The sequence below is a fragment of the Vanellus vanellus genome, assembly GCF_965231255.1.
Source record: "Vanellus vanellus genome assembly, chromosome: 2".
Taxonomy (NCBI): Eukaryota; Metazoa; Chordata; class Aves; order Charadriiformes; family Charadriidae; genus Vanellus; species Vanellus vanellus.
Genome location: NC_138906.1, coordinates 127,943,563 through 128,015,651, shown reverse-complemented (window position 1 = coordinate 128,015,651; position 72,089 = coordinate 127,943,563). Strand labels below are relative to the sequence as shown.

Here is a 72,089-nt window from a genome sequence, read left to right as displayed (position 1 = left end):
TATGTCCTGCAGTATATAATTCCTAAGATGCATCAATTATTTGAAAAGAAGAAGGAAATCCTTAGAGATTTGCCAAACCAAATGTACGTAGCCCTCGGCCGCGCCACTCGTTCCCTGAAGGAAGAAGAGGGATTATCCCAGGAGAGGAACAAGAGGACGGCGGGTGAAAAGACAGCTCAGTGTTGAACTGGGGCTGCTGTCAGCAGACGAGAGCAGGACTGGGAATCACCCGTGGCCCCAACCCCGGTGGGGAAACCCCCGGGGAGGAGAAGCAGCCCCGGGGCTGCTGGCAGGCACGCTGGCAGGCCCTGTCTCGCATTTCTACAAGGTAACTTCACAGCCTCTTCACTTGCTCCTCAGATCCTGTAGACAAAACTTAAAAGGCGAATGCCAATGGAATCCTGGGCTGCATAGGGAAGAGTGTGGCCAGTAGGTCGAGGGAGGTCATTCTCCCCCTCTACTCGGCACTGGTGAGGCCACAACTGGAATACTGTGTCCAGTTTTGGGCTCCCCAGTTCAAGAGGGACAGGGAACTGCTGGAGAGAGTCCAGTGAAGGGAAACTAAGATGATTAATGGATTGGAGCATCTCCCTTATGAGGAAAGGCTGAGAGAACTGGGACTCTTTAGCCTGGAGAAGAGAAGGCTGAGGGGAGACCTTATTATGGCGTACAAGTATCTAAAGGGTGGGTTGAAGGAGGATGGAGCCAGGCTCTTTTCAATGGTTCTCAGTAACAGGACGAGGGGCAATAGGCACAAGTTGGAACATAGGAAGTTCTGTTCAAATACACGGAGAAACTTCTTTACGGTGAGGGTGACAGAGCACTGGCACAGGCTGCCCAGGGAGGTTGTGGAGTCCCCTTCTCTGGAGACTTTCAAGACCCGCCTGGATGCAGTCCTGAGTAATGTGCTCTGGGCAATCCTGCTTTAGCAGGGGAGTTGGACTAGATGATCTCTAGAGGTCCCTTCCAACTCTGAAAACTCCGTGATTCCATGAAAGGTCGGCTTTTTTCTTTATTCTTTCCTACACCATCCCCCCCCCTCCCCCCAGTTGCTGGTGTTTTATATTTCCCATTCAAACTGAGACACGCATTTTTATGGTGAGAGAATTTGTCACTGGAAGAGCCTGAGGGGGTCAGTTCTCTTTTCGCTCCCTTCTTCTATCCCCTGGCTTCACAAGCCCCGAAACAAGGGGTTCACCTTTCAACGGCATGATAGATTTGTACAGCAAGAAAGCAATTTAAAGGAAAGGGATTCACGATACACTGTACAAACCTGTAAGATCCTCGATCCACCTGATAATTCTAAGATCTCGCCTGGCTGTGTGCCATATAAGCACTGTGCACAACGGAGATGCCCTCTACTGAGTAACAACATCTGTATATTGAAAGCAATACCTTTTCATGAGTATTTCAAAGTTTCAGTGAAATTTTCATGTTTGTGAGCTGGAAGTATTTTTTGACTTTTTTAGAAAACTGTCCTGTGTATCAGAAAAATCATGTGCATCTTCTAAAGCATCCTGGAGTCATTCATATGCCTGTGTCTCTTCTTGTATTCCTTTAAGGTTGTTTTAAGACAGCCTTAATAATACTTTAATTAATCACTAGCCTGGCAATAAGAAAAGACTGGGCACAAGTGAGAAATTGGGAGGGAAAATTGTTATGAAAGTCACATTCAAAGTGCAGCAAGATATTTAAAAAGAGATGTCCAGAAAACTGCTAGATCCACAAGATCAGATGTGGGACAAAGACAGACTTGGAAGCCCTTGGTAACATGAAATAATAGGAGCCAATGAAGTTGCCCAATATTTAAAGAGTGAAGAGAAGGTTGAACACAGAAGAATGCAGAAGAGTTGGGGACAGAGAGCCATAGCGCCTGAGCATCGGCTGTGCTAAGAGTGATGAAGACAGTTATGAACACGTAACAGAAATAGAGTCCTCCAGGGCAGAATCAAGAGGCAAATAAATCACTGGTCTAACTTACACTGAAAAGTCATGTGTTTAGGGTCTACTGCAGGACAGAGTTCCTATCAGCCTCATTCCAGTGCACGTTTCCTTTGGCATTACACAGCTGAGATGTCCTGAATGGAGGTTTTCACCTGCTGTAAACATGAGGACATCCAGGATGTAACAGCAGTGTCGAAAAATAGTGATGTCCCTGTGGTCCAGGTCCACTGCTCGGGAAGGCTTAGTTCTTCCTTCTCATGAAGCAGATGAAGCTCCCCATGGAGAACAGCTACTCAGCAAATACCCTCAGAAACAAATGAAAAAAATGCATCCTTGGGCAGACATGCAGCGTAAAAACCAAAGGTGCTTCTCCGCACCTGCCAGACAGCATGAGGCAGACGCGGTCATCCACAGGCTCTGTCACTCGCCAGCTCTGGAGAGCCTGCACAACATGTGGATATAGTTTACCGGCATATCCAAACCAGAGCAACCATACAGACAACCTGGAAGTAATGTGTAGCTCTCTGGGGCAGAGACACCCACTGTGTGGCTACATACATTTGCAATACAATCTTTGTACACTCCCTATATGCTTCAGTCTTGAAGAATAAGTGTTTTCTTCTAATCAAGTTTAGATTCAGCTTGAACACCCTGTCAAGCGGGGTTGCAATTCTTCATGCTTTTATTTCAATTTCCATTGGAAGGCACAAGTATTTCCCAGCATGTTACAGCTCCTGATGTGTAACGTAGCACAAGACAGAAAAAGGGCTTTCCCTGGAACTCTGGCATCCTTTTCAGTTACCTAGGCAAAGGATATCCCAGGTAACGTTGACTGGCCCAGGTGCCATCAGGCTGTCCCAGCGGTACTGCTCATCAGCCATGAGCTTCAGCTTTTAACACATTGTATATAATTAATATGCTCAGAACTCTTAATCGTAATTGCAGGCGTGATTGCCCATGCTGCCAGCGAAAAGACCAAAGAAAAGGGTACAGAGGAAAGTAACTAGTCTGAAGTGTCGCTGAGATTTTGAGCCCTCTTTATATGTGAACTAAGTCTGCCTTCCCGGAAAAGTGTCCGTATCACTGCAAGAAACTGAAGACGGAGAGTCGCCTTCAGCTGGCCCAGATTAGGCATGCATTTACAGAAGTACAAGCCTGAATATTTATACGTAGCACAAGTTAGTAAACATTTGAACAAGTCAGTTACTGTGGGAAAAAGTCCTATAAATTTCATCAGGCTCTGGAAGTAGTGCTGCAGAAGTGTTATTTATTCATTGTTAAAATCTCACAACGTCTGCAGCTGTTCCCACAGATTTTACTGCGAGGCAACTCTGTGAGACTGGAGAATCGATATTGAAATAACGTGTTTTAAAGTACGGAAACTTGAATGTGAAACTTTACACTTTTTTTGAAATCCACATTTCTTATTTTATCAGGTGCACATTTTCATTCGCTATTTTAGACGTAGAGTACGCCATTAGAAAGATCACTCTTGGAGTTCAAGTGGAAAATGCAGGCACATTTTTACTTAAGCACTTAAGAATGTGTCTTTCCTTTTCACGGTTTCTTTCTTTCCGCCAAATATCGATTAGCAAATATTGATTACGACAAACCTGGTAAAAATGTGCAATAAGATAGACTGTCAAGCTCACGGTCATTTTCAATCTGATTCACAAAGAAAAAGTGTTTTCAAATCTTGTTATGTTTGAGGTGAATAGGATTCCTATAGAAACACATGCTTCATATATATTTTTCCAGTCCCATGCGTGCATATATTTAGTCCAAGAATTTCCATGAGTCTCAAGCAGAATTCTCTGGCAAAATGCCCTCTGAGGGGAGGAATCAACAATTCCCAGTTTCTGAAGCCTCTGTTACTGACTGTTCTCTCAGCTACAGGGCTGGATTGAAGTGAGGGTCCTTCTTCCTCTGCGGCCTGAGAAGGTCAGACATATCATGAAGAATGGTGTTGGAAATGTAAATGCAAGAAAGTCAAATTTATTACTAAAGAAGACAATATTATAGTAATATCTAAATAGCATATTGCAATTGCAATACAGATATTGTGAATTTAACAGGGGGGGTTAGATACAATTAAGGGGGTATTAGATACCTTTAGTGAGGGAAACATACAATACTTTTAGGGCTAACTAAAAACATCTCTTCAGTTTAACACCTTCAAAAGCGATGCTAAACTCTTTCATTTACCTTGCAATCAGTCATTCATTGAGTGAAATTACTCGGTTTGTTGAAGATTCACTCCATAAAAGAGAAAAGACTGAAAGTAAATGGCTCTGAAGATCGTAAATGCCAGCAATTTAGCAATTTCTGTGATTGCATCTACCCTGTATGTCATGTGGATTCATCTACCTTTGTTGCCTCCTGTGCAACACCACAAACATAAAATAAAACCAAAACTGAATGTAAAGAGATACTGTAAAGTATAACTTAACCATTTTGATTTTAGACGGAATTACTGCGGATGAGGAAGCAGGTGTTTTCTACAGTTTTATGGGCTAACAGAAATTCTGTATTTGCCATCTCAGTTTTGCACCAAGGAAAACAATAATGCTCATTTTTAGTTACTTTGGGATTTTCAACCACCTGGATAATGTCATTGTTCAGAAAAGAAAGGACTTGAACTAGATGGCTTTAAAATATTAGTACTAATAATTTAAACTTCTTCTCTAGTCGTTAGCAGAATTAATGAGTTATTTAGATTCAGTCCTTGTTTATGTAATATTGTCTGTATGATACCAAAGATTTTTCAGGATGTTATTCTTAACATCTCTTAAACAAAATGATGCTGTGAAAATCGCTCTTTATTCTTTCACGAATACAGTTCTATTCATTATTTTTTAAAAAGCACGTAACTCACATTGAGTCTCACACTAAATCTAGCTGGACTCTTAGCTCTTCCTTATAAAACAGTAGAAGAAAGTAAGTTATTTTAGTATATATTTACACACTGCATGTAAAACTGTAAAAGAAATACCTTCACACACACTTCTTTTTTAACTAATCTCTGTGTAATCTCTGTAAACTGTGTACTCTGTTTGTCAGTAAATAGTTGACAATTTCTCCCATTTGTAATTTCTTGCCTTCTGTTTGATGATGTATGGGGCTGTGGAGGGTGTTAGATAACTGTCTTCAAATAATAGTCCATGAAAATACTTGAATGCAAACAAGCATCTAATTAAATTTTAAAAATCTAATAAGAAAGATGAAATATGCTATTATGGAGCAGGCATAATTTCTTTCCTCTCTAGAAACTAGTTTTCTCAACTGATTTAAATATAAAACAGATAATAAACCTCATCCTCAAAAATAAACTATGGCCTTGAAGTTTCCCCTCTTTAATCATATTTATCTTTTTTTTCTAATGAGTATTCTAAAAATTTCTTCATTTTTATAATTACCTGTAATCTCTCAAATTAAAGTGTGATAGAAAGAAATCACAAACAGAATTCCCTGGGTTATGGCATTCAGCTTCAAATTCCCCATCGGTGTGCGCAGATATGCATACAGTTACACGTCGGCTCAAAGAACATGCTCACTAACTTCACATTTAAATACTGAGAATGTTAGTTCCTGCCCCAGAGTATTCTAGACGCATAAAAGCAACTGCAGACAATCCCGATGCAATTCACATTATAGAATAGAGAACCAGTATCCTGGCCAGCTTCTGAAATGAATTTGTTGGGTCTCAGCCTTTTATTGATCTCTGAAGACTGTAGCAGAGGATGTCTGGAGGAAAAGCTTCCTGCAAAGGTGAGATCTTGCCTCTGGGAAGGGCAGCGGGCATCTGATCAGCTGGACCTGCCTCCTGCCAACATACCTCTCAGCTCCACCAGCCCAAACTCAGTCCCACACCTGGAGAAGTTGGGAAATCAAGATGGTATGCAAACGCGGTGGAGTAGGTCGGTATGGGATAGTAGTTCATGCAGGCTTCATACTGAGACCCGCTGGGAAACAGTAAGAATATACAAAGAATAAGAAAAGAGCCAGGAAAGATTCTCTGGTGACTCTGGAATTTACTTAGAGTCTAAAAGAAAACAAGCTTCAATTAACAGTGGCTAGACTTGATACCTTCTTCATTATCTAAGGTTCCAGAAGTGTAATCTACAGCCTGGCCTTTGGTATTTAGTAAGTCTCCATATGAGTTAAGCTACTACAAATTAAGCTGTGAAGCTATCAGTTAAACTGTGAAGGTTTTATTTTGGTGGGTGGGAGTGCTACAAAATTATATTTTTGTAGAGAAAATGTGGTAAATGTCAATTATAACTTGTTGCATTGGGTTTGCGTGGCAAGGTTTTGGGCTACAGGGGTGGCTTCTGTGAGAAGCTGCTAGAAGCTTCCCCTATGTCTGACAAAGTCAATGCCAGCCAGCTCCAAGACGGACCCGCCACTGGCCAAGGCTGACGCCATCAGCAATGGTGGTAGCACCCCATTGAGAACATATTTAAGAAGGAAAAAAAAAAAAAAACAGCTGTGCAGCAGCAGCCAGAAGAGAAGAATGAGAACATGTGAGAGCAACAACTCTGCAGACTCCAAGGTCAGTGAAGAAAAAGGGGGAGGAGGTGCTCCAGGCGCCAGAGCAGAGATTGCCCCCTGCACCCCATGGTGAAGACCATGGTGAGGCAAGCTGTCTCCCTGCAGGTTAATGGTGGAGCAGATATCCACCTGCAGCTGTGGAGGATCCCACAGCAGATCAGGTGGATGCACCCAAAGGAGGCTGTGACCCCATGGAGAGCCTGTACTGGAACACGCTCATGGCAGGACCTGTGGCCCCATGGAGAGAGAAGCCCATGCCGGAGTGGGTTTGCTGGCAGGACTTGTCACCTCACAGGCAACCCACACTGGAGCAGTCTGTTCCTGAAGCACTGCACCCGTGGAAAAACGCACATTGGTGAAGTTCGTGGCAGACTGTCTCCCATGGGAGGGACCCCACGCTGGAGCAGGGGAAGAGTGTGAGGAGTCCTTCCCCTGAGGAGGAAAGAGCAGCAGAGACAATGTATGATGAACTGACCACAACCTCCATTCCCTGTGCCCCTGTGCCACTCAGGAAGAGGAGGTAGAGAAACTGGGAATGAAGTTGAGCCTGGGAAGAAGGAAGGGGTGGGAGGAAGGAGTTTTAAGATTTAGTTTTTTATTTCTTATTACCCTACTCTGATGCGATTGTTAACAAATTTTCCCTGAGTCAAGTCTATTTTGCCCATGATGGTAATTGGTGAGTGATCTCTCCCTGTCCTCATCGCGACCCACGATCCTTTTGCTATATTTTCTCTCCCCTGTCCAGCTGAGGAAAGGAGTGATAGAGCAGCTTTGGTGGGCACCTGGTGTCCAGCCAGGGTCAACCCACCACACTTGTGTTTGCATGGCACTGTCTGCAATGGTCAAAATGACTGATGACCAGTAAAAAAGGTCTTCCTGTACAGAGACAGAGTTCATACTTATTTATTTATGATTGAAAATTAGGCATGGAAATTCACTTACTCTCACAGGTCCTTCATGAAACTGTGACAGGAATCTGCCACCAGATTTCCAAAACGTTGGCTCCACTGCGCATTTTTCTTTTAAGTGCACTCAACTCTACTTATCACTAAAATGCCTTACTACTTTAAATATTTTTAAGTTTCTGATGAATTCTCAAGAGGTAAAAGATGAAAGAAGATGAATTCTTATAAAAGGTAGATGATAAAAATACAGACACTGTCTTCATTTGGTTTTATTGCTTTATTAGTATTTGGGTTTGCACTTATCAGTATGACAATCACTTTTTCCATTTGTTTGTTCATGTGTTTGCCACCTCTGCCTAAGAGCTCTTGTCATGGATAAGGAAGCTGTAAGCTTGAAAAAAAAAAGTGGCATCTGGTAGAGGAAGTGGAGGCTCAAATTCATTGGGTAAGAAGTTTGGGGCTGAGCACAGAGGAGAACTAGGGGTGGTTTTGCAGGGTTTGGGCCTCAATAAAAAATTCTACAACAGAAAAATATTGAGTACAGTTTGTATGTCATGCCCTACAGCAGTCTTGAAAATGTTCAGATGGCAGAACCAAATGTGTTTGAAGGAAAGCTTGTGTTTACTTTCTCAACTCCATTTACATGGTGTTCAAAGAAGGAGGTACCAAGGTCGCATTGGGACCAGCTTACAGCATGGGAACCAGGCAACTTTCTGCTCAGCTTTGCAAGAGTTCTTTATACCGCACTCACTGGCATGACATTGGAGAGTCATTCCAAAATACATTAAGCAGCATGACTTCTTGCTTGCTGCATGCTGTTTGTTGTCTCATCTTCTTCCCAAGGGAGGATGCTGGGGCAGTGAAGTGTCATCTTTTGGTAGAGCTGGGTTTATTATAAACACGTATGGTGCCTCAGTGTTTTTGCTAGAGAAGGTCAAATAAATGTCTCTTGTACTTTGAATGGAAGGTCAGGTTTGTGACTGTCCTTACATCCCAGGATATTTATTTCACAATCCCAGAGTGGTCTCCAAGAACATTCTGTCTCCTGGACAGACAACTTTTATGTGAGCATTTACCCCTACTGAGGTGGAGATAGGGAGCACAGGGAATGGTCTGCAGGGACAGATGAGTGTAGCTGTCAACACTAAGCTGTAGATGCTTTTTGGCCAATGGGGGAAACCCCGCTGTGAGGAGAAGGACCAAATCTTGCTTTTGACTGCTTTGCGGGAAGAGATTGTAGACAGCTGAGGACAGGTCTGATGATACAGTCAAAATAAACAGCATGGCTGAGGGCCTTTTATTCTAGGTGAATGGTGCTAAGTGCTGAAAAGCCTGGTGACCAAATACATCAGACTCTTGTAGTCCAGCCAGGAAGCAAGTGAAGCATGAATAACTGAGTAACGTGTCATTGTCTGCCAGCATGGGATGGGGTCTTCTAGCCAATCAAAACTCACAGAAAACATTACTCATGGGTAATGCTATGTCCGAACTTAGCACAATCAAGGAATGCAAAAGGACTTCTAAATTATAGATTCAGCTGATCAATTACAGATGTGGATCAACTAACTCCAAAGTAGACTGCATTTTGCACTCCTCAGAAAGGCTTTCCTCACATCATGACTCTTGCATGGATTCTGTTTCACACAGCTGTTTTTCATCCTTGGGCTAACTTTGTCCAAGTACAGAGCCAACAAGACAGAAACAGCAGCGTGGTTGTACGGAGTAACTAATAGACAGAGTGGGGTATCATCTACCTTTTTCTAGTACTTGAGTTTATGCCACCCGATCAGTTTAGCCCGATGATAAGAAAGATCCAAGAGAGATTGTTCTTGAACTCCACATGTGAGCCATCTGAGAGTATCTAGCAATTATTCATCACGGCAAGCCTGCAGAAAGCAACTTAGTACATTCTCCAGCATCTTTGCCTTTCAGAGGAAACAACTTATTTTCACAGCTTACCATCTCAAGTGCTGTGGGAGGACATGGGAGGGTGCGAATGTGCTAGTTCTCCATAAGTAGTCATTTCTATTAATACTAGTGACATTTAGCCACTCAAGCTAAATGGCTGTGTAGGTCAACAGCCAGCCCTGAGGTCAAGTAATCCTATTTCTTCTGTAGAGTAAGTGCTTACGTGTTGGAATCCACAGGGGGCTGACATGTCGTCCACACCTGAGCTCTGCAATGTCTGCCATTTCATTTTCTTCAGTTAATTGACCATAATGAAGTCTGAAGCTTTAGTGACTGGAACAGTTAAATACAGCTAACCTGTCAGGATTTTTCTTCCAATTCCTTTTCAGCCATGAGAGTCCTTTACTTTCTTATTTGCAGCACAGAACAAACTAGTGTTAGGTCAAAACAGACATTCTGTAGCATTGCTTTATATTTTACACATCTTCATTGCAATGGAATAGGAAAAAGTAATAATATCTGTTTACTAGTGGGTAGTTGCCACTGCATAACTGCTCAGGATTTTTTTTGATGGGAAAATATAACTTGCATCAGCGATATTTCTTGACTGAGGAAACTGTGAATGGTAGATGTGTAACACATACATTGCTGCAATTGTGTCAGAAGATTATTAAAGCAGTGCAAACAAAGCAAACAAATTATATACTCCAGAAATATTTTTTTTGCATTATTTCAGGTGTCCATTTCCATTCATATCATTCAATATATCTCTACCTATACTAAGCAGAGGCAATATCTGTTTCCTGCAAATGGCTGACACCAGCAATACAGAATAAAGACAGAATTTCGTGTACTTTAGGAAAGCTACTACATTGCCTCACAGATCTATTGTTCTTCTTTGAAGGAATCAAGAAGCCTACAAGAGACACAAAGGGAGAAAAAGTTAACATAGTCTACACAGATTCAAAAAAGACATTTGACAAGATTTAAAAAAAAAAAAATACATTGAGCAGGGCTAACAGGAAAAGCCCTTGTGTCATTACAATTGTTCAAAAAAATGGGAGCCATAGGAGTAACTGCCAACTGTCACAGACTACATGGAGCATCTCTAGGACCTGTGCTCAGATCCAAAGTGTTCATCATATCCGAAATGACCACAAAAAGGTGTGACTCAGAAAGAGGCATGGTGGGCTGCTGATGCGGTTATACAGCATCATGAGGGCTGGAAACAAACTGCAGAAGAGCCTCAGGAGATTGAGTGACTAAGTACGAAAACAGCAGAGGAAATTAGATTTATGTAAACAAATGTAAAATGATACATGAAAACACTATCCTAACTTTGCATACAAATCTAATGATGGCCCCAAATTGGCTATTACTACTAGGGAGTGAGATTTTAAAGATATAATAGGTAGTTACATGAAAATATCAACACAAACATCAAATATAAGTGTTGAATAATGATTTAAAAAAAAATAAGGGAAATGCTATGAATTATTAGGAAATGAATAGTGAACAAGACAAAAAATGACATTATGCCACTGGGTAAAATCAACTATGTGTATGACAAATACCAAGAGCATGACTGAAAGGGCGTAGCAGAAATGAAAAGGTAGAGAGAAACTTAGCCAGGATAACTTTGAACCATAGAGTGGCCTTCCTATAAAGAAGAGGTAGAATAGATTAGGATTAATAAACATGGTGAGGAGACAGCTGGGAATATGATAAGAGGTCTAGAAATCAAGGGTGGCATGAAGAAGGTGAATAGAGAATTTGTTCTGAAATATCTGGGAGACATCAAACGATACTAGCAACAAAATGCACTGTAAATACAAATGTGTGTATCATTACAGCTTCTTTTTCACCAGAAGGGCAACTGCAATCCTTCAAATAATCTTAGACACTAGATGAGTAGTTTTTATGGTACTTGAACGTAGTAGCAACACTTCAATGTTTGCCACTGACTGAATCTTCATGTCTACTGAGACACCTGAGAAACCGCATTCTCTTACTTGACTCCCCGCAGATACATACAACTTTGCATAGTTTCGTGTTGCAACAAGCATGTGAAAAATAAGTAGGATTTCCAGTCGCTGAGGTCTACAAGCTCAAATTCTCTTCCCCTCAAAAATGGGGTGGCCTCAGGGAACAATCCCTGGCCTGTACTGTCCTCGAAACCATGGCCACACATTGTCTGGGAGAGCAGTGACTGTTAAGGACAAAAACCGCATCGGGCAGGACGCTAATAATGCCACAGCATAGATGACCATGAGAGAGCGCTTAGGCTCTGATGCTGTTTTCTTTACTAGTACAGATGCAGACACTGACAGATGAAGAGGAAAACCAAGGGTATGATGCATCTTTGCGCAGTCCCGGGGGAGCCAGGAAAGGCTGTGGGGACTGATCACTTCCTTCTTGTGATTCATGGGCTACTTGCTGTAGAACCATTTAAGAAGGTCAAAGCATAGAGGTGTTTTCTATTCTTGTTTACGGAGCACATATCTGCAAGTAACCTGGGATGAGGACTGTAGGGGGTTCATAGATAGTTCTGTTTTAAATTTGTGCCATATAGACATCTATTGACAGCCAAAGAATGATAGCAGTGATTCTTTGTAACCATTGTGCAGTCCAGAGCTGTGTGAATGATGTCACTGTGTTTGGAATAATTGCTAAATCACATGAAAAATACTCATGGGCTGTAGTAAGTGCAGCTGAACGTTGCCAGCTTTCACTTCAGGCAGGCAGAATTATCTTTTCTTTTTCACAGGACTTATCACAGAGTCATAGACACATTGACTGGAAGGTATCTCTGGAGGTTTCTAACCCAGCTTCCCACTCAACCCAACATGGTCGTAGCTTTGGCTATCTGACCCTTGAAAATTGGAAGCAGATTCCTCCATCCCCCTGGACTCACTCTCTAGTGGTGCACTATGAGTCTAATAAACAAGTTTTTCCTAATGTCCATCCTGAACATCCCAGACCAGAGCCTGTGGTTATTGCACCTTGTTATTAGATGATTAGATGAAGACAATAACTTCCTGCAACCTGCTGGCCATGCTTCTCTTGGTGTAGCCCACTATGCAGTTTGCCTTGCTGTCTGCCAGCACACAGTCCTGGCTCAAACGTGACTCTTAATTGTCCCCTGTAACACACAGGTCTTTTCCAGCAGGGCTGCTACTCAGCCTGTGGGTAAGTATCCCTCTGCTGATAGAGGAGTCTGTCTTTGGGTCCATAAAAATGGACAGGTTGCTTTTCCCACCACATATTCAAACACCGAATGGGATTCAGCCCTCTTGTGATACAGTTAATGACAAAGTTCAGATGAAAGGAATGTTAATTAACCAATGGGTCAGCAATTATGACTTCGTTTAGATACGACATGCATCAGGAACCCAAACTGTGGTGACTTATTGTAGACCTCATCTGTCCTCGCTTTCAATTGATGGCAGCACAGAAAATGGCTCAGAATAAGAAGTGTAATTCTGTTTTCTTAACGTGTCCTGTACAAAAAAAAACCCTGTGGCTTTCTGAAAATAAGGTTCCTAACAAGTCGGATATATTAATCCAGCTCTACCAACATCTTTTTAAAGAGAGAATGAATTTACCACATAAGATGTGTGGAGTATTCTCCGGTGCTCAAGCATTGTACTAATTGCTGGTCTCATGACAAGATATCGGATATTTGTTCACTGCCATTACAATCTGATCTTTACCTGATTCAGAATGGTAAAAGCCTGTCATTGAGATGGTGAGCATATTTGGTTATACTGTATGAGGCAGACTGCGTAATCACTTTGATAGTTGGTTTCAGTAAATACCAAGTAGCACATATGTTGAAAGCTAGATTTGCTCTTGCAGACAAGTTGAAGACCAGCACATTATTTTCAGCAGGGAAGAAAACAGAAGAACTTAAATCTACAATCCGTTCCCTAGGAACTGGAAACTTTTCTGAAGAAAAAAATTGTGCACAGAAGATCAGCAACATACTGAAGCCAGCAAAATATTGAATACATCCCTATAATTCAGAAGCCAAGTTTACCGACTATAAATCTGCAGTGAAATGCCTGGAAAACCACACAGCAGACTTTCAGCCTTGACAGTGCTTTTCCCCACTTCTGACGTTCCAGCATCAGCAAGCACAGGGCACTGCTCACATGCTCTGAGTGAAAAATGATGCCTCTTCCCTACCATCTGTCCAGACAGTATGTGTTTCACTCAGACTTCTTCCCATCACTGTAGCTGTGTCTACATGTCCATGTCTGGCATGCCCATGTTGTTCTTTTTAAATTGTGGAATAAGCTCTTGAGCTCTGTATTCTCCACTTCTGTTTAGTTACAAAACAACCAGAAGCGGAAATCACGACAACTGAAGCAAAAACTATCCGAGGTTTGCTGGATAACCAGGCAGTCTCTTGCCCTGTCCTACTGGATGGAAAGCTCTCCCCATGAACTGAAGTTTTCGGAGTCTGACTGAGATGTGCATACAGGCCGAAAGGAGGGGATGCACTGTGCTCCCTCCAACGCCATTACAGAATCACAGAATCACAGAATCACAGAGTTTTCAGAGTTGGAAGGGACCTCTAGAGATCATCTAGTCCAACTCCCCTGCTAAAGCAGGATTGCCCAGAGCACATCACTCAGGACTGCATCCAGGCGCGTCTTGAAAGTCTCCAGAGAAGGGGACTCCACAACCTCCCTGGGCAGCCTGTGCCAGTGCTCTGTCACCCTCACCGTAAAGAAGTTTTTCCGTGTATTTGAACGGAACTTCCTGTGTACTAACTTGTGCCCCATTACCTGGGGCAATCTCACCAGTAGGCCTCGGCCATCCCTGTCAGGAAGGCTGAAATGTCTTCTTTTCCACTCAGTTCAGTTCTATTTATTTTCTAAATTTCATGGCCCACTTTGTTTTAATGCATCCAGCAATGACTAAATCAGAGTTCTTCCTACAGTCCCTAAGAGGGCCAGCCTGGAAGCTAACCTTCTTTTCACTTCTCTCAGATGAACCAAACTTCATACAGCATCGCCTGCTCCTACTTTACCCTCTGACACCCCAAAGTCCAACTCTTATGCATTTACAGCAGAGTACCACAGCATCTTTCCTATGCCATGATCTCCCACAGCATGACAAGTCCTTCTCCTACCAACCAGCCGCACGAGGGCTCATAGAGTCAGACTGGGGTGGCAGCACTGCTCTTGCCACCAGTGGGGGACCATCAGCAGGACCTGGTGTGGAGCCTGCTTCCACCTGCAGCCTATAGCGCTACCTGCAACACGTTACTGTCTAAATTAGCTTAGTGCCACCTTCCACACTGAAACGAACGAGAGTCTTCCTCTGCCAAATCCTTGCTGGTTTGCTCCTGATTTCTTTAAAATCTGGTGTTACCATAAGACATTTACGATCATTCATTGCTACAGATTGCATTGATACAGGTGGTAGAATAAGAGCTTTCTGTCTAGATTATGTTTCACTGTGGATTTTGCACTGAAATCAGCGGCCAAATTTCTACACATTCTTTAGTCATCCACACTTTTCTGTACCAACAGAGGGAAGGGCTTCAGAGAGGAAAAGGAATGGAGAAGTGCCCAAAATGCAGGTATCTTCTGGTGATGGCATTCCATCTTCCCAAAATACTCTACTTCTTAGACAGGTTTTTGCAAGTCAAGTGGTAGAAAAGATCGGACACCAAGAACATTCAGCTCTGGTAAATCTTTCGGGTTTACAGCCTGGCTACACTCATACGAAATTGTCCTCAGGACAGTGCTGAAAGTGTGTTACCCTCAGTCATACTCCCCTGACTCTACCCCGACATTTATAAGGCCTGAAGACTTTCCTGGACTGATGAAATTGCTCAGAAACAGCTGTATTTTAAAGCTGAAGAACTTAGACTAAATTTGCCAGTTCGAAAAACAAACTGAATTTTAACAGAGGTAAATAAGACCAACGCCTAGCACACTGATTTTACTGCTACGTTCTTCTCAGAGCAACACTGCCTTAAATTACCATTAACAAATCCAGATACTAAATTCATTTTAATGATGAAGTTAAAAGGAATCGCTCAGTTATATAATGATTAGTCATCATTTCTAATATCTTGACCACACTTCAAGAGATAAAAATGCCCTTTTCCTACCATACCATCATGGGTGAACTCTACTATTTGGTTTGAATGGGACTAGTTTAAAGTGCCAGAAATAACTGTTTTATAAGGTGTCTTCAAGATTCCTTTAGGACAACCTACTTTAATTTTACAAAGGAGAAAGATGAAGATAGGCTTTCCAGCAGAATCCAGGTCCAAGGAGTTGCATTACTCTGAGCACCAGCTCAGTCATGTCGCTTTTATTAGAGCACAAGGGACAATGTTATAATTGAAAAAAAGGACAACATCCCTTCAGAGGACTGATAGCTACAAAAAAAAAAAAAAAAAAAGCTTCATAACAAGTTCAGTTTCTTTTTCTGAAACTTCTTAAAGAGTAAATAAAAATTTGAGTTTTCAGAATATAGATTTTCTATCTTTTTTCCCACGGTTGTTTTTTTCTTTGGATTTGTTTGGGGGTTTGGGTTTGGTTGTTTTTTTGGGGGGGCGGGGGGGGGTTGTGTTTTTTTTTGTTGTTGTTTTTTAAAAGCACGATAGGTCTCTTATTTTATTTTGGACTCTTGCCAACTGACTCTTTCCAGTTTTTCTACCATTTGCTCTGCTAATTCAACAACACCCAGTAGGTGGCCTCAGTGTATAATGTATTTCTTTACTCTTTTATTTTTAGTAATTCTGCCTTGCTTTTTTCATTGCAACAATTGTATTTTAGTTGGAATCTCCTGCTTTTGATCACTTATCTTCAATATTTCAGCATCAGCTATTTGTTAAGTACTAATTCTTTTAAATATTAGTCTGCTGGTGAAAACCATTCAACTTCTAAAGAGCAACTAATGATTTGGAAAAAGAACCAACAAAATCCATATAGTTCTGCTCTGGTTTAGAGATGCCACCCATATACTTCTTGATTCTCCCTTTACCTGTTATTTTACATTCCTCAGAGCTCAGAGAAACATTTTCCTTAGAGAATGTGACATATTATCCAGGTCAAGACAGATATTCGGGCTGACAAACGCAGCAATCCTTGGAGTCTTCAGCTGTGGATCTTTCAAAGAACTATTTCTAGCTCTTATGATTCTCCCATATCTCCATCTTCAGAACTCAATTAACTTTCGTGATACAGTCAGCTCCCGCTTATGAACAAGGGTGTTACCTACATTCGTCATCCTGCGGGAATGCCATTTCAGATAAAGAGAGTGAGGTTCTTTTGATATGAAAAGTGTGAAATGCATTCTTAACTGACTGAAGATCTTAATTATCCTATTTCTTGTTCTTGTGGGAAACACTTCTTAGTTTCTGGGTAAGCAAGACTACCTATAGCTGGGATCACTGACACAACATATTGGCAGCTTTTTGCGTTTTCAAAGACCAGAATGAATTAAATGCAAGCATTTAAGACATATTCAAAGTCATGTATCTACCCATTATCGCAAAACGGGAAATTCTGAGCTCCACCAGTTAGTGGAGCCACTTCTATAATATTTTGTCTTGATAAGACTCCATATTCATTCTACCTTGTCAAACGTCATGCAATAAATCCCGCAACACAAGATCAGTTGTCATTTTCACTGTGACCTTCTACACTGAAAGAACTGCCCGTGTATTTGTGAAACATATTTGCCGGTGAAGTATATTTGTCTACTATTGATGTCCCCAAAGTTCCTGACCCTATTTTTTGTAGATAATTGATACATAAACTCAGTCTTTGGCTATTATCAGTAAGCTAATAAGACAGACAGTCTTATAGTTTCCCTACCATAATGAGGCCTGAAACCAATTTGGCTGGGATCAAGGAAATATGAAGCCTCCAAATATTTCTGGAATTGCCTCACTATAAACTTTTTCAAAAAGGCAGATTGAAACCTCTTATAATAGATGTGACTGTTTGCATCAAGAAGCAGATATTTTTAGGCTTGTGTTAACAAGGGCTTCCTGAGGAGAAGTCGGTGTCTGGTCCTATCGCACCCTAACACCACTCTCAGCTAAGCTTGGGATCTTCACTGCCCAACAATGTGATCCTAGTAGTGTCTTCACTTAAGGCTTCATTTACATGGGGATGCTTAGGAAAATGTCTAGTCAAGACAAATTAACTAGACGATGTATATAAATGAAGCTTTATTACATTTTCATTCAGAAGAAAGGCAGTTTTATTTTACAGCAGGCTAAGATACGGTGACCTAAGTTAGAATGAATGAGAGCATCCACATAGATGTTTAGTGCAACTTAACATATGTGCATTAGTTTATTTCATTTTAACATTCCTGAGCATCCCAGTGCAGGCAAGTCCTAAGAAAACAGCGTTAGCCGAAATGAAAACTTGGGTTTGCATTTGTCCCCTCCATAGCCTGCTCTGCTGCCATGGAGACAGACAGCTCTGTCAGAATCTAGTAATCTCATCTTCAAAGAAACAAAAACATTCTTGGTGAAAGAGCCGGCAAAGCTATATTTGCCCTAAATGTGATCTTGCAACCTTCATTGAAATCCCACTTCATCACAAAAGGAAACAGAACTATTCTCTGCCACCCTTGTTTTCTTCTCATCTCTTTCTCTGAATGGTAATCAGAGATCGTAAATTATAAATTGCTCTGTGGGCAGCACAACTAATAGGCCCTGCACAATGTCCTCCAGCTCCCCAGCAGCACCATCGCAGCACCCCCAGCCTCTCTCCTGCATCCCTTCTGCTCCTCAGTACAACTCCTCCAACTCTTCTCCACCAAGGCAGGGCCCCACAATGCCTTCAGGCCACCCTTGCACAAGGTTTGACAGCACCCCCTCCAGAAGGCACTGGAGGACTGGCCAAGTGTTGGCTGCCTCTTGGAGCAGGCAGTGACTCAATTCTTCCTGCATTTCCCTCAGATTGACTCTCTCCTCTCCTACAACTCTTCACAAAAAGTATGGAGATGTAACTTCTATGCCCCTCTGCCAAATATTCCTGATTGGAATACCAGCAGGGCAGCCAAAAGACATCCCAGTTAGTAATGTGTCGTCGTGGTCACAAACCAGGCCTGGGAGACAAGAGCCCTGGGGTCCTAACCCAAACTGAGAACCACATTCTCCCTTGCTCACCACGAAGGGACCTCACCTCACTTCTTGCTTCTTTGTCTATGTAAAGGAAACGTGAAATAACTTATCACAACTAATGTTCAGAAAGGTGTTGGGAAATTAAAACACTGGTCAGAAGATTGCTGCTCTTTAGCACTGAAGAAAGAAGAGAGGAGGTCTTCTAACCCTGAACAACATATCGAAATGAACAAATTAAAACTACATTCAAGTACTTGGCATTATTTGTATTTTGGGGGTATATTCTGAATACTGAACATAATTTAGAAGGAACTCCAACTATTTTTAAAGAGAAAAGAAGTGACACATGGAAGTTATTTTCATGTTAGCTGGAGAGACGTTGAAGGAAATGCAGATTTAACCCTCAGACTGGGAAGAACAAAACTACAGCACATTCCAGTTTCATGAGATTTAGATAAACCTCCTCTTCACCACAGAGTAGACAGAGCTCCCACAAGACATCGGAGATCTCAGCTCTGTTCCTTCCAGAAGCTGCTGCCAGAAAATCTTGACCTCTTATTTCTTATTTTCCTGGAGCACTTTATACCCATATGGTTATACATTATTTGGGTGAGTATAGCGATCACAAGCTCTTTGTTAGCATACCTGTGCTGTGCAGAAATTACTGAGGAGTCACTGGCCTGGGCTCATCTTCCACCCAACCCACTTATCTATCCTGATCAACGTAGTGATTTAACTACTGCAACGTATTCTCTGTTTTGGTCAGATCTTGGTTCAAATTCACTAGGCTGAATACAAGAAGACTCTCACCCTTTCCTTTTCAAAGGAAACCAATTAAGCTAATCGCCCCATTATAAAGAGGCTTCTCCGGCTGCAGTGCATCAGGTACCTCAGGTAACCCAGAACTACTGAACCCCAAACTAAATTGATATCTATGGTGTGTCCAGCAACAGAAAATGTGAGATGGAAAGCACCAGCTTTTTACACGCTTACAACTTTGCCACTTGCAACAGTTCAAAGGGAATTAAAGAGGGTGAGCTGGGAATGCTGCCTGACACAAAGACAGTGTATTTGGGGGAAAGGTGAGCGGGTAAGTGGAAAGGAGAGGGATGTCCCCAACATGCTGTCAGGATTTGACAGTTAGACCAAATATTTTGTTTCTCTCACTGGTCCTAACATATTTGAGCTATTTCAAAGCAGGACCATCAGCCCTGTTCAGCTATAGAGAGATGTACTAGGAGAGGAAAGATCAGACTAGGATCATATACCAACCATGCACTGCATTCTGAACTTCTGAAGTCAGGCAATAACAAGTTAAGATCCACACTAAAAACACCTAAGTTCTGCTCTCTTTGAGAAACTGTAGTTTAATTCACGTAAATATATTTTGCCTGTGAAGATTATATAGATATCGTTCTACACTCTTTCCACCTCATTGATAAATCTAACCATATGTTTATATGAGATTAAACCAAAGCATCCCACACAGCTGTGCACTTTTATTTTGGTACCCAGAATTAACCCAGTTAAATTTTACAACCATTTCTTTTATTCTCAGCCACATAACTCTTACACCAAGTTATACTTTCATAGGTCCACGCCATGGACCCCCACAACCTCCTCTTCCCTGTATATCAGCAGCCCTTACAAGATCATGGGAGTCCACTGACTCATGGTATAAAACTGGCCATTCTGGATTCCTTAGGGAACCTTTGTTGTCTTCTTTTGATCACATAAATGGGGTGGATCATCTCATGCCCCAAGAATAGCTCTCTCAAATTGCTCCAGCTAATCCCCTAATCCCTCAATTCAGCATCATCTAAAGATGAGGACACAGCTGGATACCAGCAGACAACTCCAAGTGATTATTGCCCATTCCAGGAGGCAGAGCTGAGGTTGCATCAGCATGTACCTTGATTCCTCGCTCTGGTTTTCAGAGATCAAAGTGTTATTGAACTGCACATCCTGAAAGAACGCAAGACATTACAGAGCAATTTTGACAATGCATTAACACATTTTTCTGCAGTGAAACCGGCAGGATTATTGAGCTAATGACCCAGCTTTTTAAATCACAAGCTCACCCACTTCCCCCTCACCCTTCCGCATGCAATGCTCTCTTCCCTCGTGTCACCATCCCATTCAGAAAAATTGAGACAGTTAATCTCTCACGTGTCTTTAATGCACTGCTGGCCCTGTTTTTCTGGTTTAAAAGCTTATGCATGGTGTTCTTGTTTGCTGTAAACTTAGTCATAAGCCTAACAAGCTTGTATTTTACCTATGCAAACTATTCTGTAGAGTACAAAATATGTACATTTTTTTCCGTAAAGAGAAATATGATTGCATTTGAAACTGATGCGGAATATTGGGAAATAATATCCTGCAAAGACTGCAGCCACTTTCAGTTTTGACCTGCAACTGTGATTCTAACTGTTGCAAAATAGACAAAGTGAAACCTGAACAGATGTGGAGAAATGAGATAAGTTTTAACAGACACCTTTATTACTCCATTTGTGAAACTGTAACGTGCTTGTGTGCAGGACTTGCAAAGAGAGTGTTTAATTTTCACAAGAAACACCTAGTACTGTGCTCTTGTCTTTATCAGAAAAAATGAAAGCCCCTAAAAGTTTCATTTTCACAGTCAGTAAACAAAGAACAAGACTGTACAGAAAAGACATAAGAAGTTCAAGTATTACAATAATATGGACTGAAGGACATGTATGACTATGTGGATAACAAACAAGGAAAACAAATGTAAAAGAAAAGGAACACATGTTAAATTCAAAATTAACATTTTACTTCAAGTGCCAACAGAAAGATAACTCATAAGGGAAGAAAATCTTCGCTTCCTAGCACACCCAAGTCTCAGAGAAGGTGTGCAACTCCAGTAGACGTGAACACAAGCTTAGGGCTAGAGAAACACTGCCTTGGAGAAGAACTCTTCTTTTCTCCCTTTAACAACAGTATGAAGTTTTTTTACAGGTGTATCTGTACAAGGTGATTGGATACATTTTATCACTAAACTATATTGACCTATAGAAGGTAAATAAATCTAACTACTGCTGATACAAAGTTATCTTAGCCTTTATGAGGCAACAAATACATACCGACTGTTTCAAATCTAAGGTGGCATTTTGACTTTTGCCCATAATGAGTTCCAGTTCATATTTTACTTCTCAGCCTTCTCATCTCTGATGTCTTCCATTCATCTCCAGTTCTGTCAGGCCTTGAGAGACGGTCACCAGCAACTGGAACTGCAGTGAGGTTAGGTAAAGCTGAACACAGCACGAAGACAATCTTGCCTGCTCCATTTGGCACACGTTTAATTGCACAAATATGAAAGCCCGAGACTTCCTTATTACATTTGTCCCATATTTCTTGGTAATAAATCAAATTAAGGTGTCATTTTATTATGTATTAAATATCTTGGTGTGCATCTTTTACTGTGGTTGCTACAGGTCGTAAATAAACGAAGGAAAGCACCATCACATCTATGCAGGAGGTGGCATAACACACAAGATGAAGTTCACAGGATACAGTCATAGAGAAGAAACAGGAGAAACCAAATGAAAGCAGAAATTTGGCACAAGGACTTTCTATAAAAGGACACCAGAGAAAAGATGCTGAGAACATATAGACAAGTAATAGCTCCACCGGAAGGACTGATTAGTCCAGGTGTTAGATCTGAAAACCAGACAGCACTGGCTCAGCTGCTCAGCATAGACAACTGCTGACTCAAGTGCTCAAGGAGCTGCATGCCCTTCACTGCATAGGTTTTTCACTTAAGATTTCACAGTCATAGGACATTTAGCCATAATATTAAAATTACACACAGGGGAAATTCCCCTATAGTAGTACAAATGTATCTTCTTTAAAATTATATTGTTTTGTGAATCATATTAACCTTTAAAATCTGAAACCTGTGTACTGCACTGACCTTCATATATTCAATGGTCCCCAGGTTTAGACATTTTATGGGCAGTTAATGTAACAAGAATATGTCTAAATATACAAGGACTAGATTAAAACTACACCATCCATTGTAATTCTTCATTCCCTGGCTTTCAACAGAATAGAATAGAATAGAATAGAATAGAATAGAATAGAATAGAATAGAATAGAATAGAATAGAATAGAATAGAATAGAATAGAATATTTCAATTGGAAGGAACCTACAATGATCATCTAGTCCAAATGCCTGACCAATTCAGGGCTGACCAAAAGTTAAAGTGTGTTATTAAGGGCATTGTCCAAATGTCTCTTAAACACTGACTGGCTTGGGGCACTCTAGGAAGCCCGTTCCAGGGTTTGACTACCCACTTGGTGGCGAAAAACTGAAATAATGTTCTTTTGCATGAAAAGAGATTCATTTGTGGCTTTCTGTGGTTCCATCCAGTATATGCTGTTAAGGGACAGGCATATGTAATTTCCAGCAACATCTAATGACAGCCACTATACCTGAGTTATGGTACTCAGAAAGCTTTTAATTTTTTTTTAACATATGGCCATCAGGAAATAATATTCAGTATTACAAAATTTGCTAGGGAAAAGTATTAAATGCTTCAGAGTAAAAGTTAAAAAGACATGCTAGTTTCAAAGTGGTTAAGTGGTTTTAGTTCAGTTTTCCACATGGCAAAGCAAGTTTGCCAAACATGAAGGAGGTTTACAGGGAAGTACATGAAATAAGACCCAGTGGGTTTCCTTTCCTATCACACCCAGACACAGTGATGGTAGGATAAATATCTGGCAGATGAAGAAACAAAGACCTCTTTCCAAAAAAAAAAACAAAAACAAACAAACAAAAAAAACACCAAAAAAAAAAACCACACCAAAAAAACCAACCCCACCAAACGACAAAAAAAAAAACCAACCCAAACAACAAACAAAGCAAGCCGCTGGGTCAATTGTCCTTGAGCACCTTGCTTCCTACCCAAATTTCATTCACATTTCATTACATGCAGAAACAGCCATATGGTAGTGAGACACAACAGAAACAGAACTGATGAAAAGGTAGACAACGAACATTAGCAAATTGTGGAGACAGACCTAAATATTTGAATGTTGAGCATGATGCAGGAAGAGTAGATAAGTCAGCCTTTATTTGTATGGGTTTGGAAAGAATTCTGCCTGTGGCCAAGGTGCTCCAATAATTTATTGTTAGAAGGAGCTCTGCACTCTACAGTAACCTTTCAGTAAGGTACAACAGGTAACTTAATGGTTGGCATTATTCAGGCCAGCATCCTCCCAGTGCCAAGGAAAAGTAGTCAAGGAGGAACAGTGCCAGTAAAATGTTGCTGGCCTTTTCTCCTCCTCACTATCTCCTGTTCAGACCCATGCAGCAGCAGGCTTTCTTATACTGCAGTCCTGACCTGTGTAAGTCGGGCTGGCAAACCATGTTCCTACATGCTTTATTATCCCAGCTTTGACTGCTGTTGTTTCCCCTCCTCACAGAGCCTCCTCTGAGGGGGCAGAAGGCATCAGAGGTCCTCTTGTCCCTGTTTTCCAGACCTAACAGAAGGAATGAAGAAAGCAGATCCTGTGGGTCACCAACAATGCATTCTCCATTCTTATATCCCTGATGCTAAACAAGTTCTCCGGGTTTGCTGTACTGGTAACAGATCTGCCTACAGCCTCTTGTAATCTCCTGCATATTTCATTGTCCCCTGATATTCAAATGTCTGGGCAACCTTCCCTGTAGAAAGTCTTTCCTTAGATTTCTGAGGTGATTGGGGAATGACTGAGACACAGAATAATCATTTTAGCAATGGAACTGCCAAGTAAAGGACTGATTCTTAATATTTAAAGAGGTGAAATAAAAGTAAGTTGAAGAGGATAGTAAGGGGGCAAAAAATAAAACAGTGGTCTGCTTGCTGGAAGGACTGTTGAGTTTTGGCAGCACTGAAGGTAGTAATGCACAGGAAGGGAGTGGTGAGAAGAGCCAAGAATCTGTCCTTAAGAAGGTGTGTAGGAGTTAACAGCCAAATGACGAAGAGGTGATGTTTGGGAGACTGCTAGAATTACCACATGTAATTTTTCATGTTGTAATTTCATAATAAATAAATTTTCATGTTGTAGTGTCATAAACTTTCACTGGAAGTAGAAAGGATTCGCCTAAAGCAGGAGGGACTGCGATCTGTTTCCAATACCAAAAGAGTTGACGAAAGCATGACGCCACCAAAGGAAAGGCTGCGGTGAACACAAGGCAAGCCAGGAATTGCAGATGATTTAAGCCTTAAAAATCACAGATGTGGAAAGAGAGATACCAGCCCCGGCAACACGGAGGAGCAGGTCTGGTTGCAATATGGCCTGTAGCACTGAACCCCGGCACCATGAAAGCTGGGGGTGGAAACTTGCTCACGTGTAAGCGTCCAGGTGCTTTTCCCACTCATGGAAATGCCATTGTAGGAGCACACCTAAGCTCCGAGAAAACATTTCGGGACCCACGTTACTGCATCAGATGCTTATCGCTGTATCAGATCTCATTGCTCAACCGCCATCGTTGATGCGTGGAAGCTCATTCGCCCTCAGGTACATGGCTGAGCTTCGCCCTGAGACTGAACCGCCGGCCCCAGAGCTGCCCGCTCGCTCCGGCACAGCCACCAGTTGCCATTTTGTGGCACAAGAGGCCCAAACACCTCACGCAGCCTTCACAGAGGTGCCGCCAGGCGCTGCCCAGCCTCCCGGCGGGCAGGCCGCCCGCCCGCCCAAGGGGGCTGCAAGAGGGGGACGGCGGCGGCGCCGGCGGCCCCCATGGCTATGCCCGCGCCCGCCTTGGGCCCGCAGCCACCCCACGAAACCACTGGCGCCTCGCTCCCCACGGACCGTGCCCGCCTCGTCACGGCCCCGCGCCGGCACTACATTTCCCAGCAGCCCCTGGGAAGGGAGGGGGGAGGGAGAGGGAGAGGAACACGCGATCGCGCCGTGTCTGGCGCGGGGGTTGCTGGGAGAGTCGTTACTCAACGGCTGCCTGTGAGGGGAGGGGCGCGTGGCTCGCTCTGCCTGCGTTTGGGCGGGAAGGCGGTTTGCGTTAAGCGGTGGCGACGGGCACCGGCAGCTGGCGGTAAAGCTGGGCGGCTGGCAGATAACGGAATTGCTCATTGCGTAAGGGATTACGGGGGCGGGGGACGTTGAGAGGGGCCGGTCCGTGCCGGCAGGACGCGGCGGGGGTTCGGCCCCCTTCCTTCGCCTCCTGGTTTTCCGGAGCGTCAACGGCTTGGTGCGCCGTGGGAAGGAAAGGTTGGGGTTTGTGTTGTAGGTGCGAACGGAAAGGGGAAAGCCCCACAGCCTGAAGAAAGGAAGTCCGCTTACTCAGTCCCCATAGCTACGGGGACCAGTAACGGTAGCGCCAGTCAGTACGGAGGAGGCGTTCAGCTGGCTCCAAGGTGGTTATATATATATATTTATATATATGGGGGAAGCTGCTCCTTCCTCTTGAGGGCTGTGGTACTTCAGAGACCGATTCTAAAAATCATTTATTAAATTTACGAGCTCTATAATCACTCCACAGACATCCTGGAGAGGAACGTCTGTTAGAGGACTGCTGTGCCTATGGACTGTGGCTGCATTTACGGGCTTTCGTTCCAAATACAAAGTTCAGGCCCCAGGAGGCTGACGCTATGAACTGCGCCACCGGGACTTGCAGCAGACACCTGCCCACTTCTTACCTAACCTGAGATTAGCAGATACATCACGCATCTTTTTCTTTCTCATCGCTTTTTGGTCTTTTCTAGGGAAGACCAGGAAGGTGACAGGGAAGACCAGGAAGGCGAGGTTGGTAGCTGGGCCATCTCTTTGGCAATACCTTCCCAATGACCGTTTTCTCACACAATGTTATGCCAAACAAAAAGGCAGTCCATCAAATCACTGTAAACAAGCGAAACAAAACAGTACCGGCAAGTATTTGGGAGTGCAAAGAAACAAATGCGACAACATGAAAATGAGAGCAGAATCTTCAATGTAAGGGTTGGTTTGGGTTGCTTCTAACTGAAAACCTTTGGGACAACACTGCACAATCTGACCTGTGGATTTTCTTTGCTCAGGAAGTTAGTAGATCACTGTTTGTCTTGAAGAAGTTTTGGGTGGCCTGTTGATATAAAAAAAAAAAAAAAAAAGGATGGAGATCTCTGTTGAACGTGGTGGGAAGCTTTTTTCCACTTTCCCTGCTGATCTTCCCTTCTTCATATATTTTTCCATCTCGTTTTCCAGATGCCTAGAAATTTTCTAATGGAGCTACGTGTCCCCATATGGCAAATTTAAGCTCAGTGAGAAGAGTTTTACTTTTTTAGTTACTGTTGTCATTAGGTTATGCATGATCCACAGATGACACAATCCATGGATCACAGTTTAAAATGCAGCAGATGATAGGCTAATATACATTGTTTTCCAATTCAGTTCCCCTAATTGCACAGTATAAATATTATGTGCCTATACTCTAATGCCTACAAAGGCAGGTAAGTCAGATGAAATCCTGAGTGCATGTACATGGGTGACATACTAATATGGTCAAACTGAAAACATAAAAAAGGTCTTTCTTAGAGTAAATTCACACATTATCCAGAGATCAAAAGGCAGAAAAGCAACATTTCCATAGTTATTCAGAAGCTGCTGTAATGTGCGAGCATGCCAACTGCATTTGCTCCACTTATCCATCGGGATCATTAAACACAAAACTATTTTCTGTTGCTTCAGAAGTCCCTGAACTGAATGTGGCTGTATGCACTGGGGAAATAGCACTTGTATGTTTTCCCTGTATGTGCTGCTGGTAACCTGAGAAGTAAAATACTAGGTTAAATAGATGTTTTGTCTAACACAGTATGGCTGTTCTTCTGTAAAGAAGTATGTCACAGCCAGTGCTGTGTAACTACAAGAATCAGTCGTGTCAGATCAGCTATGTAATTTAGCTTTCTGAAATGAAACACTTTTTTCTTTAAACTGCTGCTCTGAACAATAAGAACATTCTCCACAATCACTTTATATAAAGTGTCCAATACTCACACAACTTAGCTGACTGCTGAATCTCTGAAAAGGGGCTTCTAGTAGGCAATTACTAGAAAAACTGGTTAATAAGTACACTTCTATGGGTATGTATTTGTTTTATAAACAACCTGCATAAAAGGGTTACAATTTGCAGCAGGAAAATCAGTCTGATTTCCAGGACTAAGGGTGCTGAGGGAAAGTGCAATTTCTTCCATTTAGAACTTGAGGATGGTGTTCACTTGTTATCACCTACTGATTTATTGTGAGAAACTGAATAATCATTCATTCCACTTCATGGCATTAGAGATTTTCTATTCCTCTATCACACCCCTCCCCTCTTAACTCCCAAGCTGTTGAAATGTCTCTTAAGCAAAACCTGTTGCATACTGTAACCAGCCTTATCACTCTTCTGCATACCTTTCAAGTTCTACTAGATCCTACATGGGAAGACACAGGGCCATTAGTCTTCACTCAGCATTGAAGATGTGGGTGCACTATGGATTAAACTATTGCATGATTATTTATTTCTGTTATCCATTTCTTCCCTGAAAAACCATTACTTCACACGTTACTCTGACATATTTCCCAATGCTCCCATAGCTCATTCCCTAATTCAGAGACAAATGTTTTGGGTTTAAAAAGCGAGCAATTGTCAGCCTGACAGGTTTTAAATAAAGTCCAGTCTAAAACCAGGTTAAGTTGTCATGTTTTGTCCAAGCATAATTTTCAGGGAATGGGAAGGAGGCTGAGGAAAAGAACTTAAGTGGGACTATCCTTCAACTACAGGAAGTTAAATGGGCAACAGTAATGCTTTTTAAAAATGGTTTTGTTTGACTTTGAGCTAGTGAATGAACACATTATAGATTTCGAGTCTACTACAGAAAAAATATTTCAGAAATCAAATGGGCACTGTGAATTACAGACATTTTAGAAAATATAAGGAACCTGCTTCATATTCAGATAAATGAGAAATGCCACAGTGAGTGCTAAGATCATATCCCGCATTCAAAAGTAAACAAAAGAAAAGTGGAAGAAAATCTGCCTCTGTAACACTGAGCTGATTGCATATAATTCTCTGTGGGTGAGGTTTCACACTTAGCTAGGTGATGTCTTAAAAAAAATACATCACAAAAGTCAAAATCTCCTGTGGCTATTCAAAGTCAGTTCTAGGAAAAAGTTTTAATTGAGCACTGTTTTTCTAGGTTTTCTAGTATAAAATACAATGAAAGATAAAGGGCTTCCAAAGCAGCAATAAGCTTTTTCCTTAGGGTTAGCTGACAGTAAAGATCCCCTGAACAGGTTTCCTTTCTTCACAAACCTCGTTGGTGTCAATGTATTTTAGAAAGTGAGGGGTTTTTTATCATACCACTTTGTGTTGCTCTGGTATCACGTGCATCAGCCCTTTGTCACCTAACAACATGATGCTCAGTTTCGCGCCTCAAAAGCCAGGTATAGCCATTAAAATCAGAGCTGAAGTGTGACAACAGTGACTTTTTAAATATGAATGTTGTATATAATACACAAAGATACAACAGTTTATGGTACAAAAAATGTATTAACAAATGCAGTGGATGCATTTCAAATGTATGCAAATTGATGTAACAAAATCATCAAAGTGTAAATATAGTAATTAATATACACCAAAATGTAGTACAACTCACAAAAGGGTTGGGAAATGTGTCTTAAGAGCTGGACAGGATTTTTTTCCCCTGCTTTTGTATTTGAAATGTTTTTTTCCCTTATACTAACTTTCCAACCTACAGCACACTACATAGGCCAATAGCCTCATTAGTACTGAAGACCTCAAAGTCCCAAATACAAATCACCTCCCTGGTTTAGATCAGAATTTTACATCATGAAAACAGCAGCTTGCACTGCATGTAGTATCGTGTGTACAGTGCAGCATAAGCGTGTACCACTGAGGCACATCCAGAACCACCTGGTGGACATCAGGCCTGTACACCCTTATCTTCTTTCAGGGAGCTGTTCAACTGAAATAAGTGGACCATAGAAATCCAAATCTGTAGATGTGGGAGAGTGACATTTAAGTTTGAACCAAACCTGTCAAAGCAAAGGTGATTTAATCTCTGGTTCCTCAGATACCAGCTGGATCACTCAGAAAGTTTTTTTGTGTGGATTTTCTGTGCAGCTGAAGACCCTAATAATTTAGAAATGAGAGAGAAAAAGGCAAGTTAAAATCCAAAAGCACCAGTGCTGGGGTTCTGCAAATAGCAGAGACTCAAGGGTGAATGTCATTGCAGCTGGTAACTAAGTATGACATTGTGGACATAAAAGTTAATATAAAAGTATCAGCAGTTTTTCCCTTCATAGCATTTTTCTTCAATTTACAGACCAACAATTAATGCAGAGAAATGTTGCAGCCTTTACTCCTCTCACCACCATTTGCAGCATTATCTCAACTTCTGAGAAATACACAAGCCAAAACTGACCATCACAAGAGATGCAAGTATGTTACAGCTTTCTTCAGAATAGCCAAAAAAACTCATGCTTAATAGTCACATCAGCTGATATCCAAGAGACCACAGTGCACAGAGCTAAAGACTCTTATCTCCTTGAGGCCTGTAAAACACACTGTAATGAAAGGATGGGGGAGCAAAGGACAAGTTTCCTTTTTTTATGGTAGCTTACAGTGATACAAGTATGGAATGAGGCTGAACACTCAGAGAATTAGTGGCTGCATGTTACAGACTGCACTAGAGTTAGCTAAAGTTCTGCATCTTGCTGCCTCCAGACTATTTACCATCTCAAACAAGACAAAAATCAACAGAATTTGAAAAGAAAGAAAACCAGAGAAATGAAGATTGGGACTGGCACAGATTCATTATCTGTTTTCTTCTCCCCCTATCACTTACCTCACATGCAGCCCCCACCTGCAAGGCTGCCCTGACTTCCCATCAGGGCACAGATCTGCAAGCCCGGATGCGGTATTCATCATGGTCTCACCTGGAGTCTTCCCTCCAGTACATGGGAGGTTTAAATTAGTTCTTTGGTTTGTTTCCTGCTGTTTCCCTCCTGTGTTCTCCTCCAGTCCCTGCTTATTCCCATATTAGAACACACTCTCCCACCCACTGCTTTCATATACACTCAATTAAAACCTTGCTAACTTTTCTCTCTGTTAGCTGGCTCTGCCTTGCTGCCTCATTTCCCAAACTTCACTACAGGCCTTGGATCTCTTTTGCTAGTTTTGCTTCCCTGCTGTGTCTCTAATTTTTCCATGTCAGAAACCTTGCATTACTCTTTATTAGGAAGAAATTTTTCCAAGTCCCAAATGGTAGGAAGCTGCCTCACTCTGTTTACTATTCAGTGAGGATTATATTATTATAAATGACGTTTTAGCCCAAACTCCCCAAGTAACCACTCACAAATGTATTTTTTTCACGGAGAAAGGAGATAAATCTCTTGTGGGCCACTTCCTCCTGCAGAACAGGCAGGTCCTCTTAAAAGTAGAGATACTATGAGGAATATATACCACAGGCACATAGGGGAGTATGCAAAAACATTGAGCAGGGCTACATAGCAGCAATCTCTTTTCAGCTGACAATGGCAGGCTACTGATTACCTGTATTCATTGTGCATCACATTTACAGCTTGTGCATTTGCAAAGAAAATCCTAGTGGGGAGGGTCAGAAAACACGACACTGCTAGACGAGGCCTTGATTCGAGTATGTGTCCAAGGCCACTTGGATACGTACTCAACATTTGAGCATGCACTGTAACACTTCTGTATCACACTTAGAATTACTTGCACCTTTTCTTTTATTCATCTCACTGTGCTGAGTAAAGTGGGTCAGCTCTGGAGGCAGACAAGAGCTCAGCCAATGCTGCCTGGTTACCTGAGCGAGCCCTCAGCTGCCGCTCCCAGCTAGTTCGTGCCAAAGCATGTTTGGGATCAATAGACTGAATGCTTCTGCACCCAGAGGGGATCAGAGCGTGCCAATTTCATCCTCATAGCAGGGACTTGAATAAAGTTCAGCACTCTTGGAAAATATGACTTCAAAGAGGTGATGCTGCTGCTGCCATCCACGTTTATACTGCAGGATGAGAGTGGGTATCAATAAGGCCAGATATGTATGCTGTACTTGCTTGTCCATTGTGACTCAAAGCTCTGCAGATCTGATTGAGAAATTATAAAAAGGTGGAAAATGTGACCTGCTGGAGTGTGTCCAGAGGAGAGCCACGAGGATGATCCAAGGGCTAGAGCACCTCTCCTATGAGGAGAGGCTGAAAGAGTTGGGGCTGTTCAGCCTGGAGAGGAGAAGGCTCCGGGGAGATCTTATTGCAGCCTTCCAGTACCAAAAGGGGGCCTACAGGAGAGCTGGGGAAGGACTTTTTACTAGGGCATGTAGTGATAAGATGAGGGGGAATAGCTTTAAACTAGAAGAAGGCAGGTTCAGATTGAACATTAGGAAAAAGTTTTTCACTTTGAGGGTGGTAAGGCACTGGAACAGGTTGCGCAGAGAGGTGGTTGAGGCCCCATCCCTGGAGGTGTTTAAGGCCAGGCTGGATGTGGCCTTGGGCAACCTGGTCTAGTGGGAGGTGTCCCTGCCTATGGCAGGGGGGTTGGAACTCGATGATCTTCAAGGTCCTTTCCAACCTAAACCATTCTATGATTCTATGAATGTGGTTTTAAGTCCTTCACACCACCATTGTCATAACTCTACTATAGCAGAGACTGGCACACATTTCTATGACTGAGGGGCATACACCACTTCTACCATCACCAAACACCAGTTAATCCTAAGAGCTGATGTAGACACCTACATCCACAAGGAATAATTGGTCTTGGGCATTAGAGGATTAACATAACAGGCACTCCTATCTGGGTAAAGAACATAATTTCAGACACACCCCCATCTATAATGCTACCTATTGCCAAGGTTAAAGGTTCTGCCCATGCCACACTTTTGCATCCCATGGGAACTCCAATTAGGTTACCCTTGTTTTGCAGGCTTTCACTCCTCTTCCCATGTATCCCTCTGTGCTGTGTGGGCACATGGTAAATTTGATCACAGGGCTGGCCCAGATGAAAAAGCAAACCCCAAATATTTTCTTGCAGGGTTTTACTCATCAGTTCTGGTGAGGTTCACTACTGCAGTAAAATGCTCAGGGAATGAAGGACACCTGACACCAGCCATCACACTGTACACACAGTTGCTTAACAGACTGTGAACTCTGGTATCTGGGCATCCAATGGATAAGTCATGATGACAACTTGGTGGTGGCATGTTCCTCTTCCAATGAGGATTTGCTCCTTTCTTAATTTGATTTGCAAGGGATAGAAGCCTGCTATTCAGTGCACCAAGCTGCTGGTTGTATTTGCTGTGTAGGTAGGAAATACCTTGAGCACAAGATGTTAGTGCAGCACATCTCACCCCCTCACTAAACAGGACTTGGCACTCTTCTCAGATGTAGTGAATGGGGCACCAGTGGGTAACAGTTTGTCACTTCTACAATTCCTGTAAGTGTGTGTGTTTGTGACACCATGAATGGTGTGTGAATGCTCGGGCAGCAGCTTCTCCTTTAACATATTAGAGTGTTCTGCTTCAGCAGCTGGGGTAGGTAGAGGTAATTAATGCTTTAGTATCAAAATATTTATCATATTTTGAGTGCTCTGATAGAAAAAAAAAACAAACAAAACAGCGATGATAGCGCTTTTAAGAGAATATGGCTCCAACAGCAAGCCAGGCTGTTGTTGTTTTTCATTATTCTAAAGTGAGGATGAGTATCCTAGTAACCATGCAGTTGGATTTACCCAGCTTAGACCAACCCTTACTTTCCATTTGCTTTACCCTCATTTGATGTGACACATCCATAATCAAGATTAATGGTGGTGAAGTCAGGTCAATGTAATAAAAGAATCTACCACAGATTAGCGTGAAGCATAACTAGTAATTTAGTGTGCTACTGGTTACACTGTTCCACTAGAGGTGCCAATATCTGCCCAACAACAAATACCAAGAGCTCTCTGGAAATTAAGGTAGGCCAAAATACAGTGCAGGCCTCCGTAAAAAACAGCTACAGACTAGCAGGACACTTACACAGAACAAGCACTACAGACAAGCAAAAGTGAGAGCAGTCACAAAGTTCCTCAAACTTGTTTGTATGACTTGAACGACCTTGGGTTCCTTTAAAAACATCCAACACAACGTTATAAAAAACCACACAAACAGCACCAGTCCTAGTCCTGCACTCCTGGGATTTTGCCAGCACTCACAAATTGGTCCAAAAATCACGTGTGGCAAGAGGGAGACATCTTCATCTAATACAAATTAGGGAAGTTCCATTTCTGGATTTGCACCAAGAGTAATGGTTCCATTTGGATCTTCTCTGACCCCAGGCTGCGGAAGACACTAATTTGACAATCTTAAAAAGGGTTTCTTTACCTTAAGACTAATTTTAGCCTTTCATCATACAGACTAGTAAACTCAAGATATTTGGCAAGTTTTACTTCAGCAAGTTTCATTCAGTGAGTTTATTACTTGCAGGAAATCTTTGTACAAGTTGGGGAAAGGAGCCAGGTCTCCCACCTTCCAGCTTCCAACTCTGATCCTAAGGTCAGTCTCAGTGTTAAATGTTATTAATTGCCAAGTATTATTACAAAGCATATATTTTATTTAAACCTTCTTGAAAATTAAATGAATGGAGTTTTTTTTACACTTCCTTGTTTTAAGTGAGCCACTGTAAACAATATAATCCACAAAAAGAAAGCAGCAGCCAATCTCAAATTTCATCAGTGTCACTGGCTATCGTTAGCCTCCCGAATTTACTGTGTTAATACAATAATACATTAACTCCCACTAAAATATTGTAATCCAGCGGTTAATTTCTCTTCTGTGAATAGCTCTTGAGGGTGCAGCAGAGTCTATAGTCCTAGACTCTGACCCAAAACTGCGCACCTGAAAGAAAAGACCTTTTGAACTCTTTCAACAATACTTAAAATGTGCAGGGGAAGCAAGAAAAGTATTTACTTAAACAGCACAGCACCCCTGCTCTTTTTTGACTATGGGGAGCCATTTGTTACAAGGCAAGCAAGCAAGTAAAGCAACCTGCTCCCTCCCCAGCATGTATCCCCAAATGCGCGCTCCATCACGTCTCCTTGAAAGTGTTTGTGCGCAGGGAGTTTTCAAAATTTCTTTGGAGATTACTGGATCCAACTGGATCCAACGGCAGATTTTTAAAGCTGCCTAAAGAAGCTCACATTATGAATTGCTGTTTCATATTCTTTTTTTTTCATATTCTTTTTTTTTTCATATTCTTTTTTTTTTTTGTGCAGCCTATTAAATCTAGTGTTTCATAAGCAAGTGTTTAATTCATCAGATGAAAATAACATTCAGAAAGCTGTGTTCTCAAACTTCTACAGAAGTATAACAGCAACACCAACATGCCAGGCATATTAATGACCTCGGTGCCAAGAAAATACCTTCAGTCATATTTATTTCTGGTGGTACTAAGCACCACCTCCTCATATGTACTTTCCTTGAAGTTATGAATATTCTGCGCCTTACAGTTTTGGAGTTCTGCTCCCTAAGGATAAGCATAAGGTTAAAAAAACTCCCCAAAGCAATGCTGCTCTAAGGGACAAAAGTATCTACTGCAGTAAACACAGAGCACTTCACTGAATTAGAAACCCAGGACTCTGTTCTGACTACAGCTAGAACAGATTTTGCAAGCTCTGGTCTCCTTCATTCCCTTGAGGGCCACGTTCACCCAGTGAAACCCTTTCCCTGCAGCGTGGCTTCACACAGGGTTTGGTCTTCCAGGCCAGGCCATCTCCTCACACCCAAGTGTACCCTCGGGTGCGCATCTCTTTAAATGGAGCAACAACCACCCCAAGCATAGTGACTTCTTCACACGGGCTTTCCTGAACCCTACATGTCCCGAAGCCCAGCAGGTTTCTCCAAACTTCCTTCGAAGCTGAAATGGGCGCCCACCTCCCCCTCAGCACCACCCCCCCCCCTCCAGCACCTGCACCGGTTTCTCTGCTCCCCCCAAAGCCCACCCATGCCCAGTTCCTGCATCAGCCCCACCACACAGATCCACACCGAATCCCCCTTCTCCCCAGTCCATCACCTCTCCCACAGAAGTTACTTCTTCCCTCACAAAAATCAAAGGGACGTAATAAATACTGCTTTTAAAAACAGAAAACTAGGCGGGGGGGAGGGGGAAAGGAGCTTTCCCAGCAGCCCCCGTCCAACAACCTGCTCCGTCCTTGCAGCCTCCGCCCTACCCCCGGCCTCAGCGAGGAGCTGAGGGGGGCGAGCGCCCTCACCGGCACCGGGGCCGCAGTTCTCCTTCCCGAGGGCGGCCCCGCGGCTCCCCGCCGCCTGTCCGGGCCCGGCCGGAGCTCACCCCGCCGGCCGCAGCTCGGGCAGCGCAGAGGCCGTCCCCGGCCCAGCGTCCCGCCCCGGCGGAGCCCTCCCGCCCCGCCCCGCCTCCGGGCATCCGGTGGCCCCCGCGCCGGGGCGGGCTGCCGGCATAAAGGCCATCCCACCCCGCCCGCCTCACCGCGCCGCCTGAGCCCCTCGGCCTGCTGTCTCCCGCCCGACCCGGAGCCGCCGGGCGCTGCGACACGCCGGAGGCGGCCTCGCTGTCCTTCAGCCCGGCGGGCGGAGGAGGTACCCACGGCCGCGGGGGTCCTGGTGCTGGGGGGCGTTACGGGTCGGGAGCGGGTGCGTTCGGCGGGGGGAGCCGCGTTCCCGCCTCCTGCCGGGGCCGGGCGCCTCCTGTCGCCCCGGTGACGGGGCCGGGGGGAGCGGGCAGTGCGGGGAGAGGGGCTGCCGCGGCGGGTCCCCGGGAGGCGGCCCTGAGGGAGGGCGGGGAGCTGAAAACTGCTGGGGGGGGGGGTGTTGTCTGATGCTAATTGAGTTGGCAGATGAGGCGTGCCAAGTGAGAGTAAGGCAGCCCAGCGTCTTCCAGGCGGTGATGGAGGTGTTGCTACACCTCAGCCCTTGGACACCCTTGGCTACAGGACCACTATGGTTTTTGTAGGGGGGTGTCACACCCCCCCCCCCCGCAGATGCAGTGAGCAAATTCACGCTTGCCAACCTCCGCGTGGGCGATTGCGTGGCCAGCCTGTCATCCCCGTGGCCAGCCGAGGCGCTGTGCGGGTCAGCCGGCGTCCCCGGCTCTGCCCTGGTGCCCGGGGAGCAGCGGCAGCCGCAGGAGCCCCGGGGCTGCCAGCGCCGGCGAGGGTGCCTGCGCTTGGAGAGAAATCTGCCCGATAAGCTGTTGTGAAAACCTTTGACACTTCACCACAGTATAAAAGCCCTCCACGCTTATGCCTGCGTGGATGTAGGTGTATTGAAATAAACAATATGTGGCGTCAGAAGGGCTCTGAGATCTTATGTGTGCCAAAGGTACCCTTGGCTAATTCGCCTGTAAGCACGTCCCTGCTCGCTTTAGCTGAGGAGCCAAAATCAGGCAAGTGTGTTGGCTGATTTAATTGTCTGTAGGGATATGCCTGGTTACAGTAGCTGGTGTAATTAGCAGTAGTAATGCAGTGAACCAGTGAGAATGGAGGACTCTCGGCCTGGTCAAAGCTGGGTTAGCTGAGGGATGTGTCAGTGGATATCGGGTGTCTCACTGAAGGATGCGGAGTTGGTGTTCTAACACAAAGTCTCCTGTGGTCAGCACACCCAAACGACTCTGCTTCTCTAATACACAGGAAGTTCTGTTCAAATACTCAGAAAAACTTCTTTACGGTGAGGGTGACAGAGCACTGGCACAGGCTGCCCAGGGAGGTTGTAGAGTCCCCTTCTCTGGAGATTTTCAAGACCCGCCTGGATGCAGTCCTGAGTAATGTGCTCTGGGCAATCCTGCTTTAGCAGGGGAGTTGGACTAGATGATCTCTAGAGGTCCCTTCCAACTCTGAAATTCTGTGATTCTAAGAAAATCAGTACTTCTCTAAAATCTAATGTGTCTCTGTCCTATGTAAGCCTAATTCATGATTACTTTACTTAATAAATTGCTAACGTAAGTTCTAAACTTGGTTTAGTTCAAAGTGTGTATTATGCTTTGAAGGCAATTCCCTCTGTTGTTTTTCCATAGGGACTAACTGTAACATCCTTATCTATTCCAGAAACGCACATCTCCCATGCAAATGGAGGATGTTAAGTGCATTAAGTTAGTGTAATCAAGTTAAATTGAGCAACCGTATTTATTTTAAAGGTTTGTTGCTTCTGCTTTAGCTCCAGCAAAGAACTTGTCTTTCAAAAAACTTGCTGGGTTTTTGATGTACATGAATTTTAATAACACTTTTCCTGCATAACCTAAGTTTTGCTTATATCTATAGTAGCTCTGCAGCTATGAGAGCCTGCTACAGGAGATGTCAATGTTGGCTCTAGAAAGATGTTCCTGTCCCTTCCTGATATTTCCTTTTTTTATTGGTATTACTGCCTTTCATCTGTGCCAGAACCTCTGCACACATTTTGTCCCATTTTAAAGGGAATGAAGAAAATATTCACCCTATCGCTCCTCTTCTTCAGAGAGAACAACTTGTTTTCCTACCCACTATATTTTTGATGAATGTGTTTCTGTTATCAGAATAGTTTTACAGTGTCCTAATGTTTCTCCCAGAAAACTCCCTGAAATAACTTGCTCTGTTCTAGCAGTGGCCTGCCCCTTTTCAGGACTGGCCGTGTCTTCCATGTACAAAACCTGAGACTCATGATAACACGTGTATGTCCACATGCTAAATTTCATGAACTTTGCTCAGAGTAGCAGAGATCTAAGTAACTTATCTCTTGGCACTTGTTAAACACAATTACCTATACGCATAGATAGCAATGTTAACTAAGAGATGTGATCAAACTGGGCATATAGTGCCAAAGGTTGAAGTGTAAGCGCCAGTGTGCTCTACCTTTAGCTGAGAAGGAAGATGTTAATCCTTCATATCGTAGTTAGTCAAAGATTAAAATCCGCTTTGACCAAGGGTGCATTTCTTGCATAACATTGGAGTACTGGGAAATAAATACCATTCTTTCAAGGACTTAAATGCCTGCTCAGTGTCAGTATTACTCTGAGTACAGATGATGAAGTTAAACACATACCTGAGATGGTATGATTCAAGCCCATGACATTGCCTTAATGCAGGGAGGTGAAGAGAAGAAAGTCAACACCTTTGCAATGCATTCCTAAACAAAACACTCTGTTAAATTGCAAAAGCAGGCTCTCATCAATAATGATAGTACCGGTAGTTGAAAAGCTAGTAGTGACAACCAGTAATTTACCTGGTGTGTTCTGGAGATTTATAAGCATATAGTGTTCTGAAGCTCCCTATGCTGGCAGTTTTTCAGCAGGATTGAGACTGTGACTTGGTTTGCATATAATTTCTTGATGACAAGGAGTGCCTACGAAGCAAAAAAGTTGTAGTCCTAAAAGGAGAATTTTTCCTGACCTAAAATACTAGCTTGTGAGCACTGAAGTTGTTTGATCAAGCCATAAGTTCTGATCGCCATGCATTTCTGCTTAAGATGCTCAAGGGACGACTATCGCTTCTTTGATTCTAGTTTTCGAGTCCACAATCTGTCAGAACAGAGATGGAAACCCATGACATGAGGGGTGATGAATTTCTAAAGCAGGTGAGGGCAGGTGTTTCCTACCTTTGCCCAATGGTAAATCAATTGTGTGCTGCGTTCTGGAGGGGAGCAGGAGCAACCTGGAGGTGATACAGAAATAGGACAAATTGATCAGATGTGCAGATGTAAGCCTATATATTTCTTTGAAGCAACACTCAGAAGCAGGCTTGAGGAAATATTTAGAATAGATCTGAAAATGCTTTTCAATTTTGAAATATTGATGTTTGCATGTTATCTCTTTATGGTTTATTCTATCTGATAAACATTTTTCTTTTATCAGGTATCTGAAGAAATAGCCTCAAGATGAACTTCTTCCTGGACACACTCAAAGTCATTGGACTTTCTGTGTATTACTTACTGGAGTCGCTAGTGTTCTTGGTTGTGCCTAAACGGAAGAAGAATGTTAGTGGTGAAATAGTATTAATAACAGGAGCGGGAAGTGGCATTGGAAGACTCTTATCTTTAAAGTTTGCTAGCCTTGGAGCCACAGTGGTTCTCTGGGATATCAATCAAGAGGGCCTCAAGGAGACAAGTAAACTGGCCAGAGAAAATGGAGCAGTAAGAGTACACTGTTACATCTGTGACTGTAGCAAAAGGCAGGACGTCTACCGAGTAGCTGATCAGGTAAAGTACCTCATTTGTCTCTTCAACACTAATCTAAGATGAGTGTATGCACGTGTGTAGGGTGTATGGTAAGTTTTAGAGACTTCAAAGCAAGAGATCAAAGTTAATTCATTCAGAATGTACTACGCATGCTACCTATTTTAAGAACAGTTGACTTGTGTACCTCTGTTTCTTTAAAAACAAAAAGAGCTGGTTCTCTCTTTCGGCAGCTAATTTCAACTGGATAGCTTCGCATTCATTCAATTACTGAGCAAATGCTTACTAGTGAAGTTCAGAAAATCAATTTATTGAAGCTAAAGCAGTATTTCAAGTTCTGGCATCCTTTTACCAAAAGTAAACCCTAAAAACTATACACTGTAAAAAGGATTAACTGCTTAGGCAATTTTCAAATAATTCCATGGCTATGAATAGATTTTTGCAGACTTGCTTTATCAGACTTAATAAAGGTATCTTGAAGTCTTAAATATTTCTTACTTTCCTTTCTGAAGAGCGTTGTAAATATAGCATGTGGTTAGATATTTTGGGCAGAGTAGTAGAATTGCCAAAAGCTAAAATTGCTTAAGAGTTTCCATTATAAAAACCTGTTCTCATTTGCTTAAAATGTTGCTAAACTTAACTGTTGGACTAGAAAGTTTCCACAGTGAGTGTTTGCCTGAGGATGAATTCTTTAAGAAGAACAAAAAAAGTTCAGCTGTCTTCAGGAATGTCTGTTGGCTGAAATAATGTTCCTCTTTTGGTGATGTTTAAGAAGCTCTAGCCTTCTGCTTTCTTCTATCTGTGTGAAAATGACTAGCACAAACTTCCTGATAAGTGAAGCTTGTGCATGACTTGCTGCTTGTTAAAAGCTGGTGCTATTGGTTTTGTATTCTGGTAATGCTGATCACCCTTGGTCCCGCTTGCAGCTCTGTTACCCCCACTGAGTTGCACATCTGCTGTCCCTGCAGAGCAGCTGCTCGTGTCTCACCGCAGGCCTGTAACTGTGCTTCCTGCTGAACTGGGAGGAGTGGAGGAGGAGGAGGGAGTATTGTAGTGTGAAGGACACTGGAATGAAGAAGATGGAAACTAACCTTCAGTTTTGAGGACTCAAGGGCTCACACTTCAGTCCCATCGAGAAAAGCAGTAGCAGAACCTTTCTGGCCAAAGACACAAAGGAGAAGAGGGTGTAGATACATGTGTGGCACAGGTTAGGGATGATAAAAACAAAGGTAGACAGGAGCAAAGAAGCGATAAGAGGGTCTCGGTGCCTGATTCCTTGCTTATAATCTTCTGTCAGCAGTTCAGTAGCAGCTGATCTGCTAATAATCCTCCTGCTGATCCACATAGAAGAAAATACCCTCCTACTGTTGTTTCAGAAATGTCATGTCCTGCTGACAACTTTCCCATCTTCTTGGTGACAAGAAGGCTAGTATTAGTTGGTGCTTGGTGCCATGGTTTACTTAATGCAGTGTAGTAGACTTTGGCTCGGTGTGCAGCATCAGCCTTTGCAAGATGAGGCAGTGCGGTTCCAGGTTTTCTTCACACCCCCCACCCCCCCCAGTGATTCAGCTTCATGCAATGACTTGGAGTTTTGCAAGACTGTAGTGAACTAAATCCATGCAGGCAGGGCAGGATATGGTTGAAAACTTTGTGCCCAGTAAAACAATCTCAAAGCCAAAATAAAATGTATGTGAACCTTAAATACCTGCTTCTGGTACTTTGTCAGCCACACAGAGACCAGGAAAAAGTCACTTCAGTTGGAAGAAAACCAAAAAGCCCTGCACATGTGGTGTCCTTGTTCCTTTCCTGTACCGACAGGATGAAGGACAGCTTTTGGCTGTCAAGAGCCATAGCTTAAAATTTATTTCTGATGTCCCTGTTCCAGAAGTACCCAACCCCTAAAGGAATGTGGCCTTCTCTGACCTACCCCTCCCTCGAGTTCATCTAAACTTTAAGAATATATGGCTTTGAAAGAGGGAAGTAACTCTTACTTTTTTTTTTTTTTGGATCCTCCTACTTGTGAGGAAATGGAAGCCTTTTCCTCATTATCATGTTGCAAAATTGCGTCTGGGCTCACTTTACTCCCAGGATAAGTCTTGCATGGTACTTTTCTACTTATCCACTGTTTTTTCTTGCTTCTTAGTCAAGATGACAGTTTGCAGCCAGTTCTCCACCTTTTTGAGAATCCTCTTTCCTGTGCAGAGGAGCAACAGTAGAAGCACATTTCCTGGTGGTATTTCATCGATGCTTTCTTCTACCTCTTCTTGTAGGCTGTTATGGAGGCGGTTGTGGTTCTTAGAAAGTAGATGCTTTGGAATGCTTTTTGGGAATCATCGGAATTGCTCACTACTAAACTTCAATCTAAAAGCATAAATATAAATGCAGAAACAATTGGGAAATAGTTTTTATACCTGAAAAAGGTGTTTAACCAGATCAGCTGTTTGCATAATTCTTGCCTTACCTGGGCCTAAAACAAACACCTGGAACATACTTTCCTGTATTGCACAAATGGAGACCTTTGGAGCTCTGGAAAGTTGACATTACACCCACTCCCCACTTAATAGCTAGGGTAAAGGCTTGGTAAAGGTCTTCTGTATTTGGCCTCAAAGCAGAGTGTGGATGCCTGGACTGAGTGTCTTGGCTCTGACATGCACCGGGGAGAGTCGAGAAGAGAATTAAAACTGTGAATTTGCTGAGGAAAAGAGATGCCACATCTAGTTACTAGGGAAGCAGCATGAATAGAGGTGTTGTAAAGCTGGAATTATTTGTCTGGGTTGCAAGAAGGCACTTGAATCTGCTTTGAATTCCATCCAAAGTGTAAATATATCATGGAAGACTGAGTAGAGACAGATGGTAAAGGAGGAGATTGTTCAGGGGTTTGCCACTAGTTAGAAATGCGGTGATCAGTGTTCTGTTCTTACTTCCCTTCTCCCATCTAACCTGAATGTCCCAATCACTAAGTTATTAACTGTATGTACCACATCCCCCGACCTCTGTCCATCTTTTGTTCACACAAAAGCATGACCACTTATTAAGGTATTTATTTGCCCCAAAGGGTAGATTTGGGGTACTGGTCTAGGAATCCAGAATTGCTAGATTGACTGACATGAGGCAGTATTAAAGCATCATTTACTAGTGATTACATTTATGTATCTGAATGCGTGCTATTTGTGATGATGGGGTGCATGCTCAGGTTGGTAACTAGAAAAACTTGCCTAAGGCTACCTATGAACACTATGTGGTGCTACTTCAGAAATGTTTAAATCATTACATGACAACTTTTTGAGAGGTGAATAGACAGACAAGAATGTGTGAGCAATGACTACAGTGGAGAGGGGCTCTATATCCTATGAAGGCTGCTTTCTGTTTTTTAAACCCTCACTTAGTTAAACATGGACAAGATTGGAACAAGTTTAAGGAGGATGAGGAAGTTTAGCTGGAATAAAGGATAGGTGGTAAATTATGCTTTAATTCTTTACTGTTATACAGCCTAGTCTGCCCAGTCTGCTTGTACTTTCTTCAGTCACTGTAAGCATCTTGCAAAGGAAATGCCATTAGGAGATGAGGTTCTGTGGTCTGCAGCTGTATGGCAAAATGGCATAAAAACATGTTTCCCCAAACCTATTGGTCAGCACATGTTTGGCACTTGATCTGGAAATCACGAATTAAACAACACATAGAGCGCTAACTTCCTTTTTCCCAGAGGGGTCAGATTAATCAACTGTACTTCAAATACTGCATTAAATATGTTCATTCCCCTTTTGAGAGCTTGCATAATGTCTTGATATCAGCTGGACTATGGTTGCTCTCTCAAGTGAGTCTTTTCATGGAAGTCCGCAGTCTGGAGTTAAAACGAGAACTATACTTAGAATCATCAAATAGTTTGGGTTAAAAGGGACCCTTAAAGGTCATCTAGTCCAACTTCCCCCTGCAATGAGCAGGGACGTCTTCAACTAGATACGGTTGCTCAGAGCCCTGTCCAACCTGACCGTGAATGTTTCCAGGGATGGGGCATCTACCACCTCTCTGGACAACCTGTGCCAGTGTTTCACCACCCTCACAGTAAATAATTTCTTCATAATTTCTAGTCTAAATCTACCTTCTTATAGTTTAAAGCCGTTACTGCTTGTCCTATCACAACAGGCCCTACTAAAAAGTTTGTTCCCATCTTTCTTATAAGCCCCCTTTGAGTTCTGAAAGGCTGCAATAAGGTCTCCCTGGAGCCTTATCTTCTCCAGGCTGAATAACTCCAACTCTTTCAGCCTGTCCTCAGGAGAGGTGTTCAATCCCTCTGATTATTTTTGTGGCCCTCCTCTGGACTCACTCCAACAGTTCCATGTCTTTCCTGTGCTGAGGGCTCCAGAGCTGGATGCAGTACTCCAGGTGGGGTCTCACCAGCGCAGAGTATGGGGGCACAATCACCTCCCTTGACCTGTTGGCCACGCTTCTTTTGATGCAGCCTGGGATACAGTTGGCCTTCTGAGCTGTGAGAGCTCACTGTTGGCTCATGTCCAGCTTTTTATCCACCAGTACCTCTAAGTTCTTCTCAGCTTGGCTGCTCTCAATCCCTTCATCCCCCAGCCTGTATTGATATTGGGAGTTGACCCAACCCAGGTGCAGGACCTTGTGCTTGGCCTTGTTGAATGTCATGAGGTTCACATGGGCCCACTTCTGGAGCTTATCCAGGTCCCTCAGGCATGTCAACTGCACTGCTTGGCTTGGTGTCATCTGTAAACTTTCTGAGGGTGCACTCGACCCCACTATGTCACTGATGAAGATATTGAAGAAAACTGGTTCCAATACAAACCCCTGACAGACATCATTCATCACTGATCTCCATCTGGACACTGAGTTGTTGACCACTACCCTCTGGATGCGACCATCCAACCAATTTCTCATCCACTGAACAGCCCACCCATCAAATCCATATCTCTCCAATTTAGAGAGAAGCATGTTGTGAGGGACCATGTCTTCCTCTTACTAAAATAAATGTGTCGATATTATTCTTTAGTCAACTTACTTTCAGGGAATCATCTTATAAGGATTCTTGGTACGGTGTTAGAATTGAAGCAAATACACTAGAAACAAGCTTCTGCGCCATGAGCCCCAGAAGCTCATAAGGCTTTTGCCTTCTGTGAATGCATGCGTTCAAAAATCTTCCTTTATTCAGAACCCTGCAGCTTTTGTTCAATTTTCATAACAGAATTTCATAACACAAAAACCCCTTTCTACAGATTTCTTACTACTTGTGTTGTCCTGACAGCTAATATCAATGGAGACGTGGTGTCCTTTCAGGCTGTCTTAATGAGAAATAAACTTGTAAAAAAAAGTTTTTGTTTAGCAAGATAAGTTCTTAAGTTTCTGACCTGTGAAGTTGCTTGAAGTAGTCAAGATACTTGTAATAAATAAAAAGGTTGTGAGGGGAAAATAAATTTTACAGGTGGTCTTTCTCACTGCCTATGTGTACGAAGAATACTTCTTATCAAAAGTGACCATTTGCCCATTTTAATTGCAACACATTGAGGGCAGAAAACACCATCTGCTCCCCCAGAAAGCTGTAAGGAAGTCTGGTTTAATGTGTGTGCTGTGGAGTGCGAGTAAAGTTACCGCTAGTGAAAAACTACTGTGTAGTGCATGTCAGTATTTATCAATCACAGTCAGGAGAAGTGGAACATGTGGAAAACAGCATGAAGAATCTTGAAATAGCTGAAATATTAAGATGGTACTAAGTAGCTGCTGCCCTGTGCAGTAGGAGAGATGAATCCGTGGACTGTTGGGATGTAGGCAATTAACTCTACCAACAAGGAATCCAATTTTCCTTCTCATCAAAAGGCTCCAGTACTGAGCAAGCTGGCTTCAGCCTTCAAGTTGTATGGCAGTGTTGCTGCTGTGCTCAAGTTCCTCTGTGGAAAACACAAGAGGATTTGAGTACAATGCAAGGAACCTCGCAAGTGCAAGTTTAGGTATTGCAGCCCTCACATAGATTTGATGTACCTGATTCTGATAAACACAAAAAGAATTGCTCATTGTTTTTAAGATGGGTTTACTGTAGCAAAATACTTATTGCATTAGTTAAGCTCTCTGCAATAGAGACTTATCTGCAACAGACGCAGTAAGAACCAGAGGTGCTGAAAGAGAAGCCTGTGTGGAGCTGCGAAGAAAGTCCAATTGTAAGCTCAGCTCTAAAAAGGCATCAGGTGAGAGTGTGCAAGAACCTGAGGTGTTTGGATCCGTCACAAGCATAATGAGTTCAACGTAGTTGAAATGTTTGATATTTCTATTTCTTATATTTTATATATAAAACTTGGAAAGGATGTTTTGTGTTTATTGCATAATATCTTGAGGCTTTTTGTTTTAGGTTAAAAAAGAAGTTGGCGATGTTAGCATCCTAGTCAACAATGCTGGTATTGTAACTGGGAAGAGGTTTATTGATTCTCCAGATTCACTTGTGGAAAAAACCATGGAAGTGAACACAATGGCACATTTCTGGGTAATACCTGTACTTTGCATATGCATACAACATCATAAAACATTCTTTTAACATGTTTTCATTGTTAATTTTGTCTTTTGGAATTAAGGAAAATATGCAAGGATGCTCCTTGTAAGTTCAGTCAGAAATGATACAAGAAATTACTTTCTATGCCTGGGAGTCTGTAAAATAAAATAAAAAAAAAAAGGTGTGTTATGGTTTGAGAAACCTATAGCAATTTATTGTCATTTAGACAATCATTCTATCACCCAATGACCCCTCCCCACCCAGTAAATAACAAGGAAACACAGAGGTTGAAATATAAACCGATTTAATAGAATAAGATTAGGTAGTTAACATTAATAGCACTAAAGAACCAATATTGATCCCGATACCAATACAGAATATGCAAAGATTATACTCAGCCAATTCTATCAGTAGGAAGCTGTGCGCTCCCAGCAGTGGACAGCAAATGTTGGACACTGTGAGCACTATGGCTTTGGGAGGAAAGGAACGCCTCAGGGGTCCAGCATTGGGGCAAGAAGCTCTCGGGATTGCAGCCCTCAAGGGAGAGACATAACCTTGCAGCAAACTTTCTAATTTATATTGAGTGTAACGTTCATGGTATGAAATAATCCTGTTGGCCAGCTTGGGTCAAGTGCTCAGGTCTCGCTCCTCCTCATCCCTGCACCTGGCGAGCTCGAAAACACTGAGAACTTGAAACCCACACACCATAGCTGGCTCTAAAGTAAATGTTTTCACAAATTCAGACACTGGAGCCTTCTAAAAGTGCAGTCTTCCCAAGTATTAGAAGATAAATTAGTCCTGTGTCACTCAAACCAGGACAGGGTGGAAGAAAGGATCCTTTGGGAACTTCTGGGGTAGGTAGGTGGAAGCAAAACTGCTTTGTATTTAGAAATGCTCTTAAGAACTGAATTTTGCCATCTGATAAATTCTGAAGCCATACGTTATAATCCCTCATCCGTTAATTGACATGAAGCAGGCCTAGCCTACAAGTTGCTGCTCTGGTAGCAGAGAAGTGTTCAATTCTGTTAGTGTTCTAGTTGCTTTGTGGTTATGATAGTTTCAGTAAGAGAAACCATGTGTTCAGACAATGCTCTTAATACTAAGTGGGGCTTTTGTCCAAAATTAGTAACTTAATTTGCTTTTTCTTCCTTCTGGGGAAGGCAGGCCATCTATATGGTGTCCTTCTCATAAAGAATTGCGAAGGGGATTTTAAAACATGCTCCAGTTTCTTCATAAATAATTTTAATCGCAAAGATTAAATTAATTTAATTGAAGGAAGACATAAAATTCAAATTTTTGCCATTTTACAAAATTTGCAAGGATCACTTAATTCTGATTTAAAACACTGCAGTGCTGAGCTTTAGGCTGAAGGAAACTAAACAAGTAGCTGAAGCTGTATCTTTAGCTTTCAGTAAGTTACGATCCGTCTTTGGTGTTGAGGAGAAGGTGGTACTGGTAGAGCCTAGAAAGTCCCAGTGTAGTAGTTGAGGGTTGCAGTTCAACCAACCAACTCCTTCCCCCACCTCCCTTCCATAATGGAAGCGGGGGAAGCTGTAGGGAGGCACCTCTAAAGTATTATAGCACAGTGCTTACTTAGTGAAATGTTTCATTGCAACTCTGATGTACATTGCAGACTTACAAAGCCTTCCTCCCAGCAATGATTGCCTCTAACCACGGACACTTGGTTAGTATTGCAAGCTCAGCGGGAATGATTGGAGTCAATCGTCTTGCAGGTAGTGTATTAAAGCTAATGTTCATTTAGACAATTAATTTGATTTAGACTGCAATCAATACAGAAAAAAAAAAATCCTAATTTTGAGTTTCTGGGTCTTTGCGCACAGGTAAAGCAAATGGTCGTACTTTCAAACCAGCTGACCTGAAATAGACCATTCCTTTCAAAAGAGTTTTCCAGATGCTCAGCAGTGCTGTGAAACAGGTTTTTCTGCCAAGGCGGTTAGAGGATCTAGGAGCCATATAGAACTTTGGAAACTGAGAACTTAAGTATTGTTAAAGTTAACCTGCAGGTATTTGGTGGGGAATAGGCCACTTTTGTTTTGTTTTGTTTTGTCTCCCAAGGCTGTTCTCAAGCTAAGCAGAGTCCTGTACAGGTTTCCCTAACTCAAAGAACTACTAAAATCCAGATGTGGTACAGAGGTAGAGGTGCAACATCTCATTTTGCATTCTCTGTGTTTCAGCGATTCATTCAAGAGAACCCATACAGTTATGGCAAGAAAGTGTTGAGATTAGCGCAAACTTAGAGGGCATTTCTGGAAAACGTATGCCAAGGGGCGAGGAAAATGAAATAAGGTGAATTAGCAGTAAAAGAAATGTAACTTCCAGGCAGTGATAATGAAAACAAATTGAGTGTCAAGTTGAAACCACATTAGAGAGTCTGGAAAGCTTGAGTTTGATGCATAAGAAGCTAGTGCATGGGAAGGTCTTGTATGAAAAGATAATTTCATTTGCTATTGTTCAGTAGAATGTGGAAAGGTGATAGAAGGGATGCAATGAACAACCCTCTGTCTGCCAGTCTGGAACAACAGTTAACTTGAGAGGGAAATTAAAAGGAGTGAATCACATCAAAGGCAAATTTTATTAGTAGCCTAATCCTGAAACAGCTCCTACTCTCTAAAGTATTTTATTATCGGACAGTAATTTCCTGCAGATACTGTGTCTGTATCATACTATCATACTATACATATATTTCTATACTGTAGTGCTGCTGTTGTATACTGTAAAAAGACCTGAGGCTAGTTAATTTACTTAGTAGAGCATAGCTTTGTACCTGTTCTCTGTCAAAAGCTGTTAACACTCCTGTGTATGTGTTCAGCAGTAGGACTCACTGAACCTGTTTAGTAAAGTTTAGTTAGTAAATTAAAATGTTGAACTGCAATTAATGTTTTCTTTATTTTACAGATTACTGTGCAAGTAAATTTGCAGCAGTTGGTTTTGCGGAGTCAGTTGATTTAGAGATGAGAGTTCTGGGCAAGTCTGGTGTTAAAACCACAACCGTATGTCCTTATGCCATAAACACGGGGATGTTTGATGGCTGCAGAAGCAAGTGAGTAAACTCCTGTGAGGTTTTTATGCAACGTGCACGTTTAGCATGTTACGTACTCCCCTTTCCTTTATGAAAATCATGAGCTGGGCTTTTCTCTGCGTGTGTTATTTTTAGGGCCTCAGAGGGGTGTTAGCAGTGCTAGCCAGTGACTGGGCAAACCAAATGGCAAAGCCCTCAGTACTCTACTATTCATTTAAGCTGAGGCGTGAAACGTTAATTGGCGTCCTTTCCTCTGCAGGAGCCAAATGCTGCAGTTGTCCTCTCTGGTTTCTAAACCCCTATTCACCTCCTGAAGTCAGTGGCATAGCTTTGCTCAGTGTGCTTGTATAATGACAAATTTAGGAGCCGAATAAAAGCCTAGCGCGTCTTAATATGAGGACTGTGTGGATTTGTCTTATGAGAGATCATACAAAGCAAAAATAACAGTGGCCACTCACTCCCTAGCATAATGAATGTTCTGTTGTTCGTAGGATTTGTGGTATTTGTTTCTCCTTTTAGTTGGATAACGGCAAAATGGAGACTTAATTTGAGTAAAATGTGAATCCAAAGCAATTTGTATTATAGTAAGAAACGTCTTCTCTTCCAGGTGGCCAAGGCTGCTTCCTATTCTGGAGCCAGAGTATGTGGCTGAGAAGATAATGACTGCTATTCGGCGGGACCAAGAAATATTGCTGATACCACGGTGTCTTTATTTTCTTTTCGCTTTGAAACAGTAAGTATTTCCCTCTTCTTTGCTCTCTTTTTTTCTCTCTGTTCAGAGCTATATTTTTGACTAAAAGTGCAAACCAGGCTTCTGCTTGGTGGTGGTGATTTTCATTAAGTTCTGCACATTTCTGGAGTTTTCCTTTTTTGTTTCTAAGGGTTCAATCTACCCTTGGCCCACAGAACAATGACAGAAATGTCTTAACTGTGACTTGCTGACCCTGTTGAGGTGCAGTTTTACTGTGGGCTGTAGAGATGGAGCCTGCTCCTCAGTAACTGCCTATCTGGTGTCCTGCCCCCAGCATTAGAGCTCTTGGGATTCTGTTGCAAGCCGGGCTGGGGAGTTGATCAGTCTAATAAGTCAGGCTGCCAAATGAGCGTAATGGATATTTTGAGAGGACCAGTGGTACTATATTCTAGAGAGTGTACTGTCTTTGCCAGTATTAGCCAGGTAAAACTAATTCTGTGGTAAAACTGCACAACTCTTCTGATGTCTGTTTTGTTTTTCTTTTTTTTTTTCTCTTTTCCAACTCCCGTACCTTACAGTATCGTACCAGTGAAAATAGTTGTTCTCCTTTCGGACTATTTTGGAAACCTCACTGTCATGGAGAGCTTCAAAGGTCGAGAGAAGAAGGAGTGAAAAAGCGCAAAATTCGGAGACCAGCAACTCTAAAGTGGATCTTATTAAAGGTGGTGGTGGGAAAAGTCTGCTTCTCTAGCAGCTGTGAACTTTAGGCGCCTCACTTCTCATTAGTAACAATTTCTAAGGAGATGGCTTTTTAATTGGCTCTTAATCAACAGCTTTCACTTGGACTATTTTTTTAATCCAGTGAACTGCTTTCTTTTCATCGTATTATGGAAATGCATGAATTGAAATTAGTTCCTTTGGTTATGTCTGTTATAATGCCTTAAATACGATCCTGTATCACAAACTAATAACTGGCAACTTCTGGGGAAAAGTGACCAAGAAACCACATGTATCTGGCAGGGAGCAGGAAAGTTTCTAGTGGACCCAACTTCTCACTGCCATTCACTGAACCATGAGGAGAGGCTGTACCGCTGGTGCCATTGCCATTCCTGGGTAAGATGAGGAATTTCCTGAAACAACAGATTTGAATTTATACAAATGGAAGTTTTGTGTAATGAATATACGTGCTGTGTTGGTGCAAAACCAATGAAATATATTAATTTTTGGAGGTGTTGATCTTGAGACTCACAGGTGACTATGGATGTTGGGGTGGGGAGGGGGAAGGATATAAATGATGTATTTGCACTGCTAATCTACTTTTGTCTCATTTATTTTAAAAGCTAATACTATGACTGCAACTTTGCAGCAGAAGTCTTTGTATCTTCTAAGTGCAATACGTTAAGAACAATTTTAAATTTTCATCTTCTAAGCAGAATAAACTTGTAGTTATAAGGCATAAGACTGCCAGTCTAAGTGGGCTATCAAACATGTTGCCAATAAGACACTGAGCTACTAAAAGCAAAGATACTACATTGTATAATCAGGGCTTCTCTTGGGATTATTTCAGAAAGGAATGATGCTGATAGAACTGGAGTGAATGGGATCATTACAGCCATAGCTTGAGTATTAGCATTATGTTTTGCTTCTCTGAATTGGGTGGCAAGTTGCCTTGTGTCTACAGAGACTTGTTTCACTTTCCCTTTACTATTAGGACTCTCCATTTATTTGGGACAAAGGCTGAGGAGGCCTTGCCCTTTTTGGTAGTGGCCGCTCAACAAAACTGAAAGCTCCCTTGACTTTTGGTAAATCCAAAACAAGAAAAAGGAAGATTATACCTTAAATGTATGCCATTTATGCACATGCTGGTGAAGCCCACCTCATGTCACAGTGCTGTAGTGGCAATTGGTAACACCTGCAAACTAAGACTAAAATGCATTAGCATGCAATTAATTAAAGGACAGTATGGAGAAAAGAGTGATTTTTTAATGTTGGTTTTTTTTTTTCCCCATGGTGGCCTAGAACTACCTTCCTTTCCCTTATCTGTACAATTAGTGAGGCTTACCAGCAGAGAAAAGTTTACGTAGAACTACTTTACTACTGATGAACAAGAAACACTGACTAAAACAAGTGTTTTAAAAATGGCCTTACCTTTATGATGGATATATGAGAGTCAGAATTCAGACTGATGAAGAAAAGATTTGCCTTACTATCCTTTCAGATCTGCAGATTTTCTGCCTCAGAAAGTTTGCTCATTTTACAGTACGCTTCAGGAAATGGAAGTTACTAAGTAGAAAACGGGTATTACCTAAATGTGCTGTCCATATGTACATTGCACTGTTCGCTGGTAATAAAGTCATTCACTAATAACTGTGTGGCGTATCTGTGTCTTGCAGACTCTTCACCTTTTTATGCTAACAGAACACCTTTTTCCTCCTAACTATGAAATACTAGGTGTGCAGGATTCTGGAGCAAAGGAGGAGATAAATGGATTGTGCATATGAACAGTATGTATCAAACTCCAGCTCTTGTGAGAGCAAGTAGCTTTTCATTCTTAGTGTCTCTGTGAACATGTTCTGCTGAGGGAAATTGAAAGTAATGAGTCTGTCTGTGGGATCTGTGGATTCTTAGCGGGTTCAGGTGTGTCACACCACAAGGAGGATCTTACCTGGTAACCTGTGCCAGAGAAGTACATCTCTATAGGGATTTTATACTTCACAGAATCATTGAGCTTAGAAAGGACCTCTACTCAGATCAATGTTAATTACAGCAGACTGCTTAGTCAAGTTTTGACTGTCCCTAAGGCTGGAGACTGTATGACCTCTCTGGGCAACATGTTCCAGTGTTTGTTCACACTTAGTTTAAAAACAAATAAATGAAAATCATGTTTAAATTGGATGTACTTTTTTCCAATTTGTGCCTGTTGCCTCTTGTCCTTTCAGTGGATACCACTAAGAGTCTGGCTCTGTGTTTTACACCTCCTTCTCAGGTACCTGTACACATTGAGCCTGAGCCTTTTCTTGTCTAGATCGAGCAGTCGCAGCTCTCTCAAATTCTCCTTGTATGACAGATGCTCCAGTACCTTAAATGTCTTTGTGGACCTTCACTGGACTCACTCGAGTATGTTCATATCTGTAAAAGAGTAGGTGTGACTTTTAGAGACCAAGTTCTGTAGTAGGTTGTGTGCAAAATCTGTCATGCAGAGCTTCACTAGAAAAATCTCTGCTAGCAAGCTGTCCTGGTAGGGCTACACAAATACTGCTTTCATGCAAGTGTGCTGCTACCACTTTGAATGTTATGGTCACTGTCAATTTACTTCATGTGACTGGAGGATAATAGCCAACCCTGTTGGTGGTTTTGATCTCCCACATCTCTTGAGATGGCTTGACAGATATGTAGAGGTGTATCCTGGAGGTCAGGCAGCACAAGTCCTTTTCCTGTGTTCAGGGGGCTGTATGGGTTGAGCGTTTGGATCCTCAAGTGACATATGAACTTCTTGAGATAAAAGATGGCTCACTTCCAGCGTAACAGTGATCTTAATTGATTATTTTCCTGATGCCAAGAAGGACTCTCCTCTTGCTCTCAGCAAGAAAACTCCTCATAGAAGGATTGCTGTGAGACCCAAACAAGAGGATAGAACACAAAATGGAAGAGCATCTCATCTGTGAAAGCATCATGTCTGACAACAGCAGGGGACTGCTTTCAGAAGTACATCGGGCAGCTCTCACAAAGGAATTCTTGGTTTCATGACCATTGCTTGAAATTCTAAACAGTATGTAACAAAATGACTAGGTCCTAAATTTGGCTCGGATGGCTGCATTGGCTTCACAATCACCAATACAGTGGTTCAAAGACAGTCCAGAACATGGTATTTTGTTGCTTGTTGTGTTTCTTTTCCATGTGAGTTCATATTCCTGTGGAAGCAGACTATCTCGGTATCTCCTAATGCTTCAAAGCACAGATAATATGATTTTTCTTGGCACTAACTTGATTCTCTGAACAAGACTGAGGAGGAAAACAGAAAAAAACAGCTGAGATGCAGGCTCTATTATTATTTATTTTATGAATTTGGAAATCATACCTAAGAGCAGTATGCAGCTGCTTGGAAGCTGGTCTTCACAGTGGTCTGATCTCATGTCAGGAAGGAGACAAGCAGATACCTCTTTCTGGTAACTTTCCTAGGGGCAGTTGATCTTCTGAAGGCACTTATGTGGACTGCATGCTTTGCTAAGCAGCTGTCCAAAACCATAGGCTTTGTAAAATAAATCTGTTAACAAAATAACTTCGCTTCTCTGACTGAGTTTTTCTTTGCTGTGATAATCAGGAGAGACAGGTTTGGATCCACAGCTATCAGATATACCAGGAGAATGCAGAGCTACTGTCTCTCTGGTGAGGCTTAAGCAGCGTCATTGATGCTTCAATAGGTGGGGGAGCATTACAGGCGGTGGCTTTTGTCCACTCAGTGTATAACATGCTTTCCCTGTAGTCCTTGACAGATATTTTCTCTGCTTGCCAAAGCCACCAAGCTCACAGCCTGAAGCTGTGCAGATAGTATGTACCTGAGGAAAACATAGCTTTGTCCAGGGAAGAGGGGTGAAAAAACCACCCTTCACACCTCCTTCCCTTGCCCTCAGCAATATTCACACTAGGAATAAGAGTGTCCTCGTGATCTGGACACAGATGTACAAGAAAAGAGTATGACAAAGGCATCGGCTATATGCCAAAGTGCCTTGCAGTGTTGGGTCTGCTGGGTAGTTACCGCTTGATAAAAACAAACCTCGATTATTGGTATAGCTGTGTTGAGAGACGTCACCCTCATCCAAGGGGGTGAACCTACCTAAGGAAACATGGTTCTACAGCACTTGTATTGGGATAGTCTTCCAGACCCCTTGCCCAGGAGAAGAACTATAGAAAAGACCCAGGAGAGACAGAGCCCTAAAACAGGGTCTGGCATATTCTGACACTTCCTCCTCTCCGTGTCTTTGAGGTCCAGAGGCAGCATCCCTGGCTGTGGCACAGAAAGAGCCCAAACATGAACAGCAGCAACAGCACTGTCAGTAGACACAGCCAACAGCAAAAAAAAAAAAAAAAAAAAAAAAGAGGTTCTTGCTGAAGAAGTTTTGTCTGTTGGCACCATAAACTTCACGGCATGAAATTGCCACGATCTAGGCTGTGAAACCCAAGGCAATGGTGCAGTCCCGCTGGGGAGGAACCTGCACCACCTGTATTAAGTGCATGACTGTAAAAGCAGCTTGCTCAGGGACTCATGCAGTGAGATGCGATAGCTGAGGAGTCTGCTGAGCACCTAATCCTCAAGGATTATTGCCCAGAAGTAGGAAATCTTGGTGGAGAGCTATCATGGAGGGTTTTCTCTGTGTTAACTTTAGAAAATACACCTTTTTTATTACTTATTGTTCTGTCCGCATATTTCTGGTGTGATAATAATTAACCCTGAAGCACGCTCATACACCACGCACAGTTAATTAAATTCCAAAACTGATCCGAGTCATGCTACAGCTATTGCAAATAACATACCTGTATTTTGGGAAGCTGCTAACAACTTAGTCTGAAAAAGAGCTGTCAGTTCCAAGTAATCACATCTGTAGAGGATGTGTATCCAGAAGGAACAAATCTCACCAAAATAGCCAGGTGAGGTGCTTGTTTGAAGTGTTTCCTTCAGAAAGTACATCATTTCCACGCTCTGGTATTGGGTAAGTCTGTAACAGAGGATGGGAGTAAAATGACAAGGTATCTAGTTGAAATCTGTGTTACAACTCCCTAAAAAAGTGGACACCAAGTTAATTTCACTCACAAAAAAAAAAAAAGAAATACTTGAATCAGGTAGAACTTGCCTGTAGAAATTATGTCCTATTGAAATCTGTTTTCAACCTTGCTTCTGAGCCAAAGACTTTGAAGACATCCAATGAAACTATTTTCTTCAACATTTTTTTTTTTACATTGCCGGTGAAATGGCTGACAGCCTTCACTCACGCTTTTAGATACATATAATTTTATCTGCAATAATATTCATATTAACACTTTAAAGATTATGGCTCGGTCCTTAGCGTTCAGATAATTAAAAAAAACAATGTATCTTTGCTTTTAATTTTTGTGTGATTGTAACTCTGCCCATCTAAAATGGGTCAGGTTTCAGATTCCCTTCAAAGGGGAAAGAGCATTTAAAAAATCACGTCACATTCAAGGAATAATGTCCTGTCGTCTGCTTCTTCCCAGATTTTGAGAGAGGCGGCTAGGTTTGATAGGACAGAGCTACAGTTTCCGAAGTGGAAAACCACCTTAGAGAAGAAGGCTGGAGGACGGATGAAAAAGTAGTGCGGAAATTTAATTCACCAGTTCAAATGTGAGTCCTCTAAATATGTGGAGGGATGTAAGGAAAGAGGGAACGGTGATACTGTTGATATTGTTGATGAGTAATTAGTTGGTACACGGTCTCCTTACTGCAAGTACCAGAAGACATAATTCTTGAAGGCTGGACCTGTTTCTACTGTTTTAGAGAATTTCCTGAAGCTCAGAAAGGGGTAGGTTAGCCTTGTGTCTCAAGGTCTCAAACAAGGTGGTTTATAAAGAGCATAAGCAGAGGGTTAGGCACTTTGGAGAGCAGAATATAGGACGGGGGATGTGTGTGTGTGTGTGTGCCTCTCTCTATATATGTATATATACATACATACATATATCTACTTCAATTATACATACATGAAGTATAATTTTTAAGTTTTGTTTGGAATCTGCCTGTACAGAGGTAAAAAGAGGTAAAGCAGAGCTGCTGTGAGTGAAGGAGCAGCATAGCCCCTTCCTGAGGCAGACAGGAAGGCTTCCAAAGCCCCCCTCCCCCCTTTTCCAAAGACTTTTTAACTAGTTTTTGCAATGTGGTATGCCATAGCAGGCTCGAGCTTTACATTTAAGGCCATGTAGTGACTTGCCTGTGCAATGCTTTCCCTCTGGGATTAAATAATCTCTTAAAAATATCAGGTATTTCATGGGGTAGCACCCTGACTGCAAAGAACCCACGCTAAGGAGACACTGGCACGTTCACATCTTTTTTTGTTCACCCAGCCAAAGGGCGAGCCCTTTTGCCATTATTTTTTTTAGAACATGACATAGAAATAATGGATTTTTCACATCCAAAGGAAGAGTTGTTGCATTATTTCCACTGCGAAGACCTGTCCTGTGTTGTCTTGTTTACATATGTTTTTTGTCTTACTGTATTACAGCAGACAAAGCCACAAAGACATACCATGAATATCCATCCACGTTCTCCACCTGAGTTACAGGTTGGTTTGGACTTGTTTTATTTTTTCTTTTTAATAATGTTCTCTTAATATCCAAAAAGGAGCACTAAAAGTACACATAGATCGAGGGAACAAGCTAGGAGAGATATTTGGGGATCACACCATTCCTTGGCCGAGGATTTTGGAGGAGATATAATAGAACTACCCTTCTTCTTTTTCTTTCCCCACTGTGTAAGCAAGCAAGAAGCTTTGACTTTTGTTGGGATCATTGGGAATATCTGCTAATCAGGGGCAGAATGATCCTGCATCTAACTTTCATCAACCAAATATTCATGGCACTGCGTCAGTAACGACTTACTAGCACTTCAAGATTTCTGGAAATTCCTTGGCTCTCATACTATTACCACTCCCAAGTTGAACTGTAAGGAGACTTGGATGGAAAATATTAAGAACCTTTGTATTTTGTCTGCGTAGAGGAAGGACTGCTATAAATTGACTGCTGTTATCTTCGAGTTTTTTAAAGACGACTAGCAAAATGGATTGATTGTAAATGGAGTATAATCCCTTAAGAAATAAGATCCCTCTTAACAAAAGCAATTATCTTATGAGAAAAAAATAATACCTGTAAACTTATATACACATACATTATGCTTAACTTCAGAATAAAGTTAATACAATGGTAAATGGCTTCACTAGTCTGGAGACTTCCAACACTAAAATGGCTGTGGTTTGAAAATTAATCAAGGTAAAAAGACAAAAAAAAAAAAAGGCAAATCACAGTCAGTGCAATGCTGATGGTACTTGTTTGGCTCTAAGATTTGTGTGTGCTGTCATGCAACTAAGCACACAGCTTAGCAGTGGCTTTCCACTGAGGTTGGAATGGTATTGCAGTACAGAGCATTACACGCCACTTAGAGATATATGTGTACCCTTGCATTTGTTTTTCTGCAGATATTTGGATATCTGCATTCCGTGTGTGGTGAGGTTTTGGAACATTACCTCTGCCTGTAAAAACCTCAAATAGCATCAAGTCCAATGTCTGCTATCCCAGACAATGGAATATTATTTAATATTAAAGGTGGGGGATGATGGTGGAAAAATATGTGAAGGAATACCTTTGAGTAAATCTCATATGTTTCTCAAACAACATGCTTATAAGACTCATTTGAGGGCTTATTGAGAGACAGTAAACATGATTATATGAGCAAACCTGGCTCATATTTGGATTCTGCCATGTCCTTGGACCTTCCTCCACAAAAATGCTAACAACAATCAGACTTGTTCCAAAAGTAAGAATTGATAGAATTACACTTGTTCATTTAGCTTGGTCCTGCCAGGTGATGAACCCTCTGGCTTTGCCACAATGAGAAGTTACACAGATACATAACTTTGAATAATCCATTTTGGCACGGTTTTCTCTGCCCTACGTGACTGAGAATTTAACCATCATTGTGCATTGGTTTGCAGGAGGATTTTGGCTCAGAGGACCCTGACAAAGATAATGATAGGAAATATCTGTTGGGAACGGGTGATCTGGCTAACCAGCTGAAGCTGCTCTCCACAGGGCAGGGAGGAGACCTGAGGATGTGCTTTTCTTGAGGATGGAGCCAATCCCCCCAAAATATATCAAGCCCTACATCAAAGAGGCCAAAGTAAACAACTTCCAGCAAAATAATTGCCGTTGTAGGTAAAGCTTAGTTTTTTCATTTGCACTTACCAAATTCTACCCTCTTGATGGTGGGCAGCCAAAGTAACTAGCTGTGACTGGATTTTCTTCAAACTTCAGCCACTCAAGGAACTATCACTGGTTAGATTAAGTAGTACAAATCTGTACCACAGCAGGTGGAGAACAAAATGCATGCTGGTTCTTGCCAAGGTTCACAGCAGAGACTTGGAGATGATCTTCTCACAATGTCTACTTGTCCCCAGGGGTGGTCGGTGCTTCTGTCGCTGAGAACAGGCAGTTGGCTTATACACTCATTTGACTATTATGGGAAAGAAGGTACTGACACTGAATTAGTCAAAAAGGCCCATCGATCGCATCAGTTAAAAATTATTGTGGTAAACTACCATTGTTTTGTATCTTTCCAACAGCTTCTGTTTGTAAAGTTCACTTAGACTCACCACATAGTGACAATAGGTTCTCTCCGTTTTTCTCCTAAGCAGTTGGTTGGACGTGTGCAGTCCCATGGGGATGTAGAGGCTGGCAAAGTTTTCCATGCAGTTTTTAGTTTTTCTCCTGTCTTTTTCCGCCATCACCAATCCAGGAAACAGCAATTTGAAACAGCAAGATTTCAGAAGGCTTTTCTAGATCCCATCTCTTTTGGGGAACAATCTGGTTGGAAATATTCCATTACTTTCCGTGTCACCAACTGGAAAACGGTGAAACCTCCCTGACCAGTATTTCTCCAGTTACACCGTACATGAGCCATTCACGGATTACAGCAATGCCTGTGAAAAACCCGATCATGAACGAGCAGTTGCACAAGGAAGCTGTTATTAAGCAAGATCTCAACAGGGATTGTTGAAGTCACCGTAAAATCTGTGCAACCACCTCTAACTGCAGGGAATCTAGATGTACAAAGCAGGGAAATTCTCCCAGCTGCAGAAGGCAATTTTCTTGCTGGTCTGCCTTGGCAGCTCACTGTTGCTTGAGGAAATGGAGCCAAGTTATCACTTTTAGCATTTCAGCAGGTGATTCACCAGCAGCTGAGTCATCCCTGTCCAAGGCTAGCACATCCAAAACCCAGGGAGGGGTGGACGGCTGGGGAAAGGAAGCACAACAAACCGTCCTCCACTAATTCATGCCATCTGGGAGTGACAGTCCACAGGCCTGCAACTTTATTTGCAAAAGATTGTTTACAACTTTTATTACAAAGTCCACAGGGAAAACGCCTTAATTTTATTTAACAGTTCATCATCATTACACAAACTGTTGTTCTGGATTGAGCTTCAGAAAACAGGAAGCGGTTCTCATAAGATTGGTTTGTCAGGCCTTTTTTGCAGCCTTTTGTTGTTAAAAGTCAGACAATTAGATGGGAAAATTGGAATTGAACCCACTGTCATGCAATTGGAGTCTTTTGGTGTTAGAGGTCTCTCTGGTGAGCCACAGAGGATATGAGCTGTTGCAGTCTTGACTCATCGCTATGGTTGGTAGTAACCCAGGCTTACACGGGAGGTCTCTTGGCCTAAATGTTTATAACTGAACAGAAGAGCAGCAGTCACAAATGGTTACCTATGAGCAGATGCAGTGTGGTGCCTACAGCTCATGTGTCCCAGGGCTTGCACAATCACTTTACTTAAGTGTGAAATTACATAAGACCAGCCATTAACCCCACAGAAGCTGCTCCCTTTAACGTGCTGGGTTAACAAACTTGAGCAGCAGGGTGAAGGATCCAGCAAGGGTGACAACTGGCAGAAGGTTGAAGATGAGACTGTCCCTCAGCAAGGGGATGGGGTAAAAGGAGCAGGGTCCCCCCATTTGACGACGGTGAGCTGTTAGATAGCTCAGCCCTACAATTTAACTCACAACATTTTGTTTATTTATCTCAGATACCACTTTAAAAAAAAAAAAAAGAAAATCAGTAATAATCAGTTGCTTTCCACCTGTTGCAACCAACAATTAAACACCAAACTTTGCAACATAAAGGTACACAGAGGATTATTCATTAACCCACAGGGCAGAAAAAGCAAACTCGGAGACTGTGCTTTAAAACACTTGACTACAGTCAAAATATGTCTCAAAAATCACTTTGATCTGTATTTTCCACGGAGAAGGAGCTTCCGCTGCATTGACCATGCAGCCTGGGTTGAAAGCAGAGCTTCTGCCATCAAGGATGGGGATGAATGGAGTGGACACACTTGTCTTCTCAAAGGAAAGGCAAACATTGGCTTTACCTCAGGACAAGAAAATTGGACTAGAACTTAGGGTCCAGGTTCCCAAATCAGCTCAGTTTCTGTAAGGGAGCACAAGTGGAGGCAAAATATTCCCATATCCTCTCTCCCTTTTTGCCCCCACTTCCCCAGACACAAGGAAGAGATGGGAATTTAGCATGTGGTACAGGTTCTTGAGGAACTTAAATGAAGGTGTAAAACATCAGGAGTGTGATATGAAAAGTCAAAGGTCAGGATCTGAGATGTATCAAGTGGTTGGGCTTTTCCATACTTTGAGCATAGCCTTAGACATACCCAGAGGGCCAACACTCACAGGGAAGAAGCACTGCCTAAAATCACAGCTTTCCATTCTGAAAACTTCATCTGAAACTCAATGTTTGGGCCCGGGTCTACGGATAGAAGAGTCCTGTGGGGTTGCCACAGGTCTACAAAGAACAGGGCACAGACTGCAGCGTTCCCCATCCATGTGCTCTAACGATCAAGGCTACAGTCATTTGCTGACTTGGGAACTTTGATACTGCAGGTGCATATGAACTTCTAAAAGTTATTTGAAACAGTGAAGCATCTATGACCTAGGTCTGCTTTTTTTTTTTTTTTGAAAAAGCCGTATTTTACATTAGCAACTCCCCCCGCATTCTAGAGAATATTTCTTTTTTTTAATAAAAGAACTATGTTTTTATCTAATACCAAGAAAAGTCTGCAAATACTCTCAAATGTTCTTTTTTTCCATTCTGTTTTCCCCTTGCTTGAATTATCCTCACAAATGATACTTAGCTTAATAACATCCAAATAGTTTAAACAGATCTCAAAGAAGAGGGGGGGGAAATCTGTTTCCAGCTTTGAGAGCTAAAATATGATTGCTTCACCAGAGAGAAAACATGCACATTATCAAACACATGCAGTGAACTGGTTTCCTCTCTGGTTTTGCTGGGGGGTTTTTTGGGTTTGGTTTTTTTTTTGGGGGGGAGGGGAAATGAGGAAGTTTGAACAATGAAACCATTGGTATAGGTTTACCTGGGAAACTACCTGTCTTCATAATAGGGTTAGAGATGGCCTCTTCACAGGTGCCATTAGCTGCTGTTCCTTGCCCCATTTTTTTCAGCACAGCAGGTAGAATGCAGTCAGTGTAAGGAATCTGGAAGTTGTTTTTCTGCTCATGGTTAATAAAATCTTAGCTGTCCTTGATAAGGAGCACAGAGCTACTACCAGATGTTTGGTTGGTGGTTGTTTTTTTTTTTTTCCCCCTCAACAATTAGATTCTTGCAGTAGCTGAGGAAGAATAGTACCAATAATATGATCTGGTTTCTTGGGAACAGAAAAAATACTTTGGCTTCCTACTGCTGTCTTTACTGAATCAAAATACACCTTAACTCTACTGGGTGGCCAGAGGTTGTGAACGCTTTCTTTCAATGTCTATAGGTGAAGCTAATGTTCAGCGATGCTGTTTGCTACATCCCCAGATAAGTTGTTAGGAGCAGTTGACACCCCTGCTAATAAGCAGGATGTCACACTCGTGTCTCTCTCACACAGCTTTGATTCGGTTTAGCAGAGAGGGAACATTTCAAAAGGCTGCCATCCTAATTTACAGAAACTTGGGACGTTCTGAGGTTCACTTGGAGGAAGAATATCTAAACTACCTGACACAAGCAATGAATTTTCCTCACATGTAACTGGTATTTGATAGTTTAAGTGTTTCTCGTTCATCTCACAGAAGTAAACTTACTCCTACCAGTCACCCAGAAGGGTTCAACACTGCAGCTCAGTCCTTACAGACTGCTCTAACAGCTTCTCTCAGATCAATCAGTGAAGTTAATGAGCATTCACATGCACATAAGTTGCTGGCTCAGATCTTTCGGACAGATTGTGCAAATGTTTCTCAATAAATCAAGACTATTTTGTGGACCCAATGACTGACATGTATTTATTGGGTTATAGTAGTGGGTAATACTGTTAAAAGGAATAGCAGAGAGATTAAAATACAATGAGGTTATTGAAGGACAAGTAGTTGGTGTTGTTTCATTTATTTTGAAGTGTCAAGATTTTTTTTTTTTAAGAAATTGCTTTTAGAAGTTTTTTTTCTGTTGTCAGAGTTTCTAAACTTCAAAAATAATCAAATTGAATCAAAATATGCTTCTAATTTTAAAAGAACCAAATCAAAACTCGTTTTTAACAAAAAACAGGTGACTAGGAAGAAAACCAATATTGTGTCGGCTTCAGAAACCAGGAAATGATGGTACAGTCTAAGGAATATGTATATTAAGAAACATAAAATTAACTCGGCAAACAGTCTCAAAACCAAATACTAATATTTCTAAATAATATTAATTTCTATGTCACTTTGCTAACAAAACTCTTATTCCAGTGGCTGAAGTAGTGACATCTAATACTGGTTTGCCTGATTATTTCACATAATATCAAAAAAGACTTATTAAACCCTACCTAACAAAACAGAGTAGCTAGCATATGCCGGGGGATGAAGGTAGAAGTGACAGATTAAAGTGGGATCACAGGCAGTGAAACAAAGGGCTTGTGGATGCCTTACTCTAAGAAAAGCCATGCTAAGGACCTGCCTTCATAATACAGTGCCAAATCATCATTCTGGCAGTCTAGTAAGCTGTGTTTCACCCTGGGAGAGTGATACCTACCCAGAAGGAGCAGGACGTATTAAACAATTGCTGTAATGCAAATAAGGGGAATATAAACAAAGTCTTCTTATATCTCAGAAAGAAGTCCGATCTCTATGCAGCTCTTCAGGGGTTTGAGATGGGGAGGGGAAGGCTATAACCTCCGTGGTTTGGGTTTGGTTTTGTTTTTGTTTTTGTTTTTTTTTTTTTTTTTTCTTTGATTATGTCATTTTAAGGTCATTTGGATAAGTAATGTGGGAGTCAACATTATCTGTGAACTGCCTGACAGGCTGCATGGGACAAAATCCAAAGCACATGATCCGTAATGTCTCATCCAAGACCCACTGTGATGATACAGCATATCCCGAATCCCACACACATCTTTCAGCAGAGAAAGTGATATAGGGAGGTAGTTTCTGAGAAAAAAAAAAAAAAAAAAAAAAAAAAAAGTCCTTTCTGATGGTACAACCATCTCTCTTTGGAGAACTCACAATTATAAAAAGCACCCAACTTTTGTGGTTCTCAGTCTTTGGGGATAGAGAGATGACTTGCTGTCCATAAATGTTGAAAGCTGTGTTGAATATGGGGGTTTGAAAGAAGAACTCCGCATACGCCAAAGCATTCACTACCCACAAAAGGGTTTATGCGTGTGAACTTAACACAGTGAATGGTTCCCCTTGTTAGATATCCCAGAAATTGCTGTGAGACTGGAAGCAGAGTCCTAGGATGCTTTCTGGTGTGGTGACAACTTCCTACTCGAACCTGCCTCAGGTTTTTATCTCCGGTGAAACAGAAAGCAGTGAGCCGGGCATACGAAATAGTTCACTTTTCTTCAACTTTCATTTCAAATTATGGTTATTTTGGGGGTTTTTATATAAGTTGCAGGGGTTGTGTAGCACAATAACGATCCCTACTTTAAAAACCTGGAGGAGGAGCAGCTGTGCAGTAAGTTCCACCGCTGCTATGCTCCTGCCAGAGCCGCCCTCTTTCGGCAGGAAACCTCCCAATGCCACCGGCTCCGCTCCTTCCCCTCCAAAAGACCGCATGAACCAAATAGCTTTGTAAGCACCAAATTATATTGCACTAATAAAAATAAATTTCTTGGCAAAGTACTTGATTTGGCTCCATCCAGTTCGATGAAAAGCAGTTTATTAAATTAAGTCAATTTGCTTACCTAAAATTTGCTGAATACGTTCTTGCTCTGCCACATGTCAAATGTCTTTTTAAAGGCTTGCTTGTGCAAAAACATCTGCGAGCCTCCTGTGTCAGAAACAACTCAAAAAATATCAGAAACATCTCAAAAATATTAATCCCTTACTGAACAGAAAATGTTGTTTCTCTTGCTTTGGTGCAGAATCCAGCAACACGAAAGCTGAACTGAAATAAATCACGAGGAAAACCTTGCACATAAAATCGTTCTCCACAAGTGAGCAGCAACTCTAGACCTGATAGAGGATGCAAACAGAAACATAAATTAATCCGTTAACATTTAAAATTAGCAAATTACTCTGATTTTAGAAACAGTATCAGCTTCTTGCTGCTTTGCGGAGGCCAAGTGGTAGCAATAATCAGCGACAAATGACCTCACTGGCACTTTCAAAAGAGAGCAGCCCGCATTGCCAGACCAGTACAAAATCTGTACCCATTTGGATCAAACTGAGAATGAGACTTCCCTGACACAAGGAGCGGCCGGCTGTTCGCGAACATCCAGCTTTACAGCAGCTCCTCCGGCAGACCGATCTCCTGCAGCTGCCAACTGGAGGAGACCGAGAAGAGAGATACTGATGCTCTCTGCCAACTCCTGGCTGGCAATTTTTCTGCACCGCAGAAAACCAAAGCATTTTGTGAACTAGTCTCGTCCCACAGCAACCCTAAAAGAGCCGAGGTGTTAAAGTATTTATTAACATAATTGATTCTTAGGGTTTTGGACATTAAAATTTAAAGGGCAGAAACCTGAAAATGGCTTTTAACGCACTGGTAGGTAAAACCTACCAGCGAGCCCTTTCAGTGCTCTTCTACTCCTCACACACGTGCTCTTGCAGCGCTTAACTGCAATGCGATCACAAATAGGACTGGCACGCTGTCAAGAAGACTATTTACACTGCCCAGCTGGAGATGCTGGGAAATCGTGGCTCCTTCTAGGTTTTATCTGCTTTTAGCTGCCTGCCACCTCGAGAATCACAGCCCTTGCGTACCCACAATTTGAATACTGAAGCCGCCTTTTGAAGCCCAGGAAGCCCTGCTTGCCCTGTGACAGCAGCTGGGGCTTCAGCCTTTGCTCCTCACGCAGGCACCGTGCTTCGTCCCTTCCAGCCCAGGGGCACGAGCGGGGCTGCAAGCTGCACAGCGAGGCGCCCAGGGGTCCAGCTGGGCTGAACAGCATCGGTCCTCCCTTTCTCCCCATTTTCCCTTCACTGTTTTGCAGCTGGGTACGCTCCCCAGGCTGGAGCCCTGCACCAGCGTCAACAGTAGGGGTCACAAAGAGGACCCAGCTGGAGGGCAAGAACAAGGGACTTGGAATGGCAGCTGCTGAAGGGAAGCACTGAAAATATGACCATCAAGTCACCCTGCAGAAAAATAAGTTTCCTTCTGCTCATCCATATGCTAGCAGACTTCACGATCGGTCACCAGGACCGACAGAGTGAAGTGTTTATTCCATAAATCCCAGCAGTGCTGAGGTGGGTACAGAGACCCAGACCATGAGTACTGCCAGCCCCAAAGCGCAAAGCAGAACATGAAGCACCAGGGACTTCCGATATTAAAGTGTTTGGCACCCACAGGCTCCGGATATCTGAACACAGAGACAGCCAACAGGTCCTTGGGGATCTACATTTTAAATCTGAGAGTCAAAGTGGTTCTTTCAACCTGTGTAAGACCAGCCAAGGATCTTAAACTGTCATCTCTAACTTATTTAAGGAACTGCTTTTGATCATTTGTCAAGTAGAAGAATACTAAAAGACAGCATTTCTTAGACCATCAGTAACATCTGTTCGAATCCATTCGCCATTAGGAAACCAAGAGCCAAAGTACTGAAGACTGATACTGCAGGATATGGCAGATTCACAGCACACCACCCTACTTTACAATCTGTCCCTTTATCTTCATTCCACCCTTTTGTTACCCGTGAGTTGAAGCAAGCACTGTATTGCTAACATACTCCAGAGCAGCAACTTCATTCAATTCCACTATTTAACAAAAATTGGGAGAATACACCACAAAACTCCTGTCACCCTATTTTACATATGCAACCACATTAACTGACCAACAGTTGCATGCAACTTGAGAGCCAAGGATCGCTCAGGGGTCCATGTTTCAAGACAAGAAAAATTGAGATTCACATGTGGCACAATGAAAAAAAAAATATTACCAGCAGGCTTTTTCTGTGAAAACATTGCAAAACCTTTTTTGACAAAACAATTGCAATCTATTATCAATTAAAAAGATTTAGATTCTTCACAGGCTTATGAGCGTTTCCACTCTTTCTGTTTTTCTTTTCGCTATTTCTGCTATTAGCCTAACTTTGTCTCATAGCTGTGAATTGCTTTTAGTATATTCATTGAGTACCTCTTTTCTATCTTAAGCATAATTTTTGTTTGTCATTATACATCATCTTACGATTTTTTTTCCATCTTGACAGACACTAACTCAATTTTATTGTATGCATATACAACAAAAATCTGACCCGACCCATACAGTTGCCAAACTGTATAGTATGCAACTATTTTTAACATCATCCAGCATTCACATTCAACTGCTTTTACTGAAAAGCAGTTAAAAGAAATCTTTTATTTTCATGCTTTCTGGTAACAGTAAATTTAAAAAGAGGGTTGCTTTTTTAAAAATTATTTTGTTGATTTGTTACTTTCTCTTTTGTATCTACTGATCCATAATACATATGAAATGGTACTTTGCAGAGGGTGATTATTCTTATTTTACAGGGCAATGGACAACATTGATATTCCCTGGAACAAAGGACAGGTTTTGTGCCAGGAAACAGTCACATGAAGTGTTAAAAAACAAAACCAGAACATAAACATCGCATAGCTAAGGTGCTGAAGTACACAAATTTAACAGCCCCTTTCCAAAAGCAAAGGCTGAATTTAAAAACCTTTAAGGAAAAAAAAAAAAAACAAACAACAAAGTACATTGGAGAAGGTGTAAGTTAAAAATACTGATCAGTGAGGGATAAAGAACAGACAGTTAAAGATGCATGAACTTCTGTTCCACTGAGGATGTTAGATACAGGACAACCTCTTCGCCAGAAGAGAACAAAATATGTAGTACAGAGAAAAAGCTAAAACAGAAGGCGGTATTTGTGGTAATGTTTACCATAAAAGGGTAAAAACATTTTCCAAGTAAAATAAGAGTTTGGCATTAACAGAAAATGTTTGTTATGTAGCAGCTTCAAAAGGTGGCTCATATCTTGTATCTACTGACACGACCCAGAAGAAATATGAAATAGAAAGAGGCAGCAAGATGTTTTTGAAACTGTTTGAAAATGAAAACAATGTTAAAGAAAATAGCAGGGATTGAGCAATTTTCATTTTTGTTTCAAGTCTGTGTTCTGCCAAAGTCACTTAAATATCAGGAAGTGTTTGCAGTGCGTAGCTGTTTATCAAAGTAGAATAGGTAGAGAGGTAGCCCAAGGGTAGCGTGGAATTTAAGAGAGCAACAATTGGAAGAATAGTGCAATGCAAAACCTAATTTGCCAACAATTCATGTTTGAGTTTAAAATAAAAACAAGCCCAACAACAATAGCAGGTTCTGGAATAGCTCCAGATAGATTTAAATAGATTAGGGTCGGGGCTCCAGACAGAATCTACTCAAAATGAATGTTGAAGGAAAAAAAAAAAAAAAAAAAAAAAAAAAAAAACACCCCAAACAAAAACCACGTAGCCCCTGAAACAGGGAGGCTGTGAATATGACTAATCCTTTGGGGTACAAAGGACCTAGAAGTTAATGCAAAAATCATAATTTACTTAGCAAAAGGGGAAAAAGCCTAGATATAGAAAACAATTCTCAAAATTAACTTTAAAAGAATGTTCTCAGAAAAAAAAAAAATAGATGTATGCCTAGCTTCATTGACAATAAGGATTTTAGTAGCTTTAAAAAAAAAAAAGCCCCACCAAAAGAAATCCCTGTCCTATTGACCAAAGAGCCACGTGTCTGATTTTGTTAGATATTATACAATAAATTAAGGAATTACTCCCACAGACAGCATCAGGGAAAAAGTGTTTCAAATTAAATGGCCCTCATGTTTCTCCTCAGAAGAGATTTTTCTAGGGAAAGAACTGCTACTAATAATTAGGCCATCTGCCACATTACTTCAGTATGAGAAAGACATGAAAATCTGTTGTAGTTCTCAGTCTAAGCAACTTCAGTATTATTTTCACTCCTCCAGTTCCACAGCAGTGTACAGCTCTCTACAGACTAATAAAGAAACGGCAGGTTGCTGCTCAAGGAGCTGACAGTCCAAATTACACATGATGCACCACAATACAATACATGAGACTGGAAAGCTTTTTTGAAAAAGGGCTATCAGAACTTTAAAAAAAAACTAGCTACCTAATTAGCATTTTATAGATATACACATGGAATCTTAAGAGTCTTTTTTTTTTTTTTTTTTTCTTTTTTTAATCCCAGAGAATTAGCTACAGAAGTGCATTTTTGGGTTGAAGGTAAGGAGTGTTTAGTGTTGTAAAAAAATAGACATTTAGGAAAAAATGAATCTGTTATATAATGCATACACGATCATGGAAGATATTCCAGCCAGAGCTAATGGAATTTAGCTTGTAAAAGAGATGATGAAGCAAAGGCAATTAGGGAGGGCAAAGCTATAGAAGGAAAACTCCAAAATGAACTTTGAACCCCAGGCATGGATGGTGATCACAGCCTTACAAGAGAGGGTGGGAAGCAGTGCAACTGATAAATGCAAGAAGGTAATATAGAAATCAGGACATAAAACAGTATTGTACCTGAGGAAAAAAAATCCAAGAAATAGTGTAACAGGAGAACAGTGTCCACAGGGCAGAATATACCATCAGTATGAGGAAGACAAGAGGTTGAGCTTATTGAAAGGGATGCTGAAAGGAGAGACAGGCAAGTTACAGAGGAATTTCAAGTTAGCTGCATTCAGTTTAGCAGTTCAGTTGTCAAAAGGGAAGTAATCGTGTGATTTGAGGATTGTTATGTTAAAGGCTTTAAAACTGAAAATTCTTAGAAAAGGATTTTGAGATTGGGGGCATCAAGACAGAAACCGAAAGGATGGAGAAACATTATTCAAATATCTGATGGGTCTTAGTTACTACATACACAATATCACATGTATAAAAAAAACATACTAAGGTTTTATTTTAACGACCCGCTGCATTCAGTATAAATGCAGTACTTCCCTCTTGCATTTTTTTTTCCTCTATCAAATAGGCTGCAAGAAAAATTAAAAAAAATCTGAAGTAGTATGCTTGGTTTACTTTTTACTACTTTAATACTTACAGAACCATTTCCTCCAGTTGCCTCAAATGTTTGCAAGAGAATAAAAGCCTGCAATGGTGTACTATTTTCCAAGCTTTTTTCACACTCTGATTATTTTTTTCATAGCTACTTTGGAAGACCAACTTTAAAGATGCGGATACTTTCAGCATGAGTTAAGGGCTGCCTCCAAAGGCACTAGAGGAGAGTAACATCGTATACTCTAAATTCCTCCTATCTGTTCTGCAGGAGTTCTAGGGAAACCTCCACTGCATGCACACCCTTAGGGCACACGAGTCCAAAAGTTTTATTAGAAGAACATGAACAAGACTCAGAGCTGCAGCACACGTAACTCCCTGCCTTTCAAAGCTTCAGCTATTAAGCCCAGAGGAGTTTTCAGTACTCTAGAGCTAGATGAGTCTCTAACACCTCCAAGACTCATCCCAATTGTGGCAGCAGCAAACTTCCAGAACCAATCATACAAAGGCCTTGTGCTGTAGGGTAATGGGAAAGGCAAGACAGATGTACAGATGGGAGTCCAGACATTCACCCAGGCCTGGCAAGAGAGCCTGTAGCTGCTGCTCAGTGCTCAGCTGTGATCAAGTGACCACAGTGAAAAATACTCTTTCAAGGATCATATTCCAAAGCTTCTCAGGCTGCACAGAAACCTCCTATTTTCCAGCAGTGATTTATTCTCTTGTCTTCCTCTTCTGTTTATAGTGCAGAGACGGCACCAGTCTTCCCTTTCCCCTGCATGAATTCTGCTACCTCTGTGGGAAGAGGCTAAAAAAGCTCAAAAGAGACAGTAGTGGGTGGAGTGATTCTGTTTTCATGGAGTCTGTTGTGCAACAGCACCATCCAGCTGTCAAACAAAAAATAATGAAACATTAACACCACTATCCAGATTTGGTCCTTGTACCACAAGCAAAATGAAAAATTACACCTATTAAATGAAATAAAACCCACAGGTCTTTTCCTTGCTTCTGAATTAATTATATCAGTCCCCTGTGTTCTGTTTTCTGGGTTAGTGCACAAGAGCGTGCTTTAGCCAAACTAAGAATTCAAACCAGTTTATTTCTGCCCAGTGAGAGTGGTAGGCTATGGCTTACCTCAGTGTTTCAGTGAAGCATTGGAATATAAGCTCTCAGGTATGAGGAAGAGACATTATCTTTGGCTCACAATCAAAGACAGTTAATCACGCTACAAAAATTAATGGAAAACCCTCAACCATTTCATACATAACAGCCTATGTTTTAGCTATCAACTAATCACTCTTAAGTTTCCATAGTGAAAGCAAGAATAGCAACCTCGGGGGGGGGGGGGGGGGGGAGAAAACTCAAGACTTAACTAATGGATTACTTGAAAGGCATTATGACATGAGGACGAAAACTTCTTGCCTTCTCCAAGACTTTATGAAAGTTGTGTTCTTTAACAATAACTATAAGGCATATGCAATGGAAATAAATGAGTAAATGGCATTCCCTACAACAGATGACTGATTATCTGAATCAAATCCAGAAGGTCACTGCTTAGATTTCCCTCAGTTCTTCACTAAACTCAGTTTTGTTGTAACACTTGCAAGGAGCTTCCCATGTGCATCCACTGATGATCAGGAAGTCTAATATTAGAATACTATTCTTGCATTACATGTGCCTTAGCCTGTCCCGTGATCCCACATTCTTGCATTGTTTTAACACTTGAAATCAGGGAATGCATCTCTCTTTCTGACTTTCTGAAGTCCAGTACTGGTTCTTTACAAACACTTTACAAAGCTGTACAAAGCATCTATTAAAGTCAATCATCCTTTAAAAGAAAACAAAAACAGTAGCAACTTTCCAAGTAAATATTGGCAGGAAAAAATTGTAAATGCAACAATTAACCTCAGAGAAAGGGCATTTCTACACTCTAAGAAAATTTGAAAGGAAAATCTACGATAAATGAGGTTACTTTAAGGAAATTAAGCTTATGCAAGGAAGAATCAGCATAATCACATCAAGAGGAGATGCTGCTTTTCTTGCAGAGAACTAAAAAATACAGTA

General features: G+C 41.9%; 1 protein-coding gene across 1 annotated transcript; it reads left to right on the top strand.

The window, feature by feature from the left end:
• Positions 1-39,293: 39,293 nt before the first annotated feature.
• LOC309669284 (epidermal retinol dehydrogenase 2-like) lies at positions 39,294-52,184 on the top strand (the record flags this gene model as incomplete). Its single annotated transcript, XM_082479902.1, has 6 exons — positions 39,294-39,614; positions 45,949-46,080; positions 47,720-47,819; positions 49,003-49,147; positions 49,734-49,859; positions 50,396-52,184. 6 exons carry the CDS (start codon positions 39,294-39,296, stop codon positions 50,487-50,489), a joined length of 918 nt encoding a protein of 305 aa, XP_082336028.1. The 3' UTR covers positions 50,490-52,184.
• Positions 52,185-72,089: the final 19,905 nt, after the last annotated feature.